Source organism: Henckelia pumila, unplaced genomic scaffold, assembly GCF_033568475.1.
Source record: "Henckelia pumila isolate YLH828 unplaced genomic scaffold, ASM3356847v2 CTG_461:::fragment_3, whole genome shotgun sequence".
Taxonomy (NCBI): domain Eukaryota; kingdom Viridiplantae; phylum Streptophyta; class Magnoliopsida; order Lamiales; family Gesneriaceae; genus Henckelia; species Henckelia pumila.
The window spans coordinates 14,821,344-14,893,432 of record NW_027331831.1 but is presented as its reverse complement, the minus strand read 5'-3'; the positions used below and the strand labels follow the sequence as shown (position 1 = coordinate 14,893,432).

Here is a 72,089-nt window from a genome sequence, read left to right as displayed (position 1 = left end):
TTATAGCCGTTATGCCGTCGTTTGAGTTTTTGGAATTTTGAACCCTTTTGGGTTGTTGAACTTTGGTTGGTGAGTTGATCGTTGTTGTTGATAATCTCTTGTCTTCGTACAGATTTGTTGGAGTTTTTCGAGCCCTGTATTAGCAGCATTTGGTCGTCGAGTGATTGGACAAAGAACGATAAAGAGATTTTCTTTGAGCCGTTGATTGTTTTATTGGTTGTATAGTTGTTGATACAATCTTTTGTTGTAGCTTTTTCAGAGTTGGAACTACTGCATTGAAAGGTAAAAGCAGTCATCGTAACGGGATAGCATACTCGGGACAGTTGGTTCTCGAGTTTCCCTTTAAATCACATATTGCATCTACACTTGTTCTAGCATGAGGAACTTGTGTCTTGTTGATTGATTTTGCTTTGACTATGTGGCTTATGTTTTATGTTTCTGTTATGCATTCATCTTGAGCCTACGTTGATTTTAGCGGGCAGAACCGCCCTTTTTGTTTGGACGTTTGGGACCTATGATTGAGTGGCCTAGGTCATAGTCGTATCGCCTAGTGCTAGCATACTCATTATGGTTGCTCAAAGTCTAGATGAGTGAGATATGTGGCACCACCTCGATTGGGAGAGTCGGTGAGTCGTCATATGATCTCATCCTCGGGATCCCAAAAGCACAGCAGTAATCCCTTGTTTATCAGCTTTGATATCTCGTTTTAAAGACATGCATTTCATTATGTTGTTATTGATTTCGTTGATGTCTTGAAAGCATGTGTATTGTTGTATTACTTGTTATGTTGTTTTTACTGGGAATATCGTTCTCACCGGTTTATCCGGCTGTTGCTTTGTTTTTTATGTGTACTTGGCAACAGGTGGGGCAGGAACAAGTCAAAAGAGGCATGGTTAGCTTCGAGGGTAAGAAGTAGAAGTGGGACTCGGTTTAGAAGTCGAATCAGCATGCCAATCTAGTTTATGTTTCATAGCATGTTTAGTTTCGAACTCGTTGTTTTGTCGTATCAAATATGCTAGTATCGTGGATTGCAGGTGGTTGTCATATGTATTATGAAACATGTATGTTTGAATGTTGTTTTGGGCATGAATACTTGATGAAAAATGGATTGGTTTCATTTTGTAAAGTTGAAAAAATGCTGGTTTATTTTTGACACAGAACTGGTCTCGCTCGAGCGGCAGTTGGTGCTCGCTCGAGCGAGCGTTCTTTAGTGTGCGAGCCAGAGCGAGCTTTTTATTGATTTTTGGACAGAAACTTTCTCGCTCGAGCGAGCGTGCCTTGCCGCTCGAGCGAGGCCTTTTAAAAAAAAATTATTTGTGTTTGTTGCTTTACTTTCAAGTCTTGGATCTTGTATGCTTATTGTTGTTCAATCCGAGTTTAGTAGATGTTTAGAACCGAGGTCTCACAAATACAACCTAGAAAATCCCCTGAATCAATCTCATCAAATCTAACATATCAATGACCTAACGCATCCAATAGACATCCCGGAAAATTGGTGACAACAACCGCTGAATCTGTTAACCTTAGATCTCACTTGTTGTCCTTTTTCCATGTCTAAACACTTGATGCTATCCTGTTAGTATTCATTAAAATTCAAATGCTTTCTAGATCAATTTGTGACACTAAAGTCCCAGAATTATTGCAAATCATTCCTGAGAACTGAATATCTTAGTACTGTACTCATCTTATCAGTCTACCAAAAAGTGAACAATTCCAATCGTTCTTTATGCAAAAGAATATTTAGCTGCCTGATAAGTGCATTTTGTATGCATTAGTTCGTGATATTTTTATGTTTATTTTGTGTGCATTTATATTATTTTGTGTGTTATTATGTGTTTTATTGCATTTGTGTGCATTTCATTCTCCGGGTTCTATTTGTAAGAAAAATGAAATTTAAAAGAGTTTTGAAGAGAAGAGAAGAGAAAAGAAAAAGAAAAAAAAAAGAAAAAGAAGCGCGTTTGCACAACAATGTTGTGCAAACAAATTTTTTTGCACTACATTTTGTGCAAACGCACAACAATGTAGTGCAAACAAGCATGAAGAGGCGCTAACGCGCAAGAAGTTGATCTTTAGCGCATGGAAGAGTGAGTTTAGCGCCTAAAGCACCGCAATCGTGCAAGGGCTGTACTGTGATTAGTTTTTCGGGCAGAAACATGCTCGCTCGAGTGAGAGCTTGTACTCGCTCGAGCGAGAAATACGGGAGCAGAAATCTTCAAAACAAAGAGTCTCTTGCTCGAGCGAGAGATTGTTCTCGCTCGAGCGAGACGTCGGGATCACAAAAAAATTAAAATTTTCAGAATTAAAATCTCTTATTTTTTGGGCTTTCTTTCTTGAGCTTTTTAGAACATATAAATAGGAGATAAAAGCCGCACAACAGGGGATTCATCAGGGATTTTTGGACGCACAACCAGAGCAAGGCGGCTGGAGAAGAGAAGAGATTTCTGCACTTTCTCTTTCCTTTTTCTTTTAATTTTTGTTTAATTCTAGTTTTAATTATTGTGTATTTTATTTTCAACCAAGACGGCGTGATTGGGCCGAACAAATTCATGTAGAAATTTGGATGTTTGTTTGAGATTTTTCAGAGTTGATTTTATTTTATTGATTGTCATATTTATATTTGTATTGTGAATAGTCTGATCAACTGTTTGCTTGCATGTTAATTGATTCCAAGTAGACAAAGGAGGTTTTGATTTTGATCACTTTGATAATCAACATATTGTAAAACCGACTAGAAATAGAATTCGGTTTCAGTGTGCGGTTTGAGTGTAAACTGAATTTTCACAAATATTTAATGCATTCAAATTTGATTAGAATTACGACAGATTAATCCGTCAATATTTGAATAGGTTTGATTGTTCTAGAAATAGTTCTTTGAACAAATTAGGAGAATTCCCGTGAATTAAGATTAAATCTGAGTCCTGAATCGACTACATGTTACATGATTTGTTCGGTACCTACGTGTGTCTTGGTTGTCTTTGTTTTAATTATTTTTATCTTTAGCTATTTTTATTCTTATTTCTTAAGCAGTTTTTATTTTTTATTCTTATTTTATTTAATTCAAAATCCTTTCTATTATTTTGTCTAGATTAAGTAAAATAATTAAATCTTGAGAATTGACTGTAGTCCCTGTGAGATCGATACTTGGACTCTCTGTCCACTTTACTATTACTTGACCTAGTGCACTTGCTAGTAAATATCAAATTAAGCGGTCACTGCCCCATCACGGGGTTATAACATCTGTATCTACCTCAGAAAAATAGTTGCAAATAGTCATTGGGCACCAAACTTGCACCAGTTTAACCGACCATTTCAAAACATACATGAACACCTAAGTGATCATCTTTCCACTATCCAAATGAATTCTTATATTGTCGTATCAATGCTGTAACTTAGCAGGCTAATGACATCTGTCAATAAAATCGAGTATCTTTTCAAGGTTATCAAAATGACACCAAATTATAATTTAACGTAACTGTTATAATGGTTATAGTTCACGTCTTCCAGTATAACTCATCCCAGTGTCCTAATAAAACTCATCTTTGCTTGATAACCCATCAATAAAATTTCAATTCTTACAGGGAAACTTACCTAAGTAAAATCATCACTTAGAATTTCCTGTTCATCTCGTAATCAAGATCCTGATCACTAATTATACTTCTGATAGAATCAAACAATACTGGTAAAACCTTCTGGTTCTCCCCCAGTATCACATGCGAGGACTACCCGTCCAGAATATTCACTTGTCAAGGAATCCTTTCCAATTATTCTGTCCACGGAAACCAAAGTCTGTATCTCTAATGAAGTCAGACAATAACTCAAATCCCTAGAAACTAATCCAGTATCAAGTACAATTCCAGAAGACACAAATAAATTCTGAATATTCTCGTGATAGTTATACCCATTTCTATGACTGTACATACAACGAGACTGAGGTAAGTCTTCTTATAATGCAAAAATGGAACAAAAGAATCCTTCCAGAGTACACCGGCATAAGGTCGTACTTACTATACCATCTCGAAACCCTACAGTCAAGAGCATCCTGGCATAACTCATCCCCGAGTCTCTGATATTATGAAATATTCCTATCTGGACCAAAATCATTGGTCAAGGAAATTTTTTTGCAGAGGCACAACTCAAATCCCGAGTTTGCAAGCATCTGACAGTTAAATTGTTTTGAATATAAATTCAACTAATCTCTTGGATTAAATCCTGAAATCATAAATCAAGATCAAAACTTATCTACTCGAAACAATTACTTGTCAAGGAAAATCTATTCCAAGACTGTTCTGACAACGGGACATCTGTATCCTTAACAGAAGATAACTAAATCCTGATACCACACCTGGTATCAATCCAATTTTTAAAGATATACCTTGTTGTGACTGTTTCCAAAATCCCCAGACTGATTAGCCTCCCCTAAATAGTCCCTGGAGTACAAAGGCCTCCAAAACAAACTCTGAAGTATGAAAACTTCCAAAGTAATACCGACTAAGGGCCACGCTTTCTCACGTCTAATCCTGGTTACAGTCCACAACTCCTGGTATTTCTTAGCCTGTCATTTGGATGAAAATCCATCATCACTAGGTAACAACCTAAAAAGATCAAAACAACCAACTGTTCTAAGGAAATCTGTTTAGAACAAACATTCATGCATCCTGATGAATCACATCATCCTTAGCAAACACTTGGATTACTAGAATATTCTAGGTAAAACATCTAGAACTATTCATTGAAAACATGAAAAATCCCAAGTACTCATTAAAACAATGATCAGTTTTTTTTATTCAAAATAACCAAGTTAATCTCAAAGATTACAACACTTGAACCACCAATCCAGGTTCAAATATAATCTTTATTACAATCTCATGTAATACATAACTTAATCAAAAGATTACACTGAAAGATGTACAATACAACAATAACTGAGTACATCAAATACTGAAATCTTTAATACATTTGATTACAACTGAAATACAGTATTTAAACTCCTACGAAAGTCTTTCATTCCATCTACTGATCTTGAACATGAAGTTTCTCGTCTGCTACTCATGTCAGCAGACCTTCTTCATCACAAGATCTAAAAGATAAATAAAAATATATCCTACTAGAGATGTCCAAAGCTTCTTGAGACATCCTCTTTGTAGGATCTAACGGGGTGGCTTCCTTGGTCAATGCAGAATGGATGACTACATGTCACACATTCCGTTCAACCCGACGAAGCACCTGAAATTGAAAACTAGATCTTCTCTTCCAGCTCTATCCTGCTGGGATCCACATAATACGAACTTCTGATGCCAACCTTGGCAATGACGATCTTGGAAAAGCCTAAATATCTTGCTATTCCAATTTCTGATACTGCTATCGTTATTGAATCCAACTTGTAATCCTACAAAGGATAACCCAAAATTAATACTATGTCCCAAAGAATCTATTGCATGCTCTGATACCATAAATGTAATGACCCGCGCCGTGATCACCTACTAATCAGAACTTAAGCATGAAATTAATCAATAAAATAATCTTAATCAGAGAAACTGCGGAATCTAAAAAAATAAAATAATACCAGGTAGGCAAAACCTAGTGGTCAACCCCGCTATCCAGCCTTGGTCACCACCTAACCTCCCTATCTTCGGGAGAACTACCTGCAACTGCCCCATGGAATAGGGCATCCAGCCAACAGAAAAAATATACGAAAGTGAGCTTAACATGCTCAGTACGAGAGTATGAGTATACACTATTATATGCGCATGAATGAAAATGAACTGGGTATCAAGACACGAGGTCAAGAATATCTGATAGAGAACAACTTGGGCCTTGGTATGTACCACGCTGAGCCATCGCTACAGGAGGTGACAGACATACCTAGATGCCCTGATGGTGACCTAACACAAGTCCACGTGTCCAACCAAATATTAGTGAACAAACACAAGCTCATGTGTCCAACTAATATCGGTGACCTGACACGAGCCTATGTGTCCAACCATCTACTGACAAGGTAAATATCCCAATACCGGATATCACAAGGATACAGGCTCAATATGCTCATGTATGCAACATAAAGTCGTGACATGCTGTATATAAAGGCATATAAAACATGCAATCACATAATCCATGTAAACACATAATACATGCATACTCAATCTGGATATCTCGAATAATACTTCCGTACCTTGCTAAGGCAGATCCTAGAAGCTCCCATCTAGGTCCAAGCCTACCATGCAACACTACAACATAAATAACCATGCATTACCTAGCATGCCAAACATCACTTACTAGGCTCTAAAAGCCTTAAATAAACTATAGCCTACTCTCTATTTACTATAGAAAACCAAAGCCATACCTTCGTTCGTCGTCAGCCCGTTGATGTCGCATGCCCCAGAGCCTGGGCATATCCTAGCTATGACCCCTAGATGCCTCGCCAGAGCTCCGCCGCCTGGCTGCTAATGCGGACACTGTCCGCTATAAAAATACTATTTCCTACTCCAACTCTTAAAGAAAGAGTCCTGAAGCCCTTAAAATAGAGTCATTACCGGGAGAGGAGAGGAAATTTGACATTCAAATGAGAGCCTCGGACCCCTTTTTATAGGCCTGGGTTCGGACGGTCCGAACTGGGTTCGGAGGCTCCGAACCGGACATGATTTCCACGTGTAGATTGCATTTTTGACACCTCAATCTGGCGGGAGTTCGGATGGTCCGAACTGGGTTTGGAGGCTCCGAACTGCCACTTGTCCGAGCCACTTTAGACACATGGACTATGCTGAGTTTGAACGGCCTGAACTGCTTCGGAGGGCCCGAACTGGTCCGTATGCTCCAAACTGTTTTGGTTCTTCCGAACTCATTTTTGGACCACCGAGACCTACCCTACCATTTTCGGACGTTCCGGATCTGAGTTTCCACTTATGTTTACCAAATAAGGACTAATTAAACATGTTTTGACACTTTTAAAATTATGTCATTTTCTAACATGTTTAAAATCACTTAATCTTGTAAAATAGAACCGGGCTACTACATGATCTATGTAATGCCGATGGTGAATCGAACTTGATGTTATTGTTGCTTAGTGAATTCATATGGGAAATTTTTCAGAACCTTGGATGTAGGATTTGGTAATCTAAACCAAGTAAATCCCTGTGTCTTCAATGTTTGTGGTTCCTGTTTTTTTCTTTCTCTCGATTGTTTCTTGCTAGCGATTGTTTCTGTGAGCTTGATTATTGTTATCTTGGGTTTGGATTCTGTTTGTGTGATTCTTATCAAGTAGTATCGGAGCCTCAAGATTAAGATCTTGGGGCCAAAGAATCTGATAAGAGGATTTTTTACTTCTTCTCGGCTATAAACTTTCTCAGCCATATCTCTGATTTCTTGGGTGTACTATCTTTGAAGAATGTCTACTGGCCAGGGGCATTCATTAGCGATGTCCACATCAAGGTTTGAGGTGGAGAAATTCGATGGGAAGAATGACTTTAATCTATGGAGGGAGAAGATGATAGCTCACCTGAGAAATCTAGGATTAGATGATGCACTATTAGGAGAATCCAAGATTCTAGACGCCAAAGAAAACAAAGCTGAGATATTGAAGAAGGCTAGAAACACGATTGTTCTTAGCCTTAGTGATCAGATTCTCAGAAAAGTAGTGAGGGAGAAATCTGTTGCAGATATGTGGCTCAAGTTGGAGCAGTTGTATATGAAAAAAGCATTACCTAATAGAATATATTTGAAGCAGAAGTTCTACATCTACAAAATGGATGAAAACAAGTCAATTGATGAGAACGTTGATGAATTCACAAAACTGTTATCTGATCTAGAAAATATGGAGGTAAAAATTGATGAGGAAGATCAATCAATCTTTCTTCTTAACTCACTGCCGAAGGCATATGATCAGTTGAGAGATACTTTAAAGTATGGCAGAGAAACTCTCACACTTGAAGAAGTGACAGGGGCAGCATACTCTAAGGATTTGGATTTAAAGGCTAATGGAAAACCTCAAAAGTCTACTGGAGAAGGTCTAAATGTTAGAGGAAGATCAATGTAAAGGAAGAGATTAGCTAACAAATAGAGACCCAAGTCTAGATCTAATTCATGACCAAGAAGGACATGTTGGTCTTGTAAGAAGGAAGGTCACATTAGAAGATTTTGCCCCTTAAGGAAGATAATTCAAGGAGGGTTCTCTGGTCATTATGAAGGCTATTTTAAAACAGGGTCTCTATGTACTTCAAGGAGTTACCTTATCATCTGAAATCAATGTGACCACTACTGATAAGGATCAGACTCTGCTCTGGCATCAGAGACTCGGACACATGAGTCTAAAAGGACTTCAAAAGCTAAGTAAACAAGGTTTTCTGGATCACAAGCATATCAATAATGTGGAATTATGTGAGATCTGTGTACTTGGAAAGTCTCATAAGCTGAAATTTAACACAGCCACTCACAATACAAAATCTCCTTTGGATTATATACATGCTGATCTCTGGGGCTCTTCACAGGTACCTTTATCCTTATCAAAATGTCAATATTTCATTTTCTTGATTGATGATTTTTCTAGAAAGGTTTGGATATATTTTATAAAGACAAAAGATCAAGCTTTTAGTAAATTTGTAGAATGAAAAACCTTGGTTGAAAATCACCTTGGAAGGAAAATTAAGACATTAAGAACTGATAATGGTTTAGAGTTTTGCAATCATGAGTTTAATGAATAATGTTTAAAACATGGCATTACTAGGCATAGACTTGCACCTATAACCACAACAAAATGGTGTTGCCGAACGCATGAACAGAACAATTATGAACAAAGTAAGGTGCATGCTTAGTGAGAGTGGTCTACCACCAAAGTTCTGGGCAGAGGCAGCCTCAACTGCTTGTTTTCTTAGGCTTTAAGGCAAGTGGGAGATTGTTAGAGTAGATGTCCTGCAAGACAAATGTTGGTCAGGGATTTTATTGATTCAAGTGTAATAACAATCTTTATTTTAATATAATTAATCTTTTATTTGACATTTTATTTATCTGTATACCCTTGAAAGTTGCATATATAAAGACCTTGAATATACTATAGTAAGATATGAGGTTGTACATGTGATGACAATCATGAAACACATATTATTAATTACTGTATATTCTAAATCAAGTTCCTAGTCAATTGAGCCGTCCAAAATAAGGATAAGGATCGCTCGAGCTCGAGAATAGAATCTATGATGATGTGTACCACGTTTCATTGGTATGGACATAGAGATGTTCAATCATACAGATTAGTGCTCATACGATGAGTTCACTGAACTACCCCCCCTCGGACTTCCCAAGTGGTTATCATTCATCGAGTGGATAAGTCTGTGGTTATGATTGTACACCATTAGTCCTTACGACCCGGAACAACAGTGATGCTCTACATGCTAGGAATTTACTTTGACTCATTTACCGACTCCATGAGGGTCATCAGGTGGCGAGGTTGGGTACAGTTGCGACACATGTAGAAGCCAGTGCATTGTAGTCGGGGATTCACCGCTCACCTACGGGTGTGGATATCCTATGTGATCAAGTGAGATAATAGTGCATGAAATCTCTTGCCAGAGTGTAAGATGTGTAGTAGAGTAAAATGTTTACCAAGTTACACATGCGATGCCATTATGTATTCTCAAAGATATCACATCGTTATCGAAATTCACATGCAACCCTCGATGAACCAATGGTTGCAGTTTCGATTGGGATATATGAGATGAAGGGTCTGTACTGTACGTTAACCATAATCGACTGGTTCTTGCAGACACTATCAGTGATACCTAGGGAATCATGGGGCGGTGCTACTTAACGTTCTTACCATGATTCGATGGGTTAAATCAGAAACGAGTTCTGATATTTTATGATCAAGGAGTTGATGCATAAAATGAGGCTAATAAGGGTAAGCCTGGACCCACAGCTAGCTGTATCTCTGAACCATTGAGGGTTAAACAAGTACTATTTTTTTTGTTTCCGTTGAGATAATAAATTCAAAGAGTTGAATTTATTATAAAAAAATTTGACTTGATCGATAGATAAGCTTTATAAATGGTTTATAAAGGCTTATAGAAATTTTGAGATAAAAATTAATTAAAAGAGTTTAATTAATTTTTTTGAGTTGGACTTGCATTTAAGGACTCACACAATATATATAAATGCATATATATATATATATATATATATATATATATATATATATGGATATATAATATATATATATATTTATGGATGTGAGACCTTATGTTTATAATAATATATTATATTATTATAATCTTTTTAAAAAAAGAGTAAATGAGTTGTCTCCCCGACAACTCATTTACTCAACCCCAATCAATATTTCATATTGATTGGGGGTGGGGGAATAAAAGGAGAGCAGAAGCTTTAGAAGAAAAACACGGAGAAAAATTGTTTGCTCTGCTCGAAGTTCTCTTCTCGGCCAGTCATCCTTTTGTTTTTCTCTTCGTTAAATTTCTTCTTCTTTTAAGTGCGATTTAGAAGAGAAACAAAAAATTCGATCGTGGACCTAATTTGAAGAATGGTGAAAATCCAGTTGATTGTTCGTAGGGATTTACAACAAGAGCTATTTTCGATTTTTTGAAATAGTTGAAGCCATCGTCAATCTTTTAAGATTAATAGATATAAATCTCTTAACTCCCTATGAATGTTATTTAAATCATACGAGTGTCCAATATAATTTTGAATGTCAAAATTAAATTTAAACTTCCGCTGCGTCTTGGGCACGATAGAGATCCGAGATCCAACAGTGGTATGAGCCAGATTCTCTATATCGTATGGTTTATTTCATGTTAAATATTTTTAATTTCTAACCGCATAAGAAAATATTTCAAAATCGCTACAGCATAAAATTTATTTTTATAGAATTTAAAAATATATATATATAGATATATGTATGTATGTATATATATATACATACATATATCTATATATATACGTATATATAGATATATGTATGTATATATATATATATATTATAATAATATATATATGGATATATATTATTATTATCATATATATGTATAGATATATGTATATATTTATTACGATATATATATACAAATATAGATATATATATATATATTATTGTTATTATATATATTATTATATATATATGTGTGTATATATATGCATTACGAGATATATATATATATATATATATATATATATATATATATACTATCCTGCCCACCCACCGTACCCACATAATGTGCCCACCATGAGGTGACACTCAACTATTGGACGCACAATTCATCACATTCAATAGTTGAGTGCCACCTCATGATGGACACATTAGGTGGGCACGGTGAGTGGGCAGGATAGCAAAATTATATATTTTTATATATATATATATATATATATATATAATATAATAATAGTTATGATTGCAATTGCGGGCCCTATTGGTAAATGCAATTATGTGAATTGCAGCTTGACTTGCAAGCTGTCCGAATTGTTCGGGCAGCGTACGGGCTAAGTGGTGGGTTGTTCGGAAAAATTTTGGGCAGTTCGACCGTGGGATCGAAAATGTTTCGAGCCCGATGCGGTTTTGAAAAATATTTTTTTATGAAATAAATAATTAGAATGTGAGTGGGCAGGATAGCAAAATTGTATATATATATATATATAATAATAATAATAATAGTTATGATTGCAATTGCGGGCCCTATTGTTAAATGCAATTATGTGAATTGCAGCTTGACTTGCAAGCTGTCCGAATTGTTCGGGCAGCGTACGGGCTAAGTGGTGGGCTGTTCGGAAAAATTTTGGGCAGTCCGACCGTGGGATCGAAAATGTTTCGAGCCCGATGCGGTTTTGAAAAATATTTTTTTATGAAATAAATAATTAGAATGTGATTTTAATTATTTATAGTAAAAGGGTTTTACAAGAAAATCAATTATTATTGAATTAATTAGAAATTAAATAAAAGAGTTTATTTAATTTGTTAATTCATTGAATAATTGTGGCGGTTAGTGATAAAATTACAAGATACATGAAATTGATGAATTATATAATATATGATATTATATGAAGGATGATCGAAAGTCATGACCAACGTGCTAGGTGTATGTTAGGATATTTTTCATATCTCAACTTGTATAATTTTATTTGATAAAATTAAAGTGAGACTGGTTTATGGCTCGTTCCCATCCCTTGATATGTATCCCTTATGTGTCATTGCTATTCAAATGTAAATATTTGTAATAGTGGGAGATCAAGATTGGAAGATGGTGAACCCGATGATCAAGATGACGACATGTAAAATATTGGAAGCATATGTAATAAGTTGCATATGCATCCCTGCATTTACCTAGGATTTGGACCTTGATCCATGCTTGGCTCCCATGGATCAAATATTATTGATAATCGACCATCTTTATTTAATTGTCATATTATGATATATGCGATATATAGTAATATGCATGTATGTATATTATTCGATAATATAGTTGCATAAATTTGGCAAATATACAAACTCATGGCACGCGATTTTAAATAAAATGATGAGACAATTTTAAAATTAAAATCCCTAATTTTGATTATGATTCAAAATTTATATCAAGCCATAAAAGTAAAAATTAAAAGAGTTTAATTTATTCTTGTCTTCCATCAATGGTGGTTGCATGATGAACGCTACCCGTGGTCAGTGTCTGGCTCATATTATTGGGGAGACCTAGACGCCGGAAAGCTGTGACTTCCACTAACATATGTGATGTGAATTGAGTGGAACTCCCATGACTTCGGCTCATATTATTGAGGGAACTCATGTCGACCGTCCACTACGATTCAACATTGATGGGTCGGCTTGACACTCGAAGATAAACGACGTCATATTATTGGGTCCTTATCAAGATTGAGATGAAACACGTAGAGGTTGCATGGGGATGCAATTGGGATCTACCTTTTAGAAATTATGATTGGCTGATATTATTCTGTATCATAGTTGTCTAGATTGGACTCTACGTGCTCACTAAGGAAATACGATTTCCCGTTTTCATCAGAGGGTGGTGAAAATGTCAAAATAGTGGGAGGAAATTTATAAAATTAAAGTCCAAATTTTATATCTTATAATTATTTTAAAATAATTAGTAACGATTATCTGTTTTTAATTTCAGTATGTTTAAGATGTCGACACGCAATCCACTTTCTGCTATTCTCGAAAAAACAAGCTAATCGGACCTAATTATCCAGACTGGCTAAGAAATCTAAAGATTGTTTTGAACTCTGAGAGGATTGCGTATGTGCTTGAAAAGAAGCCACCGAAGGAAGCAGCTCCTAACATCAGTGAGACTGAGTTAGCCAAGCTTGAGAAATGGTAGGACCATGATCTCCAAGCTAAGAGCTACATCCTGGCTTCTATGTCGAATGAACTGCAAAGGCGGTTCGAGGATGCTGCAAATGCTGCTGACATTCACTTTCATCTGAAAGAGTTATACGGTGTTCAAACCCGATCAAAAAGACACGCAACTGTGAAAGAACTCATGACTACACGCTTGCGAGAAGGGGCTTCGGTCCATGAGCATGGTGTTAGGATAATTGGGTTAGTTGAGAAATTAGTGAGACTCGATGTGGTTATGCCTCATGAGCTCTCGACTGATATTCTCTTGTTGTCTTTACCTTCCTCGTTCGACGGATTTGTGGTTAATTTTAATATGAACAAGATAGAGGCCACCCTTGAAGAGTTGGTCAATATGCTTGTTAATTATGAGGCCACAATCAAGAAAGAAAAGCATGTTCTACTTTTGGGCTCGTCGTCTGGGACGAAAAAGGGAGTCCAAAACAAGGGAAAGAAGCGTTATGCCCCTACAATTAAGAACAAGCCTAATAAGAGTCCATACAAGAAACCTGCTCAAGGGACCAAAAGGCCTAATAAATCAGAACAAGTCTGTTTCCACTGCAACAAGCCTGGACATTGGAGGTGTAATTGCACTGAATATCTTGACTAGAAGCGTTTGGCCATGGTATGTTTTATATTGAAATTAATATCTCAATGAATTCTTCTTCTTGGATATTGGATACCGGATGTGGTTCTCATCAATGCAATGATTTGCAGATGATGACAAGAAGCAAGAAACTTAGAGAAGGTGAGACCTTTCTAAGACTTGGAAATGGATTAAGGGTTGCTGCTAAGGCCAAATGAGATATTATTTTAATATTAAACAATTATTTTAAGTTGCTTTTGAGAGATGTTTTGTATGTTCCTGATTTGGTTAAAAACATTATTTCTATTTCTATGCTTGATAGAGATGGTTATTCTTGTGTTTTTGCAAAAGGTGTTTGCAATATATATAAGAATGAATGTTTGATTGGAACTGATGAATTACAAAACGATCTCTATAACTTAAAATTAAAAGATATTTCATTAAACAATGTCCAAACAATAACAACAAACAAAAGAAAACAAGATAGTCAAAACCCTGCACATATATGACACGCTAGACTAGGTCATATTTCTCAAAAAAGGATGCACAAGTTAGTGGGAGTGGACATGTTCAACATGTCAGATATAAACTCTCTGTCTACTTGTGAATCTTGTTTGAAAGGAAAAATGACCAAGACTCCCTTTAATGGGAATGTAGAACGTGCACATGGTCTTTTGGATTTGATCCACACGGACGTATGTGGCCCGCTAAATGTTAGCACTAAATATGGGCAGTCCTACTTCATTACCTTTACCAATGATTTTTCGAGGTATGGGTATGGGTATGTGTATTTGATGAAATACAAGTCTGAAGCATTTGAAAAGTCCAAAGAATTCAGATCTGAAGTAGAGAAACAATTGGGTAAAAGTATTAAAACACTCCGATCTGATCGAGGTGGAGAATACTTGAATACTGAATTTTTGGACTATCTTAAAGAGAATGTGATTCTCTCACAGTGGACTCCACCAAGAATGCCACAATTGAATGGTGTTTCTAAATGTCGAAATCGAACTTTGATGGACATGATTTGATCTATGATGGGATTAACTGAATTGCCTAGATCGTTTTGGGGTTTTCCGCTTGAAACTGCGGCAATGTTGTTGAATAATGTCCATACGAAGGCAGTGGATAAAACACCATATGAGATATGGTTGAGAAAGGTTCCCAAATATTCTTATCTGAGAATATGGGGATGTCCTGCTTAAGTGAAGCAGACAGTGGGAGACAAATTAGATAGTAGATCCATTCTGTGCTACTTCGTGGGATATCCAAAGAACTCTGTTGGATATTATTTCTATCATCCAAGAGAAGCAAATGTGTTTCTTTCTAGAAATGTCACCTTCTTGGAGAAGGAGTTTTTATTGGATAGAAAAGGCAAAATGATAGAACTCGAGGAAATTCGAGATACACCCACGACTATAGAAGTTAAACCCAATCTCCAACAGCCAGTAGTTGAGTCACACATACCTAGAAGGTCTGAAAGAATAATCAGACCGCCTGCAAGATATACGCTTCTACATGAACAAGGCCATGATGAGCCTAATGATGGATGCGATCCACAAAACTTCAAAGAAGCAATATCTGATGCTGAATCGTCTATATGGCTTGAAACTATGCAGTCCAAAATGGACTCCATGTATTCGAACCAAGTATGGACTTTAATAGATCCACCTGAGGGAATTGTTCCCATAGGATACAAATGGATTTACAAGAGAAAACTTGGGGAGGATGGGAAGGTATTGACCTTCAAAGTAAGACTAGTGCCAAAAGGCTATACTCAAAGACAAGGAGTTGACTATGAGAAAACCTTTTCACCAGTCGCTATGTTCAAGTCAATTAGAATATTGCTAGCCATAGCTGCATGGTATGACTATGAAATATGGCAGATGGATGTAAAAATAACATTCCTCAATGGAGACATTAAAGAAGAAATCTATATGTCTCAACCTGAGGGTTTCACATCAGTGGGAAGTGAGCATAAGATATGCAAACTTCAGAGATCGATCTACGGTCTCAGGAAGGCATCTAGGAGTTGGAACCTCAGATTTTTTAACACTATCAAAGAGTTTGGTTTTGTTAAAAATCCCGAGGAACCATGTGTGTACAAGAAAGTTAGTGGGAGTGCAGTGACATTCCTAGTACTTTATGTTGATGATATCCTCCTCATTGGGAATAACGTAGAATTATTGCAATCAACTAAAGTATGGTTAGCAAGTAAATTCTCCATGAAAGACTTGGGTGAAGCATCTTATGTATTGGGAATACAAATCTAAAGAGATAGATCAAAGAAGATGTTGTGGCTCACCCAAGTCACGTATATTGATATCATACTTAAAAGATTCTCTATGGAAGAGTCCAAGAGAGGATACTTACCAATGTGTCATGGTGTTACTCTATTTAAATCAATGTGCCCTAAGACTGATGAAGAGATAGAGATGATGACATGTGTTCCCTATGCATCAGCAATTGGTAGTATCATGTATGGTATGATATCAACGAGTCCTGATATAGCATATGCTCTGAGTATTGCAATTAGATATCAGGCTAACCCTGGTCCATTGAATTGGAAAGCCGTGAAAGATATTCTTAAGTACTTGAGAAGAACTAAGAATTTGTTCATGGTTTATGGGGGTGGAGAATTAAAATTGGAAGGCTATACTGATTCTAGCTTCCAATGTGACGTGGATGATTCGAAATCGACTTCTGGTTTTGTATTCATGCTTAATGGTGCTGCTGTGTCTTGGAAGAGTTCCAAGAAAGACACAGTTGCGGATTCCACCACTGAGGCCGAATACATAGCAGCATCTGCAGCAGCCAAAGAGGCAGTTTGGATTAAGAATTTTGTCCAAGAGTTGGGCATTATTCCAAATGAAGTTGATCCAGTCCCGGTGTACTGTGACAACACTGGTGCCATTGCTCAGGCAAAGGAACCAAGGTCTTATCAGTGATCCAAACACAAACTGAGGAAATTCCACATCATTCGGGAGATTGTGGGAAGATGAGACATATCAATCGAGAGAGTTGCCTCTACAGATAATGTTGTTGATCCACTAACAAAGCCCTTGCCAGGACCATTGTTTGAGAAGCATCGCGAAACAATGGGATTAAAACTAATGAGTAGTTGGCTTTATGACAAGTGGGAGATTGTTAGAGTAGATGCCATGCAAGCCAAATGTTGGTCAGAGATTTTAATGACTCAAGTGTAATAACAATCTTTATTTTAATATAATTAATCTTTTATTTGGCATTTTCTTTATCTGTATACCCATGCAAGTTGCATAGATAAAGACCTTAAATATACTATAGTAAGATATGAGGTTGTACATATGATGACAATCATGAAACACATATTATTAATTACTGTATATTCTAAATCAAGTTCCTAGTCGATTGAGCCGTCCAATATAAGGATAAGGATCGCTCGAGCTCGAGACTAGAATCTGTGATGATGTGTACCATGTTTCATTGGTATTGACATAGAGATGTTCAATCATACAGATTGGTGCTCATACGATGAGTTCACTGAACTATCCTTCCACCCTCCCTCGGACTTCCCAAGTGGTTATCATTCATCGAGTGGATAAGTCCGTGGTTATGCATGGTTGTACACCATTAGTCCTTACGACTCGGGACAACACTGAGGCTCTACATGCTAGGACTTTACTTTGACTCGTTTACCGAATCCATGAGGGTCATCAGGTGGCGAGGTTGGGTACAGTTGCGACACATGTAGGAGCCAGTACATTGTAGTTGGGGATTCACCGCTCACCTACGGGTGTGGATATCCTATGTGATCAAGTGAGATAATAGTGCATGGAATCTCTGGCCAGAGTGTAAGATGTGTAGTAGAGTAAAATGTTTACCAAGTTACACATGCGATGCCATTATGTATTCTCAAAGACATCACATCGTTATCAAAATTCACATGCAACCCTCGATGAACCAATGGTTGCAGTTTCGATCGGGATATATGAGATGAAGGGACTGTACTGTACGTTAACCATAATCGACTGGTTCTTGCAGGCACTATCAGTGATACCTAGGGAATCATGGGGCGGTGCTACTTAACGCTCTTACCATGATTCGATGGGTTAAATCAGAAATGAGTTCTGATATTTTATGATCAAGGAGTTGATGCATAAAATAATGCTAATAAGGGTAAGCCTGGAACCACAGCTAGTTGTATCCCTGAACCATTGAGGGTTACACAAGTACTGTTTTTTCTGTTCCCGTTGAGATAATAAATTCAAAGAGTTGAATTTATGATAAACAAATTTGACTGGATCGATAGATAAGCTTTATAAATGGTTTATAAAGGCTTATAGAAATTTTGAGAGCAAAATTAATTAAAAGGATTTAATTAATTTTCCGAGTTGGACTTGGATTTAAGGACTTACACAATATATATAAATGCATATATATAGATATATATATATATATATATGATATATATATGGATATAATAGATATATATATATATATATATTTATGAATGTGGGACCTTATGTTTATAATAATATATTATATTATTATAATTTTTTTTAAAAAAAGAGTAAATGAGTTGTCTCCCCGACAACTCATTTACTCAACCCCAATCAATATTTCATATTGATTGGGGGTGAGGGAATAAAAGGAGAGCAGAAGCTCTCAGAAGGAAAACACGGAGAAAAATTGTTTGCTCTGCTCGAAGTTCTCTTCTCGGCCAGTCATCATTTTGTTTTTCTCTTCGTTAAATTTTTTCTTATTTTAAGTGTGATTTAGAAGAGGAACAGGAAATCCGGTCGTGGACCTGATTTGAAGAAAGGTGAAAATCCAGTTGAGCTATTTTCGATTTTTCGAAATAGTTGGAGCTATCGTCAATCTTTTAAGATTGATAGGTATAAATCTCTTAACTCCCTATGAATGTTATTTAAACCATACGAGTGTCCAATATAATTTTGAACGTCAAAATTAAATTTAAACTTACGCTGCGTCTTGGGCATGATAGAGATCCGAGATCCAACACTGTTGCGGTCATTCTGCCATTCTGAGCTGGAGAAAGACGGCAAACACACGCAGCCATTTTGCCTGACTCAAGCTATTCCAGGAGCTTCCAAAACTTTGTACTCCTGTTCGAATTCAGCATTCAAGGAATCAGGTCTTGGCAACGCAATGGTATCCATTACCTGGTAATGAAGACGAGTTGTTGTATTCGGATTGCGAAATTTTACTTTGGTCTGCTCTGGTCAGGAAGACAAGAAAAGTTAAGGAATAACAAAAGGTAGGTGAAGTCAGGTAGGTTCCGGGAATTAATGACTTCGTCCTGCGCTTCAAATGGAGCAGGAACACAATCAGGTTTAGGCGAATTAGGAACCCTTGACAAATAGAGGAAACTCCACCCATCCTCGGATTCTACTACCTCTTACCAAGTCTCATAGCCTTCATATTCCAAGCACTAAGCATTCCCGATGATCAGTCCGGGAGTGCTGGAGAAAAGAAAAGAGAAAGCGATTAATCTCCCTTTTCTTGTCTATTTTTTTTTTAATTTAAAAGGGGTGGAGTAAGAAGGCAAGAAAACATAATACTTGTGCAACTCATCTATCATATCTTGTATATACACCATAAACTACATTTTACTGTTAGTAACCATGTAATTGAAAGTTTTTTCACCGAAACACACTACAAATTTCATGAGCAAAACACCAAAAAATACGTTCAGATTCGTTTCTTTTCATTTTTTTTTTGTATGAGTTCAGGAAGTGAATGGTTCCAATTGGATCTCAAAACTGGGAATCCGGCTCAAATTTGGGATCAAGTCATCAACCATTCTAAAGTTTTATGCTTAAATTGTCTTGCTAGAGAGTGTGCGTCTGTGTGTATAATGTGACAAGTTGTAAATTCTCTGATACCATGCTAGTATTATAGCTAAGCTAGTAGTAATACAATTGAATTAGGAATAAAAGGTTAATAAACTCACATTACATATGTTCTCAAGTACGATAGCACAACTGAGCAACCTTCTAATTCCATGAAGCCCCACAAATTACAACCAAATGACTACGTCCCTGCCCTTTGAACACACCGCCTGTCAAAAAAATAAAAAATTACAACCAGATGTCAGAAAGCTTTGTAAACTTTTCAAACAGAAATAAATCAAGTTTGTAGTTTGTACATATTTCACTAAGCTATGATCCTCTCATATTCTCTTAGTACATAAAAATTCATATAATCGAGCTTCTCTCAACTATGTATAGAGATTAAAGTCAAGAGACGTTTTGGGTTAGACAAACAACGCAATTAGACGGACAAGTAAAAGAATAATCGGATGAAGTTCGAGTTAAAAGAATAATCGGTCAGTGGTGACATGAATCTACACAGGATGCCAGAAGTTTGAAAGAAGCATAACACCAATTCGCAGTACCGTAAAAAAAATCATAGTTACTGACCAGTGTATAGTGTAATGAATGTTAATGATTTACTCATGAAACTTCCTGAAGAGCCAGATTCGGCTCTTGGGAAGACTTGGCCATAGAACCCCCTCTCCTGCAAAATTGGTAAATAGAATTGAAACCAGATAGAATGACCAAGGTATTTGCATAACCTTCATGTGAAACATGAAATCCATACCTCATAAGGGCAGGCGAGCAGGCAGAGCTTTACTTTCTCAAGTTCAACACAGCAGAGATTGCAACGCTCCAGCCTTACCACAATATAAAGCAAGGGACATATCTTCCGATCAGATACATTAAATAATTATCAATGCTTCAAATAATATTAGTGAATGAAACAAGCATGTAATCAAGGAATGAACCAACCGAACCTTTGCTCTGCCTCAATATCTACACCGATAGGTGATTGTGCTGATAATGAAGAGTAGATCACCGATCCAAATACTCTGACCAGCTTTAGAATCATGTCTAATGAAATTTCTTGATGCCTAAAGAAAAACAGTTTTTTTTTAGTTCTATATAACAATCACGAGTTCACAACAGATCTAATGTTTTTGGGTCATCACAAACAACAGCCAACTGCGTGAATAAAATGATATGTGCACGAGTGCATCTTATCAATAAGAGACCGATCAGAGCCAAACAATGTTACCCAAAAGGTAAAGTCCAAAGTGGTACTTTTTCATTCATTAAACGTAGTGTCCCTGATAAGAATCATCACGCTAACGAGTTTATGAATACCAAAGAGAATAACCCTAAGCAAACATAAGACGCAGCATCTAGCATTAAGTATGAATAACATCCAGCAAAAGGTCCCTAAAATCATCTTTCGTCTTTCAGGTCCCACTTGTTCTGCAGCACAAAGAAAGATGACTAAAGCATTTTCGGGCATTCAAATGGCTTAATTTGATTCTAAAAGTCAGTTAAAGTCGTCAATAGTAAATTCTCAAAATTATTTCCCTTCTGCTAATCAAATCCAAACTCAGAAACATGCAGAATACAAAATCTACAAAAGGTTCGATGATGTTATATAAAACCTCATATTTATATTTCCAACAAACAAAGGCCCTGCTTTGCTAAAAATAATATACACTCAGAAATGGAAACATTCTTATAGATTTTTATAAGAGTTATATTTTTCTATCCATATTACTTCCAAGAAGTCAGGTGAGAAGTGGCGGAACACAAGCACAAATGTCTATTGTAACCATATCGATCTTTTCTGCCAAAAGGCTCATTAAATCAGCAAGCACCTGCAATATGAGGAAATATAAATACTCCACTGCTTGCACTGGCAATATGAAGATGGCATCGGACATTGTTCTGCTTCTGGTAAAGCAATAAACAAGTGATGTTTCTATCTACAATATTGGAAGAATAACACTTACACTATCATCACTCATTCTACTGATAGCACTGAGAACACCTTTGATATATGCCTTTTCCAGTAGCTGTGGACTACCTGCAGATTAGTGCCATGCAAAATAAGAGTTATTTCACTTTCTAGAATCAAACACTCCCAAAGCATGCCATAATTATTCCAGAAAATATATCCTCCCTCCGTCCCACTTATTTAGGTTGCATTTCTTTTTTCATACTGTCTCAATTATATAGTCCAATTTCTATATTTAATGTTTTCTTTCCAACTCTTTTAGCAGTTACCCATGTTAAATTAATCATTAACTACATGTACACTTTTTGCCTATTAAAATCTTCTTTAAACAAAGGCAAAATTAGAAGTTGCCTTAAAAATTCACCTTTCCAAACACTTTTTAAATCTGCGTGAAAACACACACAAGCCTAAATAGTGAGACGAAAAGAGTATCACATTTGAATATTTGATTATTCGTCTTGTTGTAGTGTAACAAAACTACAAAAGCATCAAATTAGTCAAAATGCATATTGTGAGTTCAACACAACATGATAAACGTTTCAAAAAGAGGCTTCAACAAACCTTCTCTACAAAGATTTATCATCACCAACACATAAAGAAAAGAGACTCCCATTGGCAAAGAAAAGCAAGCAGATAACTATGTTACAATGTAGCATAAGCTACTTGTTATGTGGCCCATGAATTAGAGTTTCCGATCACATAATTCAAATTTTCTAAAGAAAGGAGCTCCAGAAATTTCAAGGGCCGGTCTCTGTACTTTGGTCAGTACAAGATTCCGGACCCAAGACATTCCCAAGGAATGATTTTTTATTTCCATGGGACAACAAAGTATACTGCTCCATCTAACAACTTTTTTTGAAGCACATTGAAATTATACATAGGTAGTGTTTGAGATTGCTTCTGGGACGCACTCTTGAGTTTTTCCTTGAAAAAATTTAAACAAATTTTTTGAAGCAGATTGAAGTTATACTTAGATAGTCTTTTTAAATTTTGTGAAGTAAAAGCTCAAAAATGCTTCCTAGAAGCAATACCTTTAAATTTGCAAAGGAAAAGATCAAAAGTGTGTCAAAAGTACTTCCTATAAGCAATTTCAAACACTACCTTAAGTCAACCAGAAAGAAAAACCCTTCTTGTTTTCCCATGTACATACGAGAAAAGGTTGAACAAGATTTTTCGCATTTCAACCTCCAAGTTCTTTTTTTCTCCTTTCTCTCTCTCTTCTCTGGTATGTATGTATGTATGTTATGAAAACATATTTAGTGTCTATCTACATCTATAGTTATGTGGCTTCAGATATGATGGAATCAAGTTGATAATCCACTGAAAAGAGCACGCAAATACACAGGCGCATAAGGTGGGATGAACTTCCAGAACAAAAAAACTCCACAAAATAGTCACCACACAAGATATACCTGTAGTTTGGCTAGACAAAATTGCATGGAACCAACAAATTGATTGTGGGGTTCGATCAAGTCAGCAATAGTATCCTCCTCACTAGCAAAAACTCACTCATCTCCACCAGGTAAAGGATAGCCTCTCTGTTTTTGTGGGTGGGAATAAAAAAAAAAGCATGCCAGTATTTCCAGAGTACGTGGAGATAAGGTGAAGCATTCAGATCTAACCATATGGACTGGACCTTTGTAGTTTGCCGTTTTGTAGCTGGTGCATTGACCACCTTTGATGAATCGATTTGAGTAGGTCTGGAAACAACATTTAAACTTGTCCTTTGAGGGGTGCAAGAAGCACTGACAGTAGCTTCAATAAGCATATACAAAAATAATATTTAGACCACAGAAATGTTTACGGATAGATGATAGTATAAAAGAATTGCGAGAGATAAGAGAAAATGTAAATATTCCCAAATATTGAAAAAGGAAACATGTCAAAGATTTACATACAGGAAAGTGATTTGGAATCCTTGCTAACTTCCGAATTTTGCTGGACAGAAAACTAGTCTCTTTCACAGAATTGGCATTGTGTGAAATTGAAAGCCTTCCCAAGCCATCCTTTACATGATCATCCTTCAATATTGTTGAACCACCAGAATGAGGTTTTGGCTCAAGGTGAATATTTAATCCAACAGTACTGCCCTTTGCATATGGTTCAATATGCTAGAAGCATCACAAAGTTGCAGCACATCATCAGTAGAAGTTCAAATATAAAAAGTTAAATATCCATATCAGAAATAGAAACAAATTTGATTGTTACCGAAATATCAACAACCCATACTCCAACACAACTTTGATTGAATGAACATCCAAGAAGCTTCCCTTCATGAACGTTCATGTCTGATAATTTTGACCACTCCACATCTACAGTATCATAATTTTTTATGGGTTCCCATGAAAAAACCTACGCCATTAAAATCAAGTCAAAATGAGAAGCACCGGGTAAAACTTTGGTGCATTATCTCAAAATACAAATAAATAAGCCTACTTTTAGATTCTCATGCAATCCACATAGCAGGGTCTTGCCATCAGTATTGAAGGTCATAGAACGCATTCCAGTGGACTAAATTCAAACACATGAACAATAGTTGATGCTCATAGAATATCATTGAATACAACACTCACAAAACCTGAAGAAAAACATGTCAACAGTACAATACATGGCATGAGATTAGACGAAATGAAGAGCTAACCTCAGGTCCAGCTGAACCCATTAGCTCAAAAGTTTCAAGGTCCCAGAATTTAACGGTTCTATCAGCTGAACCTGTCATAGCATTTCAAAAAGATCAAGATTTTGACTCATATAGAGATTAGACGAAACGAAGAGCTAACCTCAGGTCCCAGAATATTGGGCATGAAAGAAGGATCGTGTATGAGACATAAAGATTTTGACTCATATAGATCCTAGCTTTGGATCAAGTACCAGAGGTTAGAGGCAGTGGTAAATGATTGGCTGGAACACACTTGATGCTTGCATCCTTTTCGTCAGGCTAAAAAGACGCTCCTCTGAAAATCATCCGGCCACTAGTAGTTGGAGAGATTGTCATGGTTCTTACTAGAGAATGCCTCATGTGATGCATGAAGGTATGGTAAGATGGTAAACTCTTTTTGATCTTGTGCGGAGGAAGTCTGCTGACATGCATTGATGTCGAGCATAGCTAGAAGGCTAGTAAGTGAGCACAAATCATTCCACGGGAAGATCTTGCCGGAGGCCTTTGCAGGAGATAGTGCGGAAGAGATTTTGCCAGCATGTTTGTATTGATGCTTGGATGGGATAGACAGGAAACTTCACGTTCAAGATCAGTAGACGGGATGAAAGACTTTCGCGGATACTTGGGTTTTAAATACTGTATTAAGATTTACTGTAAACAATATTTTAGCTGTGACGATTGTATCGTTGTAATTTTACTTCAGGATGTTGGAGTTTCTTAGTAGTTGTAACTAAGAGGTTGTAATAAATTTTTTATTAAACCTATTTCAGTGGTTTAATGATTGCGGTGATTTTGATGCATTAAGAAGTCGTTTCATTACCTATCTTTTCCTTGTATTGATATGGGTTTAGTGGATTATTCTATTACATGGGATTGTAATAGGGATTGTTCAAAACTTGGAATAGTAAGTTCAAATGATTGGATGTTTGGGATTTTATAATTCCAGTGGTTAGATGGTCAGTATTCGACTATTGTGACTCATAGGCTTTTGAGTAACCATACTTTTAGTACTTTCCACATGGCTAGTTCTAAGTGTTCTCCTAGAAAGGATTGGTGAGTATGTGATTAATGCCAAATGATGATCTGTCTCATCAAGGGCATAGGCTATACTAAGTTACGGATTGATTTAGACCTAGAATAGTGTGGGGACCTCGGGTTGCTAATCTTGTCTTAGGACAGTTATCGATTAATAAACAATTAATCATGTATTTAAAATAATACTCAAGCCAAATAAAATTTTTTTAAAAAAAATATTGCACCTCGCTCGATCGGTAAAATCCTACCGATCGAGCGGGCAAGGAATCTCATCCCTCGGGTCTGGGCAAATCATGGCCTCGCTCGATCGGTCAAATCTTACAGATCGAGCGAGCAAGAAAATGGAAGTTTTTGTTTAAGAAAAATAGGCCTCGCTCGATCGGTGAAATCCTATCGATCGAGTGGCCACTCTGCCCAGAAAATCTGCAGAAAAGTATTGTGTTGTCAAAACTTGAACATTCAATCTGAATCACCTCAAAGCAATACAGTACATGGTTGAATATATTAAGGAATATGCATATAATGATAGTACTAAACATGAAGCATAAATCCATGCCTTTATTACATCAAAATAATAATATCAAAGGCAATAAACCATAGACTACACAAAGTCTCAAAAGTGTGCTTCAAGTTTCTAATTGTCTACTAAGTTTGATACATTCAAAGGCCTAGTCCTTCAGCTACAACCCGAGTCCTCACTTGCTCAATCTCTCTCTCGAGCTATCAATGACATCTTTGACTAGCTCTTGTCCCCTCTGTTGCAATGCACACATACAAAACAAAGCAACAGCCGGATAAACTCTGGTGAGAAATAATTCCCAGTATAATCGACATATATAAAGCGTTAAAGAAATCATATCAACTCTATTTATAAACGACTCAATAATAGAGTAAATAACGCATATATCAATTATGAATTGATTCATATAACGTCGTTTGCCATCAAGATTCGTAAACGATCTTGACATGGATATCCATCTATCGTAGTCATTCTTGACTCGAAAATAAGGCCGCCTCAGACCTTGACATAGAATCAATTCAATAGCATATCATATCGACTCAAACTCAAAGATCCACTACCTGAGATGGATCGACAACATCAAAAACAAATCAAAAGATAATCAAGTATGTGATTTTTGCGGGACAACTCAAGAAACGTCATTCCCGAGTTTCAAATCCCTGACTCGCGATGTCGTCATTATACCTTCGTATTTCTCAGTTCGGAATGCTTCAAATCTGAAACACAATATCAAAAGACACATATCAAACTTCGTTCAAGTCTACCATTTCAGAATCAATCCAAAATCATCAAGAATCGTCAATCAAAACCACTTCAAACCTTCGTCACTTCTTCCTTCAGTTTAAAGTTGAGGTTTTTGAGTCAATAGTCTCCGAATAAACTCTGAAACTGAAAATAACATTGCTACAACATCAATAACATATCACTTAACATCTCAGCTCAATCATCGGCTATCAAAACAGTCTCAAAACCTAAATCGGTGGCGTAGCGATTGAAAATCGGTAACCGACAAAATATCGAAACCATTTCCCAACTCATATCAGCATATAACTTATAAAAACCAGAAAAGTATCATCATAATCCCATATATCAGCAGATATATAACTCGAATCATAAGCTGGAAATCATAAGAACACAATCGATAGTCGTTTGTCGATTCTGTTTGAAAATAAATGATACAACACCTCAAGAACATAATTATATGCAAACGTACTGATCTCTGCCATATCTTGATTCTCAAAACATGATGCAATACATAAAGACTTACGTTAAATTGAAGCCTTTGTTGCAAGGATTCCAGAACACTAAACGGAATCAAAATCAGACGATCGGATCAAAAGATACAAGGATTTGAAAATCAAGAAATCAAAAGAAAAGAAAGGATCTCGGCCCCTCTGTTATTATTTCTGAATTCACAATGGAAATACACGTTGACATGCTGAGTATTAAATTTAAAATCAGATAACTTCAGCCAAATTACATTTTAGTCCCTCAAGTCTTCAAAAATTACAATTCAGTCCTCGGCCTTATTTTAATTTAATTTCAATCCTAAATAATTTAAGAATATTAGAATTTAAATCGAAACTCTAGATATTCCCAAATTAAATATACTCGGATCAAAATTAAATAATCTCGGATTAAATTAAATAATCCCGGGCCTTACAAATAGATTGTCGCCAGAGATGATGGATTTCATCGAGGGCATGTTGATGGCTTATACTAGGGGCTGTGGATTGTGTTGGCTGATTAAGATGGGTAAGAAAGCGCGACCCTATGCCGGTGTTTCAGGAGGATTTATTCCAGATAGGCTTATGGAAAGGTTACCTCAGTCTTGATATTTTACGCAGTAGTAGCCAGGGATATAACTATCAAGATGGTTCTAGTTCATGAGAATTACTAGATGGATATATCTAGTAGGCGGACTGACGATTACCAGTAGAATTTTTTAAAAGGACCGAGTTGTTTAGTTTTTGGTACTGGGTTTGTACCGAGGGATAAGATTGTCTCTTGACGGGATTGTCATAGGCGGAAGGTATTTTTTGATATCGAATAAAGTACAGAACTAAGTCTTAGATAGAGTGACTATCTGGATTAGACTTGGATAGTTCTAGAGAATAGATTCAGATTCACAAGGATTGTTGAAATAGATACTTGTGGGTATCATCTGGCTTGGTTTGAAGAAGGAAAGATCTTTTGCTCTTAATATCCTATGATTTTCTTGAGATTGGAATAGCCTTGGAAGAGATATTCCTAGACAGGCGACCGTTTGAGCAAGAGGGTTTGATTGATCTGGAAAATTTCTAACCCATCATATATTTTTGGATAATTCTTAATTTGGTTAAAAGCCCAAAAATCAATTTATTTTGAAATATAAAAAAGTTTTTTATATTTAATTTTTATGAGTATTAATTAGGCCGAAGGAAAGTTAATATTTAATAAGCTTACCTATGCATTTGTGGGGGTAAACATATGACAGTTATTCGATTTTCAAGTTAATAATAAAATGGCCAAAAAAAATATTGTTACTTGACATGTTATTTACTATCAGTGTTCAATGTTCTCTTACGAGGTTTGCCTTATTTGAATTTATTGATTGTTTCCTATGGATTCAGTTTATCAAGTCCATATATATGAGTCATTTAATTTTGAATATACAAACATACAACCCGAAAAAATCACTGTGAACAGTTAACCGCCTGACTTGCTCGCCGGTCTGCATTGAAGATATGGTCATAGGCATTCCCTACTGTCAACGTTAAATAGTTGAATTTGACCAAAATATTTAAATTTATTTTTTTAAAAAAAGAAAATGGTCAGTTTTATTTGATATTAAATTTGAATAAATCAATGGATAATATATATATATTTTGGGATAAACTGATTGAAGAAAATACGTTGCCAAAGTGATATATCTCATGGAAATTAATTTCTTGTAGAATATAAAATGTTTTGTTCATGTAACTTATGCGAATAATTAGTCGGTCCAAAGAAAGATTATTATTTAACAGAACCACATGTGCACTTATGGTACTAAAATATGTGATGACTATTTAGTTTTATATGTGAATAATAAATCTATTAAAAAGGAGATTTATTATTTGATATGTTCTTATTATCAGTATTTGATTACTACAACAAAATATCACTTACAACTTACAAGTAATATTCTGTCCAAAGATTGAATATTACTAGATGTCCGGTATCTTGAGATGAGGATTTACTTTTATTTGAATTTATTATTATTTATTTGGACACTTTTGTGAATATGTTTAATTTATTGATAATTTACTATCTACCAAGTAGGTTTCTGCCGATTCATTGCCTTAGTATTTATTAAGTTCACTTTGATCACGAACCTATATTCCGCGTTAGTTTGCTTTGCGGACTTGTGTCATCGTCGGAGTTGATATAACAAGATTGTTATTTGTGAACCCAAACCTAATCAAGCCGAAAATTTGTAAGGTATTTATTCCCCCTCCACTAAACACTTAGGCTGTGTTCGGTGTCTATGATAAGGCTGTGATTGATCCCTTAACCTATGTTTCTCTCGTAATTTAGGCGTTCCCTCCAATCTCGAAGCCCCGGGATTTTTTACTGTTACGTGTGGAAAACAAATCCATTCCTCACGCTGGTTTTAGGAATCCATTTGTCTACAGTGAACAAGATTGAAGGCCAACATTACCAAATTGCCCCTTAATATTTTAACATAATTTATAAGCCAGTTGTGTCGTCATTCTTATCGGATCCAGATCTGAAAAAGCGAAAGATAATGGGGTATACTCATAACGAGATCCGTGGACAAAGATCGTAGCCAACAGCTCAGGATTTAAAGTTTGTCGCTGCATAAGGTACGAACATTCCCTTTGAGAGTAATGGTTCCAAATTTGGGTTCCAATTTTGGTATGAAATACGTACATATATATCTGCACAAAGTACATATTTGACCGGCTCGATCTAAAAGGTGTCGTGTGAAATCTACCCACTGTTTACGTGGGAAAACTTCAATTTGTCTGTCGACAGATTCATTACTTTGAGTAATTTGGCTTTAGGTTTTATGTTTTGGTTGTCGGTTTTCCAACACGTTAACACCTTTGTTCAGATTATTTATTGTCATATTACATTACGCATCTATTCACATAATGAATCGATGGTTGTCTGCATCCTTCATCACAAAAAAGGTTTACCGATTTACAGAAGACATATTCGGATATATGAGCATCTTACATGAAGCATTATTTTTGCAGCTGTTTTGATATGAAGTCAACTTTGTATTCCTAATTTGTACTTGGGCTGCTCAACTAATGATTTTTATATTTTCTTAAGTACTTCAACCAATGGACACAAGACGTAGAAACATTATCCTTATCATTCTGGTGCACCGTATGTTGTTGGGGAATTTGTTGATGGTATGTGTTTTAGCACGACACTACAAGAATGTAATTGCCAAACGAAGACGTGTCACACATAGAAGGGAGGTGTCTTACAATATGACACAAAGATTAAATGCACAAATTAACCACTTACATAGGATCACTGAAATTGGCGATGCTCAGTGTGTTTTGAATTTGCGAATGAATCGGAATGCATTCGCACGATTGTGTTACTTGCTAAGTAATGTCGGAGGGCTGGTCGAATCTAGATATGTGAAGGTAGAGGAGAAGGTTGCTATGTTCCTATCTATTTTAGCACATCATAAAAAAAACCGAGTAACCGGGCATGATTACATGCGTAGTGGTCATACAGTGAGCAATCATTTCCACGAAGTGTTGTCCTCAATATTGAAACTACATCCTATACTTTTGGTGAAGTCAGTTCCTATCCGAGAAGACTCATCAAATGAAACATGGAAATGGTTTAAGGTAAGAGATAATATTTCACTTCTTTGGGAAAGTACAACTTTTAAATAATGTTTACTTTGAAACATCACTCACTTGCGTACTATTTGTTACTGTTTTTTGAAATTTTTAATGAATTTTCAGGGTTGTCTCGGAGCATTGGATGGTACATATGTTAGTGTGCATGTTCCAAAAAATGAGAAGCCCAAATTCAGAACAAGAAAGGGTACTATTGCCATAAATGTTTTGGGTGTATGTGATCATAATATGAATTTCATTTATGCGCTTTGTGGTTGGGAGGGATCAGCAGCTGATGCAAGGGTCCTACGTGATGCTGTAACAAGAAATGAAGGTTTCAAAGTTCCAAGAGGTAATATGTTTAGTTTGTTATACTGTCTTAATAGAAATGAGATTCGTGAACTTTTTACGGTTCCCTTGAGTAATCTAATATCCATTCATTGTTATGTCACAGGATGCTATTATCTCTGTGACAGTGGATATGCAAACGTAGAGGGGTTCTTGACACCATATAGGAGAGTGCGATATCACTTGGATGCTTGGGCCAATTCATCTACTGGGCCAGAAAATTACAAGGAGTGTTTCAATGCAAAACACTGTCGTGCGCGTAATGTAATTGAAAGGGCATTCGGGATGCTTAAAAAGAGATGGGCTGTGCTTCGATCACCTTCATTTTACCCCTTGAAAATACAAAATAGAATGATAATGGCTTGTATTTTATTGCATAATTTCATCCGAAATCAAATGCCCGATGATCCTGTTGAAGAACTAGAAGATGACAACATTAGTCCAACGCATGGCCAAAATGATGACTTTATAGAAACTTTGACATCTTCTCAAGCTTGGGACACGTGGAGAGACAATTTAGCAATGTGGATGTACCAAATGTAGACTTAAATCGTATTATGGAGACTTGTATTGCGTGCTATTATTGACTAAGTCTTGGATTCCTTATGATTGTTACGTTTAGAGTCCTGTTTAAACTCATGTATGTGTATGATAGTCTGTTGACTAATTATGTGTAATATATCCATGCTTTCAATGTTTTTAATATTTGACCAATTTTAGTTGTATTAGATGTTATTCTCCATATATGTTCAGTCTCATGATTAACATTTACACTTTAATTTTTTTTTTTATGTCAGCATTATTGACAAACAATTTATTTTCAGGTGATCACACATTTCATATGTCCAAAGATATGGATTCTGGTCCAAGCTCTTTCAATGCGAATGGACGAGGCACAAAATCTGAGAAAACACGTCGTACTTGGAGCGTCAGAGAGGAAGAAGCCCTTATCGAATCTTTGAAAACAGCAGTTCATCGAGGTTTTAAAAGCGAGAATGGTTTTCGTTGTGGCTACTTGTCTTTCTTGGAGACTGAGCTCGCCAAAGTGTTTCCAGGTTCAAACATACGGGCTAACCCACACATAATCTCTAAAATTCACGTGTGGAAGAAAACACATGGCTCCTTGATGTCCATGTTAAGTCGCAGTGGTATAGGTTGGAATGAAACTGAGAAAATGATTGATGCTTCGAACGATGCGTGGGAAGAAATTATTAAGGTATGGAAACTTTTAAAGCTTGTTAACAATATTCATGCATGATGAGTTATTATTTGGTGCATTTATTTTACAGGGGGATAGTAATGCACGTCTCATGCGAAATAAATCGTGGCCGTATTTCAATGACTGGTGCGAGATATTTGGAAACGATAGGGCAGCAGGCAATTACGTGGAGCCATTTATTACTGCTGTACAAGAAATTCTGAGCAGGGTCAATGATGTAAGCCCCGATGTCGATTATGTGTCCACTGAGTTTCTCAATACTATGGAGGGTGCAGATGAATCAGTTTCAGTTTCGCAAAGTCCTCTGTCCAATGCAACTAGTGCTAAGAAGTTGAATTCTAAGAAACGCAAGAAAAATGTTGAAAATGAAGATGGTATTGTCAATGCTATCAACAATTTAGCGGACATTACTAAGTCCACTATGTCGGATCTCGTAAAGCAACTCGGGACTGACGAGAAGGTGGCTGCACTATTGGACAAGGCATTTAACGCACTAGGAGACATGAGAGAGTTCAACATGGATGAAAAAGTGTTGGTGGCAGAGTTGATGGTGGACAATCCAAGTAAGTTGGGCCTCTTTCTGCGTCTGCCTGAAGAGGGTAGAGTTAGCTTGATTCAAAGGCTGTTGCACAAAGATTGAAGAAGGTGGAGGCCTTCCTCAGTTTCATGATTAACATACTTGGAATTTGTATTTTGTATTTTGGCCTACCCTATGTAATATATGCATGATATTGAAAAAAACCATGGTAGTATCTGCACTTGTGCTGCACTATCTTGTGCAACTAGCACTGCCAATTGTTTTGGCTCAGCAACTTTATCAAGCTTGTTTGAGCTTGCCTAAGGTAGTTCACCACTTGTTTGTAACAAGTGGATGTGAATTGTAATGCTGTATGTTTTGCTGAACAAGAATGTTTATATATTATGATTTGTGAGTAAATATGAGTTATTTAACATTTTCAATGCAGTAGACTATTATGTCACTGTTAATGTTTTAAACAAATATTGAAAGGCCTCGGGCAGTACCAATATTCACATCAATGAACTCTTTTGAGTGTTTGTATTCATGCATGGAATATTTGGTTTGCTATGTCACGCATATATATTCTTGGCTCAACATTTACTCACATCTAATATCTCATAGACTACATAACAACATAATCTTTAGTCAAAGAACCAACACATATAATATACATCAACGTAATTTATTTACTAAAATATACACAAGTGTTGGATGCTCGACATTGAGATGAGTAGAAGCCTGGCTTGAGCAGATATTTCACAGAAGGTCAATATACTGCTGCCCCATAAAGTAAATCACAGGCTGCTTACAAAAGTTGCTTCACATATTGATTACCTACATGCATAATCAATCAAAACATGGGGCACAAAAGAGGAGTCTCCTTCACCAAACATTATTTACGTTGATGTTCATTCCATAGTTGCACCCTACACATCAGAGACTGAGTTAGATGATTGAGAGCTACGAGGATAGTAGGAGTCGGAACTGCTATCGTCGATGATCACAACAGTAGTCTCGGTGGTTGCATCGTCCGAGTCATTTGATTTTTCAAGACCTCCATCATCTTCTATAGTGTTCCTGTCAATTTCTGGTGGTGTATTCTTTAAATTCTCACCATCTGGTTTTTTCCATTCAATGTATTGATCACTGCCAGCAGTTGTATTAGGAGGTGGCAGCCCATCATCCTCATCAGAAGATATTAAGACAATCTCCACATGTTCATCCTCATCATCACTGGACAGAACATATATATCAGGAGGGTTTTCATCAGTGTTCTTGGTTGATTCTTTGGTGGAGGCCGAATCAGAGATGGAATTAGACATATCCTATAGATAATGCAAGTAGCTTTTAGGTGTCTTCTATCATCTGAGAAAATTCTTGTACAAGAATGCGTGGTATATATAGTAGAAATTTTAAGAGAAATAAATGTCATCTCACCAACCATGGAGCAATCTCAACTGGAAGGGAATTATTGCATTTCTCTGCGTAATAATGTTGACCATACAGGATGGTGGTTGGACATCTCTTCTATTAAATTCTAAGCATCAGAATATAAGGCTGTAATATCTTTTGGATGATAATTTGCAGTCTTATGTCCATCAAAGTTTTGGCAGTAGATTCATGATGCAGAATTAGTCAATTCCAATGTTGTGGTTAAGTCTTCATCTCAAGTTGTCGTTGCTTGTTAGGTGGGCCATTTTTAATGCTCAATAACCATACTGAAACAAGAATAACATAAAAAAAATAACTATGATCAAACATAATTTAATTGAGATAACTTACAAGGTTTATAAACATTGAACATTCTGGTCCATATAGGAAACACTTACATTTCCAGCATACTTCTCACTATTTTAATACATTAGCATCATACAATACTTAGGATAATTTATAACATAATAAGTAGCAGTTAGTTTCTGGACAAAGAAACCAACACAAAATGATACATTCTTAGGCCATAACAACCTTGTGTTTATTGGCCGGATTTGTTCTACATAATATCATCGCTTAAACGCATCGAACGCAACTTCTTCTCCATTGCCTCGGCTATCTCAGCAACCCTTATCGAAAGTTTTCGTTGCTCATTTGCCAACTGTCTCTGAGCATCTATAAGTTGCCTTAAGTTGAGAGATTCAAGGGGTTGTCGTGAACTTGAAGTACTTGTGGAAGTTGAATTATTTGTTGTAGTCGAATTTGCTTGATTTGGAGAAGACGTTCTTTCGGTGTCTTGCCTCTTCTCCATGTATTTATTAAAAGCTTTCAATGCTTCACTTCTAGTGGGAAAGGAAGCGTGCGAAGCCCCGCTGAATCTGGTAACTTCCAGTTCCGCATCCTGCCAATTAGTATAAAGTCCTGGGTTGTGCCCTTTGAATACCACATACGTCTTGCCCTGTAAAAGGAAACAAACATTGCAAGAAAATACACGGCATACACAATAAAATATAACTCAGCATTTTAAGGTTGCAAATGGTACGAAAACGTTACCATCTTTCCAATAACCACTGCAGGTTGAGAGCTACGAACATGAAAGGAAAAAAATGTCAAAAAAAGAACGATCTGTAGTCGTAACCATCTACGAAAATGGTCACTTCCAAACCATATGTATCTAAACATCATAACACAATGCTAAATTTCACTTCAATTAAAAAACACTATAAAATAATCAGCTGTATTGACGAAGTAGTAATTTTAGTCATATAAACATTCTATAGTGGAAACCAAAAATTTTCAACGTCAAAACAAATTGGGGAATATATTTGGACGTTTCCAATCTAATAAAACGAAAAAGCAAAATATACATACATAAAAATCCACAATATGAACAAAAACTCAAACATTTAACATCAGTGCATGAGAAAACTTCCGAAATCATATCTATCTGTGGAAGGAATTTTCACACTTTAATTAAATGAAATTAAAAATTAGTTTGCTGAATTAACGGCCAAGACAGGAGTAAATTAGTATTGATTACCTTTTACAGAGCACGAAGAACAGAACAAATTGCGCTCCCAAGGATTTCGTTCAGCTTCTTTGAACCGAAGGAAATGGGCATTCGGGATGCCGAGGAGAAGGGTTTTCCACGATTTTATATTGGGCTTTCCATCGTTGAATCTTGGGACCTGCAACTTTATTTCCAACCTTATGTAAAGAAAGTGATAATAATGATTTATTCGCAAAGGGTATTTTCGGTACTTTCCATTATTTTAAAATCTATCAATAAAATTATCATGTGCAACAAACATGATACAAATAATCCAAGTCACCTAATCATTCACACCAAACAACAAATAAAGACATCACATATTTAAACTATCCTGTCATTATCTACTAAATTATCAATCCATCTGTTATCCTGTCACACGTACTAAACGGAGCCTTAGCCTATTATAACAAGATGTATGTACTATTTAAAATTGAAAAATTGTAAAATTTATAATTAAAAATGATATATTATATATTCACTAATCTAAAACTAAATGTAAAAGTGTGATTGAAAATATCAAAGGAATCCATTTTTTTTTAATTATAAAGAGATAAGAGAAGACTCTAACTCAAGTCTCAGACAACCGACGGATACATGAGATTAATTAGACTATGAGCCGGTCTCAAATAGATGCTATTTGGCTGTTAGTAAATTTGTTGTATTTAGAGATGTCAATGGATCGGGTATGGGTAAATTTATTAAATTCATCCTCATACCTATTTATTAAATCTATCCTCATCCTCATCTCCATCTTCATTCCCATATCTATCATGTATTCAATTTTATCCTCATACCCATCGGAGGATCGGATATCTATGTCTTACCCATTCCCATTTATCGTATCTATCCATACAAATATATTTTTTCAAATTTTAATTATTTTATGTTTATTCACCAGATTTTTATATCATAATTTTAAAAAAATGATAAGAAAAAAAAATTAAAGATAAAAGAAAATCAGTAACCTAAGAATTATATTAGAAATAATAAAATGTTGTAAATAATTTATCTCAACATCATTATACTACAAAATAGGATTAAATTTATACTAATAATTTTCATTGTTTCGTCCAACTAACAAAATTCAACAAAAAAAAATTAAATTAACATTTCTTTAATATAATTTAATATGTAAATAAATAAATATTTATATTTAATCGGGTATGGATAGGATGTTACTAGGTCCGCCTCCATCCCCATACATGAGATACTCATACTCATTTACTCATTTATTTAATCGGGACCAAAAAACACCTCTATGTCCTCGTCCATTTGGGTCGGGTATCGGATTCTCCATCGGGTTCCGTAAAAATTGTCATCCAATGTTGTTGGTTTTTTTTTTTAAAAAATTATATCTATCTATATATATATATATATATACAGTTTTGTTATGCTGTCCACTTTTCGTGCCCACCACCATGCCCACCTATAAGGTGACACTCATCCATTGAATGAATCATTTGTTTATGATTCATCTCATCCATTGGATGATTGCCATATCATAAGTGAGCATGGAGGTGGGCAGCATAGCATAACTATATATATATATATATATATATATATATATATATATATATATATATATATATATAGAGTTTCTTTCAAGTGCTCACCTACTATGCCCACTACCATGTTTACCAATGATGTGACATTATTCTATTGGACATACAGTTTATCACATACAATATAATAGTGCCACATCATTGATGGGCATGATGATGAGCATAATAGGTGGACACTTAAAAGAAACTTTTATATATATATATATATATATAATAGGTGGACACTTCTTGAAAGAAACTCATTCATATATATATATATATATAATATTGTGGCTTAAACTTTCGATCTTTGATTTTTTCTTCTTCATTGGCGACCCATTCTCCGTCTGTTTTCTTGGAAGTTAGTATTATTTTTACATCTCGCTTCTCTCCCCTGTTACCTTCAGCCCTAACTTCCGATTCGTTAACGGAAAATCTGCACCAACACGAAAAGTCGATAAGGTAATTCTTTGGCTCCGTTTGGATTTGGTAGACATTTTTTTAAAAAAAACACTTTTTTAAACTATAATTTTTTGCTTTTGAAAAAACTCTAATTTTGACTTAAAAAGTGCTTATTTAAGCACTTTTCTGGTCAGCCAAACACTTTATTAAATGAAAAGCACTTAAAAAAGTGCTTTTTTGGCCTGGCTTTTGAAACCAAACGGGGCCTTTGTTTTCGTTTCTTTTAAGTTATGACATTTCTCGCTTTTCTTTGATTTGTTTAATTTTTTCTGGCTTTTCGTGTTGTTTGCGATTGAAAATTGATTAGATCTTTATTTTTTTAAAATAATGATATCATAATTATGGATTACTTTTAGCTTAAGTCTTGAGGAATCAAAGTTACTTCTTGCGATTGAATTCTATATCTGAATTTTATTGTATCGATCAAAAAGTTCAAATGGGCAGGAATACATATGAATAAGGTCACATACACACAAAATAATTTCAATCCAAATTTTAATTTGATTCGAGCTCTATTGAAATCCAACCTTGAAAAATATTTTTGTCGCAAACAATGTAATTTAAGAACACTTGGCAGAATAAGATGATGCATGTGTGCCTTCTCCTTTTTTTTTTTTTTGAAGAATTTTGTTTGCTCTATCCAATTTTTTTTGAAGATTCCTTAAGTTTTCAGAATCGGTTGGTAATGTCTTAGTTTCCAAGTAACAACAAAATTTTTCCTTCTATTTTTCAGTATTTGCGAAATCCTGATCTGGCGAAATATCATGTCAATTCAATATGTGAATAAGAAACCTTATATTGTATTATTCACCCTGTTTCTTTTTTAATATTGTAGTTATCTAGACGGCTTTGTCGAAAGGTGTGAATGATATGAATGTGTGGTGGTATATACTTCATATTAATAATAACAAAAGGTCTTGTTTGCTATATCTATAAGCCCTTGTTTGCTACAAGGGATTAGGTAGATTTGTGTGTGCTTTTTTATTTAATCCATTGTTTGGTAGGATTTTTATTAAAACAAGCTAATCTAACCTAGAAAGGATAAAGTTGTTTTATAGTAAGTTAACTAAACCCTCCACTCAACCTAGTATTATTTATCCTTGTTTTTATCTTACACATAAATTTCATAGTTTTCCTTTTCCTCCAACCTAAAAATCACCCATCCAATAAAATATAAATGGTATTTTTGACAAAAAATTTTAAACCATTATTTAATCTTATTCCTAAAAATCAAACCAAACATAATACTATTTTCAACACAAATTACCAATCCTTATTTATCATATCTTTTATCATTCATTTAATAATCATTCAATAATCCTATCAATTGAACCAAACACTGCGTAATTGTTATCTGTTGGTTTATTTTCTATTTGTGCTCTATATTGGTTTGAAGTTTTTGAAGATGTGCTCTCTCAGAATGCGAACTAACGATTTTTTTTGTTGCAATCTACTATACACCAACATGAAGCTTTATCAATACACATCTTTTCATCTCGCTGAACAGCACAATTTATTTCCTCATCATCTCTTGGCGTTGAGATGTCACAGTGTGCTACTTTTGCCAACCCAATTACAAGCCTATCAGTTGGTATGTATTTCTCCACTCATGTCATTTCAAGTTGTCATTATATGTACATTGAGTTTGTGGATGAGTTGGACTGCTATTGTTCTGATATTTGAAATCCGTCCGTTGCAATGTTTCAACATAAACATAGAGTAACTAGTTAACTTTAACTTGAGGCATTCACAATGGTTTGAAGCTTGCACCATATTCTTGAAAAGAGGTTTTGTGATACACAAAGATAACCTCAAAGTGTGTGATTTTTACTGTACATCATAAGCCCTATCATATGGAGGAGTAAAGAGTGCGACAAGAATTGGTTGCCTAAAATGCTCTTTTTCTTCTTTGAACGATGAAAAATTTCTGTTGACTGCTCCTCTGCCTGTGTACAGATTAGATGTTCCCTGCTTAGTAACATGCTTTGGTATCTGGTTTTTGTAATTTCACTTGCTGCTTTAGTTTTGTAGCATGTTCACAAATACTGTCGAGAAGTCTCAGTATTTTTTTTGTCGAAAAGTCTGCCACAACATCCTTCTTATCTATTTTCATGCATTTAAGTGCCTGCGGACAATGCGAAATTAGCCCTACTTGAGAGTGCAGATATATTTAATGGTTCATGCTTTTGTATTACATTTTCACAGCTAGATCAGAAGATCAATGCCTAAAGCAAAAGAAGAATGTTTGTTTCATTCCAGTTGGGCTTCAGTCACTTCACTTGCATTTTCAGCCCTTACGAAGCCGAGAAAGTGCTAGGCCTGTTTTCCGAGTAAAGCACACATCTATATGTGCTGCTTCACTGGTAATTATGTTGTACTGTGCTTGAGATCAGATTTAGGTAGTGTTTGTACTCTAAAAAAATAAGTGATTATGAATTTTTTCTTTAACAATTTGTTAAGTAAAAAATCCATAATCACTTATTTTTAGAAGTTGCAAACGCTACCTTACTCTTTGCCAATTGATTTTGTAATGCTGACTTTAAGAGAGGGCCTTCTCTTTTTATAGAATCTTTATGTTTGGCAACAAGAGTCTCTTTTTTAAAAAACCATCGACTGTAGAAAAGATGGACTGTACTTACTGAAAATTAGTGGAAGGTGTAGCTTTTTTTGGCCTTTCAGTGGTTGTTGCTATGTGGCCAGCGAGGAAAATATGTTTCACGTTATAGTTCTTTATGACAAGAACTTGTATATTTATTTCCAAAAACTTCTGGGGCACTTTTTAGTCCCTGGTCAATACAAAATGTGAAATTTCTTGGAGGATGTCATAAACTTGTTTTTTTGCATCCTAGCACTTGTACTTCTGGGAACTTGTTCGAGGATATGAGAAACTTGAAGAATTTTCTTGTATGTACTGATTCTCACCTTAAACTGCAGAATGCTACTTGTGCTGCAGAACAGACACAAACAGTTACGAGGCAATCATCTACCATTACTGTTGCACCTTTTCAATGTAATAACAGTCGCCTTCATTCTTCAATTTACGGTTTGCAGTTAGATTTTATTTTCTTATCTTTTGTTTAATTTTTTGCTTTTCTGTATATTTTTATTTATTTATTATTTATTATTATTATTGTTATTATTATTTTTTGGGTGCATTCTCGTGGAACAACTTAATTTTATTTTGATTTATCTGCTTTTCATGTTAACCTTCTCATGTTAACCGTTTAAGCCTCTCTTTTGACAATGTTTTAGACATCCGCTTCCGAGTAAATGAGTTGTACATTCTCTCCAAAGTATTTGAAACAGTTTTGTAATGGATTCCAGGGAAAGAGAAGTCTCGGGAACTTGATGATGGTGGAACTGGTCTTCCACCACTTGACGATGATGGCGGTGTAGGTGACCGAGGAGGAGGCGACGATGACGGCGGCGGCGGCGGAAGCGGTGGTGGTGGGCACTGGTCCGGTGGATTTTTCTTGTTCGCCTTCCTTGCTTTCTTGGGCTTCTTGAAGGACCAAGAAAGTGAAGAACCTTACCGACAAGGAAGGAGATAATCACTTCATATCTTCGTGTCCATTTGGTGAATTTGAGATTAACGAACCAAACGGCGATGACATACTTGAAAACTTTTGGAATGTTAGATTATTCGCCAAAATTATGTTAGGCAACATAAAAATATTTCGAAGGGTAATATAGACAAACTGTAAATGAGTGTTTTTCATTTTTTTTTCTTTCAATAATTGTGATTTCTGTCAATGATTTTGATCTTGATTATAATTTATGTCCGTCCGTCGTTGACATAAAACACTTGCTTCCAATTGTAGTGAGTACAATATGTATTTAAATTTGAAAAAGTAAATGATTATGACAAACACTTGTCTAAGTCCGTCTCCGCCTCCGGGTCATCTTTCGTGAGATGGACTCTAACTCGGGTCGGTTGGATATACAGACCGCTTATTTCTGGCCCATAATTCTAATCGAATTTTGTCCCAATTCGTGCCTACATGCCCTAATCTTTTCACAGATTCTCAATCGGTTCCTACTATCTGAAATCTCTAGCTACGAACCATGTTTGGGATCATTGGATCTGCGTGTCTCCTCAAATTAACCAATCTCGGACATTTTCGTGGGCATGTTCGTGATTTAGAAAGGTTTTCGGTAGTTGTTGCATGTTCGTGATTTAGAAAGCTTTTCGGTAGTTGTTGATAACATCTCGAATTGCTGTCATACAATGAGAAGATCGCTGCTACATTGAAGAACGAAGAGTAATTATGGGGTGAAGGTCGGATTTTTTTTTTTTTTTAATCTGAAATCGACAAGATCTATGGTGGCCTAGGAAATTTTATTTCACGCATACACTCAATTTTACAGCACATAATTAGATTGACGAAAGTTCTTGCTAAGAGTTATGCTGCTGTTTTGTCGCCTCATGTCTTCTTTGAGCCTTCATTGCTTAATTCGTTCGAGTTTAGTTTGATGTATATTTGCTGGTTGGGAAACATCCAAGCTCGTTTTTTTCAGTCTGCCTGAAATCTTATTTATTCTGCTTGACTGTGTTCCATACTTGTTGCTGAGTTGGGAAACATCTGGAGGTTTCATGTTATGTGGTGTTATGATGAAAGTTGAACTGCATCTTATTTTTAGGGAATACTAGCTCTTGAAGACTTGAACCCCGAGTTTTTCAGTGATTATTGCTGGCAATTTTGCTATTAATTCCTTGTTTGTGTTTGAAGTATTGCATTCCTAGTTTTTCAATGATTATAGGCAATTTTGGGCAAATTATGTGGTTTTAGTTGCAAGATTTTATTAGTTTTTGTATTTTAGAGGCTTTTCACAGAGATATGATGCTGCCGTGGGGGATGTAACCATTACAACAGATAGAACAAGGATTGTGGACTTTACTCAGCCTTACAGGATTAATTGGATATTCGTTTGGTTAAATATTTTTTATGAATGAGAATGAAAATTGTATACATCTAGATTAATAACTTGCATCTTTTTTGCAAGATGGGAGTCCAGTTCTAAATGGTGGTTCTGCTACACTGTTTTATGAACTATGAAGTGGTTTTATTAATTAAACCTTGTTTCATTTTATTTTTTTATCTTTCTTACTAAATGTGTATAAAACTTTGATCATTTGGAACTCCATTGAGCTATTCTTATTTTTCTGGTTACCTTTTGGCATTTTGATCCAATTATAGACTAATAAATAATTGAGTGTAGTGGTAGAATGACTGCATTTATTTAAATATTTGATTCAAGTGTACGAACCGTTGCTCGAACTGAGCTTCCTTGGATTACTTGGGAAAAAAGCTTTTTAATATTTCCAGTTAATTGGACTAGCTTTAAAGAACTTATTCTGGAAGTCTGTTGCATAGGTTGATGAAATTTGGTATAAAACTGTTACTTTCATCCATTATTTTATTCATGCATATCCTTCAATGCATCAGAGCAACAATGTGCTCTGTAATGCGTAGATGAGGTAAGTTAAATCAAAATATATCATCAGCTCCCCAGCCCATATTGTGGATTCTTCTAGCAGCAACCCTATTGTGTGGTTGACAGTACGCCTATGATCATGCATTGATCTTAAGATTTTTCAAATGTTCTCAAGTATACTTCACATTGAAACTTACTAGAAAATTGGTTTCCTAAATTTACTTCACTCACCAAGAAAATAAATATTTTCTTGGAATTGAATGTTTAAACCCAAACGGATTCTACAAATGGCAGAGCAATCAAATCAGAGTCTCACTGTATCACAAGGAAAATCATCGCCATATAGTAAAGCTCGAAATAAGGCTGAAGTGAGCTCGAAACTTCAAAAATATAAGATAAAAATTCTACCTGCAGCAGAATCTAGTAGGAACAGCAGCGGCGCACGTGCGGTAGAAGCTCTGAGAGTTGGAATCGCAACTGGTTTTGCGGACTTGGTTCGAATTGGTCCTAGGGTCTCCTACAACCTCCCATCGGCCAACAAAACACCCGAACCACCGAGAGATCGGCGGGAGATGGCGATGCGAAGGTGAGTTCACGACTGGGAGTTTGCGGCTCGCACTCCCCGTGACCTGGTCGTGAAATCGCATTTCACTGATTTTGGCCAAATTAAGATCCGAATTCTACAGTAGCTAATTTATCGGATAATTTGATAACGGTGGTCGATCTGTCTCAAGAACATAGAAGTGTTGCTCTTACAGGATGTATATAAAGAATAACGGACCTTTATCCGTGAAACCGGGCCGACCCGTTACAATAAACGGATCTTAGTTCTCTACCCAAACAAAAGCATACATTCTTCATTGAACTAGAAAGTAATTGAAATTTACTTAATGAAATAAGGTGAAAATTGGAGTTTTCGAGTCACGTTTTCTGTCTCTATAGCAGCACTTCCATGGCATTCTCGGTAATCAATGTGCCATTGAGAAACAATTCCCACTGAGATGCAAAAATTAGTTGTCGCATTACTAAAGTAATCACTTTCTTATCTGTTTTGTTTTTGTAAGATTTGTTATCTCAACTATGTCTTAGTGATTGAGGACTACTTATAGAGTTAGTTAAAAATAGTTAAGAGTTAGTTAAGTAGTTAATTGTATATATACATTACATATGTAGAACAGATAATATCTCTATCTAATCATTCTTCCTGAATACAATGAATTGTTCTATTTTCATTTCTCCATTGTTCAATCTGAATATGGTATCAGAAGAGAAATTACTTCCGCATCTCTAGTCCGATCAAGTGATCTTTCTCACAGAAGTTCTAGCCGAAAATTGATCAGAAAATGAAATTGAGTTGCAGGAAGTTTGATGTACCTCATAAATAGGGGACGGATCAGTTTAGGGAAGATATACTACAAACACTATTACATTAATGCTATTTTGTTTCGTATGTACGTCATAAAATGCACATATTACATGGTGTAATGCTAGATGTGATGCATTTTCTGCCACTCTTGTTAGTCCACGAGAGTAGATAGTGACTAAGTTAAGGAGATCACTTATTTCGAAAGCATGGTTCGATCAATATGATATCTTGTGACCATTACTCTAACTCTGGTCTCCTCTCTTGGCTAAACTCTTTGCAGGTGCTAAAATCTTCGGAATATATGTGGTTTTGTGCCTAATTTGTTTATGTTTAGGTTGCATTTGTCCTAATTTTCGGTTTTACCTAATTTGTTTTTGCAGGAATTTTTTGTCCTGATGTTAAATTAGAATATGTTGTTGGTGGTTTTGTGCCTAGCTAATTTGTTTATGTTAAGGGCCTTGAGTTTTCCGAGTGGTTCATCGGACCAGCAGTGGAGGAGGAGAGGTGGGAGGAGAACGTCGTCGTTGCTTGCTCGGCCGACTCGCCAGAAGTCATTTGACCGTGACGCTGCGGGGGAGACAATTTTGATTGCTGGGCTTAGCTTCAAGCTCTTTGGATATATTGGGTATGTTATTCTCAATTTCACTGTTATATATCTGGACACTGATTCTGTGCAATTTCCGAGCTTATTAGATTTTACGAGTTTAATAGAGTAGCTGCAGTGCATAGCGTGTTTTGTTATTCTTAGGAATATGTTACATGGTGCAGACAAGACGACGATTTCTCAATCTAAAGAGAAAGCTCATTCTGAAGAAGCTGCCATCACCCATGCAAGCAAATTATCTTATAAAGAAGAGGCCTTGCTTAATTGTCTATCTTTATCTGCTGTATCAATCTTCAGGTTTTGTTAAATTTCTTATTCGTTCAATGGTCACCAGAGATTGAGGTTAATATGTGCATTTGTGATTAACTCTCTCCAGTTGTCCTCCTTTGTGTTTATCCATATACTGTGAAACACCTAGTCTTTACGATAAACATATTCGTTTTTATGTGAAAAAAACATAAAATATTATTTTTATGATAAAAATATTACTTCTAACGTATGAAAGTTTGACATAAAAAATATTATTTTTTTATATGAAAAGTATTATATTTTTGGTAAAAAATATTAATTCTTCTAACGTATGCTAATTTTAAAGGAAAATAAAAGGAATTAAATTGGTGTGTATATATATTTTTTGAGGTGAGTTTGTTGCAATTACTTGAATTTTTCCTAAAATCAAATTCGTTCCTCCAAATTAAATGAATCGATCTATAAAATTTGTCGAAAAGACGTTTGGACGAGTATAAATTCGATCACTTCAAAGCTACAATTCAGCAAGCTTGAAAAAAACTCATTCCTATTCAACTCAAATATTATATCTAATCACATGTAAAAGATATATAGAATCCCAATACTTGATGAAAACATAACTATAAGATACATTTAAAAGGCATGCATTGAATTGGTTGCGTCATTAATGGACATATGATACTCCAACATGCCCCATCAAAATCGAGTATGATGCCGCCAATTCTGCACTTCCCATCTCAAAAGTGCACAGTAGTTATAATCAACATATGCAACGGTATGAAGATTTTGGATGTTCAGATCACTTGTCTCCGGATGTTGTCTCGCCACGGAATCTATCTCACGACAATGAGTTCAAGCATGTTGTTGGAAAGGATAACTCAGAGAATCGAACATGAGAAGAAGGGAGCTTTCTTGTTTCATCCAGCATCATTTGAGATTTGGAAGATATGGAAGCAGGTGCAGAAAGTTAGATGGCCAGAAGATGAATGATGCAGAAACCGGAACGGGGAATGATCCAAACTATGGCAAAAGATAATTCTAATTACATTTAGAATGCAATAAAATCCCATTTGTAATTAATGTGCAATAGACGACATTGTTTTATTTTTTCTAGAAAGTCTCATGTTAGTTGCTCTGGCCACATCCATATAAACGTTAGTACATAATAAATTGTATATTTTGTATATTGAACTGATTATACATGAGATGTTTGTGATATGGTTGACAAATGGGATAATGAAAAATCATCAGTATTATGTTCTACTCAAAATGATTTACTAAAGTAAGTGTAAAATTTACCACTTCACAAGTTCAAATACAATCACTTTTAGACAAGGAACTCATAACTACAACTTGTTGGATGTATATTTGGTAAACCTTGATCATACGGGTCAGATTTTATACAACTATATGTTTACATTAGCACATATAAGAATCAAGAGGAAGAGTGATTGTCCTTTTTAGTGCACCCTTTTGTTGCTAACTGTTGGAATTTGGCCCCCACTAATATTTTAATATTCCAAGCCCACTACCAATATTATATTACCCAACCCACTAACCCATATTATGCCTCCCCACTTTGTCCCCTTACTTTTCCCCGTTTTCATGCGCCTCCCCCCTTTTATGCATGTGTCCCCTTTCTGCTTCCGAGTACGCCTCCTTCTCTCTGTTTTAGTACGTTCCATTCTCTGTGTGAGATTGAGAGAACCATGAGGCCGAGGTATTGAGGGCTGTGTGCGCCTCATCTATTGCAGCCGGCCAAGAGGCAGCCAAAGGAGAGAAGAGCAAGGCCGAATGTAAGCGAGAGATGAAGAGGCAGAGGTGAGACCGAAGATTGAAGGGGCGAGAGAGTGAGGCGGCAGGCTTAGTGTTGCTGCCCTCTCTCGCCCGTGGTTCTGTGTGAGTCATTCCTTGTTGTGTGTTGAGGAGCCGAAGAAGAGGCCAGAGAGAGAGCGGGGCAGTAGGCGTATAGTGGGGTTGAAGGCAGTGGGCTTGAGTTTGGGTTGAAAAATCCTTTGTGGTCTTCGCCATGGATTGCCGGTGGATTGGAGAGTCGTAGCGTCTGATCCCCGGAATCCCTTTTGCTTGCTCATGTATTACTGCCTCTTTGTTTGTTTCCCTTGTTTCTTGTTTTTGTGCAGCGTAGGAACAATGAAGGTTGAAGAAACGACGATGAATCGGTTGATAAATTCCCAACAGTGGTATCAGAGATGGATACGCCACCGTCGCCTGTTCACCGGAGCTGCCGCCGGAGATGCTATCGCTACCGCCGAGTTCCGCCACCGCTTCTACCAAGTGCCGCCGACCTACTGGACGTTGGGCTGCCCGTGTGCCGTGACATTTGTTGTCTGTTGCAGTCGCCTTCGGTTAGCCGGCAATTGAAACTCTTACTTAGGGTTTCGCTCTGGTATATTTTGGCTGGACCTCTTTTTACTGCTTTTGTAGCGTAACTGCTTGGTGCGGACGTTGTATTGTATTTGTTGCTGATAGAGCCTAGGATCTGTGCATGTGTTGCTGGTAGAAGCCTAAGATTTATGTGCATTTGTTGCATTTGTTATTGGTAGAAGTCTAGGTTTTGTGTGCATATGTTGCTGGTAGAATCCTAGGATTTTTGTGTGATTGGTTACTGTTGTGTTTCCATCTCGCATGTGTTTATTGGATACTGTTGTGTTTCCATGTTTGGTTATTGTCGTGTTTCCATATCTGTTATTTGTTGCCTGTTGGTTACTATTGTGTCTCCTTCTAGGCTATGCATGGTTGGTTACTTTCGTGTTTCCATCCCCTGTTGTATGCTGTGTTTCTTTGTGATTCACCCGTGTCTTTGTGACTATCTGCATTTTTCTGTGTGAAATTTGCTAGCATGTTTTTTTCTATTTTTCTGTGTGAAAATAGTTATGAGTGATATTTTTCAAAACTTGACTGGGCTCCAAGCGAGGTGGAGCATTTACTTGGTTCGAGTCTTGTTTTGAAAATGTTGAAAAGTTTAATTTTTTTTGAAAAATTTTAAACTTTGATTTTTGACAGATTTGTTCTGTTTTTCGTTGTAGTGTTGTAGCTTACTTTGTGTTTGCTGCATATTTGTTTTTGTACTAACTTTGTGTTTTGTTGTGGGGCGATGATGATAGCTATAGGTGACTCTCGTAACTAGTGAACCGGTGTTGGGCCAAAAGGTGGAGATTGTTGGAATTTGACCCAAAAACTAATATTTTAATATTCCCAAGCCCACTACCAATATTATATTACCCAACCCACTAACCCATATTATGCCTCCCCACTTTGTCCCCTTACTTTTCCCCATTTTCATGCGCCTCCCCCCTTTTATGCATGTGTCCCCTTTCTGCTTCCGAGTACGCCTCCTTCTCTCTGCTGTAGTGCGTTCCATTCTCTGTGTGAGATTGAGATAACCACGAGGCCGAGGTATTGAGGGATATGTGCTCCTCATCTATTGAGGTCGGCCAAGAGGCAGCCGAAGGAGAGAAGAGCGAGGCCGAGTGTGAGCGAGAGATGAAGAGGCAGAGGTGAGACCGAAGATTGAAGGGGCGAGAGAGTGAGGCGGACGGCTTAGTGTTGTTGCCCTATCTTGCCCGTGGTTCTGTGTGAGTCATTCCTTGCTGTGTGTTGAGGAGCCAAAGGAGAGGCCAGAGAGAGAGACAGCGTGACAGTAGGCGTGTAGTGGGGTTGAAGGCAGTGGGCTTGAGTTTGGGTTGAAAGAGCCTTTGTGGTCTTCGCCGTGGATTGCCGGTGGATTGGAGAGTCGTAGCGTCTGAGCCCCGGAATCCCTTTTGTTTGCTCACGTATTACTGCCTCTTTGTTTGTTTCCCCTGTTTCTTGTTTTTGTGCAGCGTAGGAACAACGAAGGTTGAAGAAACGGCGATGGATCGGTTGATGAATTCCCAACACTAACGGTGGGAAAGGGTGTCGTCGTAAGATTAATATAATGTCAAGAGGCATCGTATGTAACTTAACCGAGGGGATTATTACCTTCTTCCAGCAATGTCCACGAGTCTCATTGCAACAAAAATGCTTGGAAGCATCAACAATGTTGTCAGAGTACTTATAAGATGGGAAGCAGAATCCGAACCGATCCACAAGTTTGAAAGAAGAACTCCCACACCAGCTTGTTCCAGAATCTGAGGAGTGTAGTACAAAACTCCGTTGATACCTGGAAACTACATCAACACATTCAACATCATGATAATTTACTCTAGTCTTTATATTATTTCCGCAACTAAAGATTTACCTGTTGAAGAATTTGAATTCCAATGCCTACAAATAGTTCATGTTTAACCCCTTGTTCGAAAAGTTCCCTCAAGCTTGAACCTTTGGCTGCAGATTCAATTTGTTTGTCCATTGCTTTGCCTATCTGACGTTGACTACTGATGTTGTCTAGATGAAGAACAGACTGGCTAACCAAAAGAGCGGCATGGATGAACTCGCCTTGATAAGTAATAACTCCTCCAGAGAGTGGAAGTACAGAACCATGTCTTGATCCAGGGCCGCCCTCCTGGTGCAAGTAAATCCGCTTAAAACCTCCAGCACCTTTCTCATCTTTTCTGTAAGATAGCTGCCAAACCCCACCAATTCCCATACTGCTAGTGTGTTCGTTACCATTATCCTTATCATCATTGGAGGAGCATGCTAAACACCTTGGTACAAGGTGAAAACACCATCAATATATTTCCATGATACAGGAGCTGATATCCTGCTAGAAAATAACTTATTACAAGTGTATAATAAGTATACACAAGATAATGAGTCAAGACAACTTATGTTCACTACAAGTTGTGACCATAAAATAATCGTTCAGAGACTCAAGGCTGCCTTTTATCGACAATTGCCGATAACATTTCGCAGCCAATGTGGTGATAAAGGACAACTTTTTCACTAAAAAATGAAAGATTCCAGAAGGTTTGGAGAACTATGTTAAAAATAACAACAGAACAAGAACTTCAAATAGAGGATATTAAATTACTCAAGATAACTTTACATCACAAAGATATAGATTGGGAAAAAACAAGGTTTCCATGTCAAAAAGAAGCTCAAATAAAGTTATAATGAGCATCCTTCGACATGGTAGGATAAAAATCAACTTAGAGCCAGCCTTATATTAAAGGAAGACAAAGAGTATGAATTCGTCAGATACAAGCCTATCCCAATGAATATAACAGATCAGAATGATATGGGAATGATTATTAAGGAACACTTAGACCTTGGTTTAATAAAAGCAGAAGTTTCACCATACAGTATCCCAAGTTTCCTAGTTAGAAATCATGATGAAATAAAACGAGAAAAACCCAGGTTAGTTATTAACTACCAAGGTATTAATAAAATCTTGGAATTTGATGGGTATTTCATACCCAGTAGAGAGCATCATATTAGCTATTTGTGCAATGCTAAAGTGTTCTCAAATTTTGATTGTAAGTATGGATTTTATCAAATCCGAATGGAAGAAAGCAGTAAAAAATTCATAGCCTTCTCTACACCACAAGAACACTATATTTGGTAAGTTATACTTATGGGATGTTGGATTGGTTCTCTTGTGCCCGAAAACATAGCAGAAGTTTAAAATTTTAAAGAAAAACAGAGCGCATGTATTGTAGTGGCCCGCGCCGTGATCACCTACTAATCATAACTTAAGCATGCAATTAATCAATAAAATAATCCTAATCAGAGTAACTGCAGAATTAAAGTAAGTTAAATACCAGGTAAGCAAAACCTAGTGATCAACCCTGCTATCCAGCCTTGGTCACCACCTAACCTCCCTGTCCCCGGGAGAACTACCTGCAACTGAACCATGGAATAGGGCATCCAACCAATAGAAAACAACCGGAAGTGAGCCTAACATGCTCAGTATGAGAGTATGAGTAAACACTATTATATGCGCATGAATGCAAATGAACTGGGTACCAAGACACTCATGTCAAGAAACAAGCTCATAGACCGGGCCCAGGGTATATAGCACGCTGCGCCGTCGCATCAGAAGGTGGCTCATATACCCACTGGATAATGATGACCTGATACTAGTACAAGTTTCCAACCATAATGGTGACCTGACACAAGACTATCGTATCCAACCATCCACAAACTTGTAGGGTGAGTGCCCTACTACTACAGGATACCTCTAAGGTAAAGGCTCAATATGCACATGTATGCAACATACAGTAATGACATGTTGTATATAAAGGCATATAAAAACATGCAATCACATAATCCATGCAAACACATAATACATGCAAATGTAGTGACCCGCACCGTGATTACCTACTAATCAGAAGCTTAAGCATGCATTTAACTTAAATAAATAAATCAAAAATTAAACAGCGGAAAACTTAAACAACAATGAAATATTGATTACAACCATATTGAATAAAATCCAGTGTATTAACCCAAATACAACAGAAACAAAATCCTAGACAAAGCCTTGCTGGTCATCCAATGCCTAAGCCCTCCAGGAACCACCCGTATCATCCAGCCGCAGACCTGCCCCATGGAATAGGGTGCCCAGATACAACAAAGTACGGGACGTGAGTATGATAAGCTCAGTACGAGATTATGAGTATACGGTGTTATGTGTGCATATATGCAAGTAAACTGGGTACCAAGACTCTCAGGTCAAGAAACAAGCTCATAGACCGGGCCCAGGGTATATATCACGCTGCGCCGTCGCCTCAGGAGGTGACTCATATACCCAGTGGTTAATGGCGACCTGATACTAGTACATATGTCCAAACATCACGGTGACTTGACATAAGACTTATGTATCCAACCATCCACAACTCGTAGGGTGAGCGCCCTACTACAGGATACCTCTAAGGTAAAGGCTCAATATGCTCATGTATGCAACATATAGTCGTGACATGCTGTATATATAAAGGCATATAAAACATGCAATATAATCCATGCAAACACATAATACATGCATACTCAATATGGATATATCGAATAATACCACCGTACCTCATACACTAGGCAAGCTAGACCAGCACTATGTCCAAGCCTACAGTGCGCTCTACAATGCAAAGTACTCATGCATTATAATCTTATTCTAAAAGCCTTAACTATGCTATAGCATACTCCCTATTTACTATAAGGAGTCAGATCTATACATGCGTCTGTCGTCAGCCCGCTGATGAAGACTGCCCCAGAACTTGGGCACCTCTCCGCCTATAAATAGGCCATCAGAGGGCCTCATTTCTCACCTTTTGCATCTTTCTCTCTCGGTTTTAGGGTTTTCTAGGTGGTTTCCAGACTTCCTAGGCTTGGTCTGGAGGTTGGCCAGGCGCTTCGGGGTTCCAGTGGATCACTACATGTGTAGAATTCAAAAACATTAAACATCCATAGGGTGTTTAAGAAATTTTTACATATCAATCTCAAAATATTGATTTATGGCTCCAACTAAGTTGTGAACAACTTAGCTCTTGAAAAGGTGGACACTATCTATAAGATTCCAAGAGCAAACTTTGCTCGAAAATGGAACAAGCTTCCAAGAGAACACCTTGCTTGAAAATGAACTCTTTTCTTCAAATTAGGTTCACGACTATTCAAACTAGATCCACTCTAAATATGCACTAGAATATTTAAAGCATTTTTCATTGAGAATTTCTTTGTCTTTTCCCCCAAGTTGAAAGACAAAAATTGAGAGAAAATATGAGGAAGTGTTCCGCCACCATGAGTTGGAGAGAAGGGAATATTGCTTGTATTGGTACTTAAAAAGTTTGTTATGACAAAAGACAAAGCATGCATGAAAAAGGTTAAAGTAGACATAAAAAAGTGTGCACCTTGTCTTTTAACCCTTCATATTCACTCTCTCTCATATATTTTATGTATTTATATGTCAAACATATACATACATGACCCATGAACTTAATATTTAATTAATTATCAAACTCAAACCCATTTAAGTTTAATCAATTAATTAGATCCAACTTGAACTCATTCAATCCCACTAGTAGAATAATTATTCAACACTATTTCTATTTGAGCTCTACAAGACCCAATAGTGTTTAATTAATCCAACACTTGAATTAATTTAATTATTTGGACTCTACCAGGCCAACTAGTATTTAATTAATTCAACACTTGAATTAATTTAATTAAATTCATAATAATAATTTTGTAAATCACATTTACAAAATTTAATTATTTATTCAAGTAAACTTTTAATCTTTAAAAACATTAACAAATTAAAAGTTACTTTCCCATTTATTCTTCTTTAGAAGTCATACTTCTAATTTATCTCACTTATAAACTCCTTTATAAGGCGTTCAATACATTGAACTAATTTTATTCTCAACGGGATCTAGAAAGCTAGTACTTGTGTGACCCTCAATGGTTCAATGGTACAACAAGCAGTGAGTTTACATCTCCATATGATTCGGGATCAACAAGTCCCTTATATGAACCCCAATAGCTCCATTCTTATTTATCAACTCATTGATAATAAGAACGTCAGAAAACTCAAGTCTGATAGTACCCAACCAGTCATGTTAAACGTCTAGCAGCATCGCTTACATGACTCTCTAGGTATCAAATGATAGTGCCTGCAAGAACCAATCAATTATGGTTAGCGTACAGTACAGTCCCTTCAACTCATATATCCTGACCGATTCGACAACCATTGGTTTATCGAGAGTTGTCATTGAATCGATAACTATGTGTCATGCCGTAGCTGCATTGAAGATGTAATTCAAAAAACCCCTTTCTTAATTACCACCTACTCTGATCAGAGATTTCAAGCTACATATGCATGAGATCACATAGGATATCCATATCCGAAGGTAAGCATTTAATACCCGACTACAATGCATCGACTTCTATATGTTTCGACACAACACCCAACCTTGCCACCTAATGACCCCAGTTGAGTCGGTAAACAATTCAAAGCAAAGCGCTAGCATATAGAGTCTCCATGTTGTCCTGGGTCATAAGGACTAATGGTGTACAACCATAAACTAGAACATTTCCACTTGATAAGTGAGAACCACTTGGAAAGTCCTTTAGGGAGGGGTTGTTCAGTGCTTTTTACAAGGAGAACCTATTTGCATGCTTGGACATCACTATGTCCCCTACCAATGAAACATGGTACTCACATCGCAAATAAAAGCCTCAACCTCGAGCGACCTTTATCCTTCTTTGTGGTGGTTTAATCGACTAGGAACATTTTAGAATATACAGTATTCCAAATATGAGTTTCATGACAGTCATCACATGACCATCTCATATTCTTTCTACTATTTTTATATTCAAGGGCTTTATCTATACAACTAGCTGAGTATACAGATAAAGGTGTGCCAAATTAAATAATGTCAAATATTATTAAAATAAAGATTGTCATACAAGAGTTCTCTTAAGGACCATCGGCCAACACTTGGCTCCACGTACATCTACTCTAACAATCTCCCACTTGCACTAGATTCAACAACCCAAGTGCTTCAATCTCATTGATTCGCGATGCATTACGAATAATGGTTCTGATAAAGGCTTAGCTAGTGGATTAGTAACATTATCTGCAAAGGCGACTCTGCCAAATGACACCTCTCCTCTTTCCACAATCTCCGGATGATGTGGTATTTTCTTAGTACACATTTGGATTTTTGATTAGACCTGGAGCAACTCCATTAGGAATAACGCCTAACTCTTGGACGAAATTCCTTATCCAAACACTCTCCTTTTCTGCATCTGATGCAGCAATGTATTCGGCCTCAGTGGTGAAATCTACAGAGCTGTCTTGTTTGGAACACTTCCAACAAACAGATACACCATTGAGCATTAATACAAACCTAGAGGTAGACTTCAAATCATAGATATTTCTTTGGAAGCTAGATTCAGTATAACCTTCCAATTTTAGTTTTTCACCCCCATAGACCAAGAACAAATTCTTAATCCTTCTCAAGTACTTGAGGATGTCTTTCACAGCTTTCCAGTGTGAAAGACCGGGGTTAGATTGATATCTAATTACAATACTTAGTGCAAATTCCACGTCATGACGTGTAGATATCATCCCATACATGATACTACCAATAGCAGATGCATATGGAATGCGTGTCATCGCCATTATCTCTGCATCAGTCTTGGGAGACAAGGTCTTGGATAGGGACACGCCATGACACATTGGTAGATGTCCTCTCTTGGACTCTTCCATCGAGAACCTTGTTACAATGGTATCAATGTATGTAGACTGGGTGAGACCAAACAATTTTTTTGATCTATCCCGATAGATCTATATTCCCAATACAAAAGATGCTTCACCCAAGCCTTGCATCGAGAACTTACTCGCTAATCATACTTTAGTTGATTGCAAAATTCCTACATCATTCCCAATGAGTAGAATATCATCAACATAAAGTATCAGGAATGTTACAACACTCCTACTTACCTTCTTATACACACAGGGTTCCTCGGGATTCTTAGTATAACCAAAATCTTTGATTGTACCATCAAATCTGAAGTTCCAGCTCCTAGATGCCTGCTTGAGACCATAAATTGATCTCTGAAGTTTGCATACCATATGCTCACTTCCGATAGATGTAAACCCTTCAGGCTGAGACATGTAAATATCTTCCTTAATATCCCCATTAAGAAAGTCATCTTCACATCCATATGCTATATTTCATAGTCATACCATGCTGCTATGGTTAGTAATGTCCTTATGGACTTGAACATTGCGACTGTAAAAAAAGTTTCCTCAAAGTCAACTCCTTGTTTTTGAGTATAACCTTTGGATATCAATTGCGCCTTTAAGGTCAACACCTTCCCATCTGCCCCAAGTTTCTTTTTGTAAATCCATTTACACCCAATAGGAACAATTCCCTCAGGTGGATCCACAAGATTCTACACTTGCTTCTAATGCATGGAATTCATCTCAGATTCCATAGCTTCAAGCCACTTGGATGAATCGACATCAGATAACGCTTTCTTGAAGGTCCTTGGATCACATCCATGGTCAGGCTCATCATGGACTTCTTCAAGATGCAGACCATATCTCATAGGTGGTCTCGAGACCCTCTCGGATCTCCTAGGAGCTTGTATCTCCTCACTTGGCTGTTCGGGTGTGGGCTCTACAACCGTGGGTGTTTCTCAAACCTCTTCGAGTTCTATCATCTCTCATTTTCTATCCAATTAAAATTTCTTCTCTAAGAAGGTTGCATTCCTAGAAACAAACACCTTTGTTTTTTTAGGATGATAAAAATAATATCCAACCGAATTCCTTAGATATCCCACGAAGTAGCATAAAATGGATCGATCATCCAATTTGTCTCTCACTGTCTGCTTCACATAAGCAGGGCACCCCCATATTCTAAGATAAGAATACTTAAGAGGCTTTCCCATCCATATCTCATATGGTGTCTTATCAACTGCCTTTGAATGGACATTATTTAACAACAGTGCCGCTGTTTCAAGCGCATATCTCCTAAAGGATGGCGGCAACTCCGTGAACCCCATAATAGGCCGAACCATGTCCATCAAAGTCTGGTTATGACGTTCTGAAATACCATTCAACTGAAGTGTAGCATGCGGAGTCCACTGCGAGAGAATCTCATTCTCCCTAAGATACACTTGGAATTCAACACTCAAGTACTCACCACCTCGATCCGATCAAAGTGCCTTGATTCTTCGTCCCAACTGTTTCTCGACTTCATTTCTGAATTCTTTGAACCTTTCAAAAGCTTCAGATTTGTATTTCATCAAATACACATACACATACCTTGAGTAATCACCGATAAAGGTGATGAATTAGGAATGTCCATACTTAGTGGTGATGCTAAGTGGACCGCACACATCTGTATGGATCAAATCCAACAGTCCTTTGGATTGCTCCACATGGCCCTTAAAGGGAATTTTTGTCATCTTTCTTTTTAGACAGGGTTCACAAGTAGTAAGAGAATTAATATTAGACATATCAAACATGTCTTCTCCTACTAGCTTGTTCATCCTTCTTAGGGAAATATGACCTAATCGAGCATGCCACAAGTGTGCCAGATTCAAAGTATCTTGTTTTCGTTTGTGTGTTCTTGATATTGCTTGGACATTATTCAATGGAATATCTTTTAATTTTAAATTATAGAGATCTTTATTCAATTCGCCTGTACTAATTAAACATTCATTCTTGTAAATATTGCAAACACCTTTGCCAAATAAACAAGAATATCCAACTTTATCAAGCATAGAAATGGAAACAATGTTTTTCACCAAATCTGGTACTAACAAAACATCTCTCAATACTAATTTAAAATCATCTTTCAACAATAAGTAAACATCTCCCACGGCTTTGGCAGCAACTCTTGCTCCATTGCCCATCCTCATGAAGGTTTCACCTTCCCCGAGTCTCCTACTTCTTGCCATCACCTGCAAATCATTACAAAGATTTGAGCCACAACCGGTATCCAATACCCACGAAGAAGAGTTAATTGAAATATTTACTTCAATGCAGAACATACCCTTTCTAGAACCATTCTGGTCAAGATATTCCTTGCAGCTAGGCCTCCAATGTCCAGGCTTCTTGTAGTAATGAGAGACGTCACTAGTCTTGTCAGCCTCAACTGGTGTGGCTGCCACAACGGGACTCGGAGCTTGCCTCTTCAAGGGCACATTCTTCTTGGGAGGAAGAATAGAACGCTTCTTTCCCTTTCCACGTGGTCTATTCTTCATACCAGATGAAGAACCCACATAAAAAATTGGCTTCTCTTTCTTGATTGTGGACTCATACATAACACACATGTTTACAAACTCCACAGGGATGGTTCCATCTTGTTCATGTTGCAGTTCACCACAAAAGAATCAAATGAGCTCTTTGAGATGAAAAATGAATGTCAACATCATTCTTAACATCCTCAAAACGCCTCTACAACTCATTTGACATAGAAGCCAGCATATATCACTTGGCTTTCAAGTCATGGTCACACCAATCCTTGAAATTTTGCATCTCATCAGGACTACAACTAGCCGAAGCCTCAACAGGGGGCGGTTTCTCAAGTGTATAATGCTATCTTTTCCGAATTCAAGACAATTTTCAGATTTCTTAGCCAATTGAGGTAATTCGGACCGGTCATTACATGTTTGTCGAGTATTGCAGATAATGGATTGCGAATTGATGACATGTAAAAAACTTTGTACTGAAAAATAATAACAGATAAATGTTAATGAATATTTTAAAATATTTAGTAAGATATAAAATATGGACTTTTACTTTATAAATTTTTGCTCCCTGATAAGTACATTTTGTATGCATATTATTGTGATATTTTTATGTCTATTTTGTGTGCATTCAAATTATTTTATATGTGTTTTCGTGCATTTTTTCTTCACTTTATTCTCCTTGGTTTATTTACAGAAAATAGAAGGTAATTCGGGATTTTTTGTGAATAAGAAACAAGCTGAACCACGATGAGGATTTGAAGCATAGCAGTACTGGAGAGTTGCACTTTTGCTGAGCCGTGAAGAACATGAAGATCAGAGCTGCTGCTGCGTTGGAGATAAAGAGAAGCGCATCTACGCTTGAAGCTACGTTTTTGTGCTATGAAGGAAAAAGAAAAGGAGATGAAAAAGTAGAGCTGTTGGATAGAGCTACAGCTCTAAACAACAACTCTAAGAATAGCGCTATAACGCTTGGTGAGAGAACAAGAAACGAAAACAAGCGCTATTGCGCTAATGAGCAGCGCAGCAATAGAGAAAACAACTCGCTCAAGCGCATCTTTATGCGCTCGAGTGAGAATTACAGATAAGGAAATTGACGAGACAGAAGATGTCTCGCTCGAGCGCACTTTTATGTGCTCGAGCGAGAAATGCGTAGGGAGTTTTATTTTTGGAAAATTCTTTGGCCGAGTAGGACTCAATATTTTGAATATTTGGGACGTATAAATAGGTATTTTACCATCAGAATAAGGGTTACAAAACGTGCACAACACAGAGAGGCGCTTACATGCTTGGGAGAGAAGATTTCTCTTTTCTTTCTTCTTTTCTTCTTATTATTTTTAGTTCATGATTAAAAACTTTGTTTGAATCATGATTTCGTTTACAAAGTAGTAGTTTTTTTCGATCAAGGCCACGTGATTGGGCCGGACAAATCTATGTAGAAAACTTTGATGTTTGTTTGAGATTTTTCAGATTTGATTTTATGTTATTGATTATTAGATTCATATTTGTCTTGTGAATGGCCTGATCAACTATTTTCTAGCATGTTAATCGATTCCAAGTTGACAGAAGAGGAATTGATTTTGATCACTCTAATAATTAACACGAGGTAAAATTGACTAAAAATAGTATTCGATTTCATCGTGCGGTTTTAGGTGAAAACTAAATTCTCATAATTCCTCATGCGTTTGAATTTGATTAGAATTACAAAAAAATTAATCCGTCAACATTTGAATAGGTTTAATTGTTCTAGAAATAGACCTTTAAACAAATTAGGAGAATACACCGTAATTTAAGATTAAATCTGAGTTCTGAATCGGCTACATGTTACATGATTTGTTCGGTACCTACGTGTATCCTTGATCGAGCTTTTCTCATATTTGAATTTAATCCAAAATTCCTGCTGCGTTTTTATTTAATTGAATTTTATTTTCAATTTAATCTCTTAGTTAAAAATCTGAAATTTCATCACTTTTAATGGTTTGTCTAGATTAAGTAAAAATAATCATATTTTGATAGTTACAAAATAACAGTCCCTGTGAGATCGATATTTGGACTCATTGACCACTTACTATTACTTGACCTAGTGCACTTGCTAGTAAATACCGAATTAAGTGGTCAAGTTTTTGGCGCCGTTGCCCAGCACTGTTTGTGATATCAAAATTTTTATTTCACTTGAGATTATAATTTATTTTAGTTTATTTTATTATAAATTCTGAAATATCTTCTTTTCTTTTTGATTTTCAGGTACTATCTGTTGCGCATGCATAGAATTCGATTTAGGGAGCTTATACTACTTGATCTAGAGATCGAACGCACGCTCATCAGGATCCGAAGTGCTAAGAGATCTATCAATATTGAACTTGAGACAAAATCTGAATCAGAAGAAGACATGGCAGACAATAGAACTGTTCTTGACTTTATTCATCCACCTACTGAAGGTTATGGATCTAGCATAGTTTTCCCAGCTGTCGAGGCGAACAGATTTGAAATGAAGCCTTCAATTATTCAGATGATTCAGTTACAAGCAAGATTTGGGGGCACATATGTGAAAGACCCCTACGCGCATCTGGAGCTTTTTCTGTCAATCTATGACACCTTCAAGTTTAATGGGGTAACATCTGATGCAGTGCGACTGCGGTTATTCCAATTCTCTCTACAAGGAAAAGCTATGGAGTGGCTGGATGATCTGCCTGCGGGTTCTATAACAACTTGGACCCAACTTGTTCAAAATTTTTTGAACAAGTATTTTCCTCCTACGAAAATGGCAAAACTATTCTCAGACATAATCTCATTCAAAAAAAAGGAGGGAGAATCTCTTCATGCGGCATGGACCAGATTTAAAAAGATGTTGAGGATGTGCCCTCAACATAATCTTACTCAGAGCCAGCAGACTCAGACATTCTACAATGGGGCTGATCAGTCAGTTTGATCCATGTTAGACGCTGCGGCTAATGGAAGTTTATTCAGGTAGACACCAACAGATGCATGGGATATTATTGGAAATATGGCTGAAAGCAACATAGGATGGCCAGATGTGAAGAAGGAGAAAAAGACTGGATTTCTAGAAGTTGATGCACTGACAGCACTTAATGCTAAAATTGATTCTTTTACACATCAGATGGCTTTTATGAAAGCAGCACCAGTGAATCAAGTATAGGGGAATCTGCAAGAGGAACAACAGTTGTTTGAGGTGGAGGCGGTTAATTTTGCAGGAAATCAAGGATGGTATCCCTACAACTCATACAACAACACCTACAATCAAAACTGGCAGAATCAACCTAAGCAAAATGTGCAAAAGCCGAGCTTTGAGGATATAATGATGAAGTATGTTGCGGGAACTGAGGCAAGACTGCAGAATCAAGAAGCTATGTTGAAAAAGTTGGAGACTCAGATGGCCCAAATAGCAACCCAACTTTCGACTACAGCACCCGGTTCACTGCCAAGCAACACTGAAACAAATTCAAGGGATGTGAATGCTATCATGGTTGTGACTAGATCAAAATTTGAGGAACCCGAGAAGAAGATCGATGGAGATGGGAAAAAGAGGACAAGCGCAGCCCCGCACCACCATCGCCTACAGGTAAGAAAGGTAAGAAAGTAGATTATAATGTAAATGCTGATGTTGATATGTCTACTTTACCTTTTTCCCAGCGAGCTAAGCAATTATTGTTTGATCATCAGTTTAAAAAGTTTCTTGAAATTTTCAAGAAACTGCATATTAACATACCTTTTGCAAATGTTTTAGCTCAGATGTCGAATTATGCCAGATTTCTGAAGGACTTATTGAAGAATAAAAAGAAGATGAACGATCTGGCGCAAGTCACAATTAATGAGGAGTGTTCTGCGGTGATCCAAAATAGGCTTCCACAAAAATTTCAAGATCCAAGGAGTTTTTCTATACCGCGCAATATTGGTCAATTTTCTATTGATAATGCATTGTGTGACTTAGGGGCAAGTATCAATTTGATTTCTTATTCACTTGCTAAGAAATTAAGTATGGGGGTGATTGATGTAAGGCCAAGTTATCGAAATGTGAATTTTGGTTGCAGAAAGTTGTGTTTCTTGGGCATATCATTTTAGGTGATGGTATTTCAGTGGATCCAAGCAAGGTACAGGCTGTGATCAGTTGGCCTAGACCAACATCAGTGCCAGAAATACGAAGTTTTATGGGCTTAGCTGGCTACTATCGTCCATTAATCTGCACACTCAAACTTAAAATGCAAGGTACACGGACCCCGTGCACACCTCCGTGTCCGGGTCCATGCCCATGGATTCAAAATTCTGAAGTTACTATTTTTGCAACTCAACCACACGGACCCCCACACAAATCTTGGCACATTGCATTTACGGGGTCCGTGCCATTTAATTTCTGCACCTATGCCAAAAGTGTGATGTAATTTAGGGTCTCGATCTGAAACGATAGATTTAGGCATACCGTGTAATCTTACCACTTCTTTGACGTAGATTTCTGTCATCTGATCATTTCTATACGTCATTCTGTACGGAATAAAGCATGCTGATTTCGTCAATCTATCATTAATCACACAAATGTCATCGCAACCTCTGGATGAACGTGGTAGCTGTGTAACAAAATCCATGTAAACGTGATCTTATTTTCATTCTGGAATGAATAAACTATGCAATAGACCTCATGGCTTCTTTATTTCAGCTTTTCCCTGCAGGAGCATTGGTTAAAACAAAAGGCATGCCGATAAATTCATAATGTTCATACCTTGTTTTGAAATCATTTTTAGGGATATCTTCATCTCGAACTCGCAGTTGATGATATTCAGATCTGTGTCTTTAGATAATTGTACATCTTTCTGCCACCAGGATGAATACTGAATCTACTACTGTGAGCCTCTTTCAATATCTACTGTTTCAAATCATAAATATCTGGTACAACAAGTCTGTTATTCACATATAACACATCATCAGCACTGACCTGATATTCCTATTGATGTCCAGATCTGACCATCTCAATCGATTTCTGAATATTCTGATCAATTTTCCGTGCTTCTTTGATTAGTATCAACAATTCTGGCTCAGCTCGAATAGCACAAACTCTAATAGGTTGCACGTCTGTTTAAAATACTAATCCAGAAATGCAGCAATCTTCTACCATTTGAGATACAACTATCGTAGACAAGAACAAAGAACATACCTTTCTTCTTAAGGCATCTGCAGCTGCATTGGATTTCCCTGGATAGTATTTAATCTCTCAATCAAAATCTTTCAGTAAATCTAGCCATCTACGCTGCCTCATATTCAGAATTCGTATCAATAGTTTTGGCTCAGCTCTAATACCACAAACTCTGATACGCTGCATATCTGTTTCAAATACTAATCCAGAAATACAGCAATTGAAAGAGTGGGTGCCCGGTGAGCCAACTTGTGGCTAAGGGCTTTGATGAATCTTTGTATAAACAATCTTTTGTTTAATATTATTTACACTTTTATTAATGGCAATGACTTTATCTTTCTTCATATTGTTATATTGTGATATACTATTGTTGTTTTGATAAAGACCTTGAATATACTATAGTGTATGTAAGATGTGGTAGAACATGGAGATGTCTATCATGAAACATATCTTATAGTCACTGTATATTCTAAACTGTTCCTAGTCGATTGAGCCGTCCGATAATAAGGATAAGAATCGCTCGAGTTTGAGACTAGCATTTGCGATGCAGAGTACCACGTTTCATTGGTAAGGAACATAGAGATGTTCGAAGCATGCAAATGGATATTCATATGATGAATGATCGAACTACCCTATCCGGACTTTCCAAGTGGTTATCACTTATCGAGTGGATAAAGTCCGCGGTTTTGGTTGTACACCATTAGTCCTTACTACTTGAAACATCATTGAGACTCTATATGCTAGTACTGTGCTTTGACTCGTTTACCGACTCTATTGGGGTCATCAGGTGTCGGGATTGGGTAAAATTACAACACATATAGGAGTCGATGCTTTGTTGTCAAGGATTCACCACATGCTTGCGAGTGTGGATATCCTATGCGATCTGAGGAGATATTAGTGTGACGAATCTCTGGCCAGAGTACATGATGTGATTTAAGAAATGGTTTCTTAGTAGCACATGCGATGTCACTATTTGATCTTCAAGATGTATTGCATAGTTATCGAATCTCGAGCGACTCTCGATATACCAATGGTTGTTGATTCGATCGGGATATATGGATGAAGGGACCGTACTGTACGCTAACCAAAATCTATTGGTTCTTGTAGGCACTATCAGTGATATCTAGGGAATCATGGGGCGATGTTGCTAGACGTTCTTACCATGATTCGATGGGCAAGTCGGAAATTGTTGTTCCGAGTCACAAGGAGTTGTGAGCCCACGGCTAGCTGTATCCCTGAACCATTGAGGGTCACACAGTGTAATGGATTTTTAATCCCCATTGAGATAGTTAAATTTAAAGAGTTAAATTTAATGAACGAAGAAGTTGGACTTCTTATTTAAGAGTAGAGGAGTAAGATTTCCTAAAATGACATAGGGATGGCCATTTTGGGAAATCACTGAATTCGGATTCAGAAAAATTTATCTTGACTTTAAAAGGTGCAGAAATGGTTTCTGTGCACATTGGTGAAATCAGTTTATCAATCGGAGTTACGATGAATTTTATATTAATTTCTGAACATGCGGGCTTTGCTTGTCGGGCTTGAACTTATGACTAATGGGCCCTAAGCTGTTAGTGGCCTACATTATGAATAAGTTATTGCAGTACAGAAATTAAAATACAACAGGTCACAAGAATTTTCGAAAACCCTAGTTAATTTTCTAAAAGGTGGCCGCCCCCTCTCCCTTTGCTCGAAAAGAAATCCAGCCTGTGATTTTGAATTACAGTCTGGTTTAACGGATCAAATTCGTTAATATCTTCGTAGAAACTTCTGATAGATTTTCTAGTGCAATCTATCAGAGGGATTAAATATCCGTTCGTGGACCTGATTGAAGAACAGTTCGTCCATCAGTTCCAGGGATATACAACAAGAGCAGAGAAATCTGTTGGTGTCCAAAATCTCGATTCGAGATTAAAGGTAAAAATTTTATAATTGTTATTTAATTTTTACACACACAATTTAATCGTAAGGTTGATACCTATTATGGAATCGTTCCATACAAAATTTTTAAACTTTCGCTGCACCGGGTATCAATCCTAATTGATCTGATCGCCGCGTTCTCCAACAGTGGTATATTGAAAGAGTGGGTGCCCGGTGAGCCAAATTGTGGCTAAGGGCTTTGATGACTCTTTGTATAAACAATCTTTTGTTTAATATTATTTACACTTTTATTAATGGCAATGACTTTATCTTTCTTCATATTGTTATATTGTGATATACTATTGTTGTTTTGATAAAGACCTTGAATATACTATAGTGTATGTAAGATGTGGTAGAACATGGAGATGTCTATCATGAAACATATCTTATAGTCACTGTATATTCTAAACTGTTCCTAGTCGATTGAGCCGTCCGATAATAAGGATAAGGATCGCTCGAGTTTGAGACTAGCATTTGCGATGCAGAGTACCACGTTTCATTGGTAAGGAACATAGAGATGTTCGAAGCATGCAAATGGATATTCATATGATGAATGATCGAACTACCCTATCCGGACTTTCCAAGTGGTTATCACTTATCGAGTGGATAAAGTCCGCGGTTTTGGTTGTACACCATTAGTCTTTACTACTTGAAACATCATTGAGACTCTATATGCTAGTACTGTGCTTTGACTCGTTTACCGACTCTATTGGGGTCATCAGGTGTCGGGATTGGGTACAGTTGCAACACATATAGGAGTCGATGCTTTGTTGTCAAGGATTCACCACATGCTTGCGAGTGTGGATATCCTATGCGATCTGAGGAGATATTAGTATGACGAATCTCTGGCCAGAGTACATGATGTGATTTAAGAAATGGTTTCTTAGTAGCACATGCGATGTCACTATTTGATCTTCAAGATGTATTGCATAGTTATCGAATCTCGAGCGACTCTCGATATACCAATGGTTGTTGATTCGATCGGGATATATGGATGAAGGGACCGTACTGTACGCTAACCAAAATCTATTGGTTCTTGTAGGCACTATCAGTGATACCTAGAGAATCATGGGGCGATGTTGCTAGACGCTCTTACCATGATTCGATGGGCAAGTCGGAAATTGTTGTTCCGAGTCACAAGGAGTTGTGAGCCCACGGCTAGCTGTATCCCTGAACCATTGAGGGTCACACAGTGTAATGGATTTTTAATCCCCGTTGAGATAGTTAAATTTAAAGAGTTAAATTTAATGAACGAAGAAGTTGGACTTCTTATTTAAGAGTAGAGGAGTAAGATTTCCTAAAATGACATAGGGATGGCCATTTTGGGAAATCACTGAATTCGGATTCAGAAAAATTTATCTTAACTTTAAAAGGTGCAGAAATGGTTTCTGTGCACATTGGTGAAATCGGTTTATCAATCGGAGTTATGATGAATTTTATATTAATTTCTGAACATGCGGGCTTTGCTTGTCGGGCTTGAACTTATGACTAATGGGCCCTAAGCTGTTAGTGGCCTACATTATGAATAAGTTATTGCAGTACAGAAATTAAAATACAACAGGTCACAAGAATTTTCGAAAACCCTAGTTAATTTTCTAAAAGGTGGCCGCCCCCTCTCCCTTTGCTCGAAAAGAAATCCAGCCTGTGATTTTGAATTACAGTCTGGTTTAACGGATCAAATTCGTTAATCTCTTCGTAGAAACTTCTGATAGATTTTCTAGTGCAATCTATCAGAGGGATTAAATATCCGTTCGTGGACCTGATTGAAGAACAGTTCGTCCATCAGTTCCAGGGATATACAACAAGAGTAGAGAAATCTGTTGGTGTCCAAAATCTCGATTCGAGATTAAAGGTAAAAATTTTATAATTGTTATTTAATTTTTACACACACAATTTAATCGTAAGGTTGATACCTATTATGGAATCGTTCCATACAAAATTTTTAAACTTCCGCTGCACCGGGTATCAATCCTAATTGATCTGATCGCCGCGTTCTCCAACAGTGGTATCAGAGCCAGGTTGCTCAGATCAAGCGATTAAATTAATCGATTGTACAAAAATTTTTAAGCCTCGGTTTTTGAAACAAAATAAATATTTAAAAATAAATTTTTTTTTTCGGGCAAAAACCCGGGAAGCGATTGGATCGCTGCCCGGGGCAGGGGCAGCGATCGTCGCTGCCCCGGGCAGCGCACGGCGCTGGGCGCTGCACAGGGCGGCGCACGGCGCAGCGATGGGCGCTGCGCTCGGCGCTGCCCATGGACAGCGATCGTCGCTGCCCTAGGGGCAGCCGGGCTGCCCGGCCCGAGCCCTACGGGGCGCGGGCAGCCCGGGAATGTCCCGGGCGGCCCGCGGGAAAAATTATTATTTTTTTAATTTTTAAATTAAATTTTAATATGTTAAAATTCTATTTTTGGTCCGATCGAAAATTGTTTTGATTGGTCCACGAGGCGTCGGATACGAATTGTTCGAGTCTGAAAATTTTAAAATTGATTTTTGGATAAATTTGAATTTTTGGAAAATTTAAATATTTTATCCGTTAAATTGAATTTCGAAATTAATTATTTTTGGTACAATTGATGATAAGATATGATCTTATGGATATATTGAGTAAAATATGATTTTATGTATAAAATTGGATTTTATAGATAAAATATGATTTTATTTGATAAAAAGATAAAATATGATTTTGTATGTAAAATAAGATTTTATATATGAAATATGATTTTATCCTTTTAAATTTAAATTGCCATTGCATGTTATCCAATAAATTAATTTTGAATTAAATGTTATTGGATAAGGATGATCGATTGCCATGACCAATTTTGTAGGTGTATGTTAGCAATTTACATTTGTTTTATTATTGTTGGTTTTATTAATGGGCCTGGTTTATGGCCCAATATGAATGTCATATGTAATAAAAGTGGGTTTGGTTTATGGCCCGTTCCCACCCCTTAAAAATGTATCCCCTACTTGTCATTGTTATTTATTGTAAATACATTAGATTTAGTGGGAGATCAAGATTTGAAGATGGAGGTGGGCCCAGCAGACAATAAAGACAGAAAAAATGTAAATTGGAAGCAAATGTAATAGGATTGCATTGCATACTGCATATTACCTAGGATTGGACTAAGACTCGTGATTGGCAACCACGGGTCGATTAGAAATGGAATCGATCATCCTATATAATATGTGATATTATAGTTGTATGCATGCTTTAGACATAATTGTGTGAATCCGGCAAGCATACAAAAATTTTAAAAATGATGAGACAAATTTTTATAATTAAAAATCCCTCATTTTAAATATGATTTAAAATTGATATCAAGATAAATAAAGGAAATTTAAATTTGTTTAAATGTTCCTACCTTCCATCAACGATCAATGTATGAGATGCTACCCGCGGATACGGTCCGGCTCATATTATTGGGGGGGCCCGTTCATCCGAAAGCTGTACATTGGATCGACACATGTTGTAAGTTGGGTGGAACTCCCATGGGATCGGCTCATATTATTGGGGGATCCACATGGCGACCGTCCATCACAACTTAATATTGATGGGTCATCTTGACATGTCACAATAATCGGCGTCATATTATTGGGCCCTTATTGGACATGAGGTAAAAACGTGGAGGTTGCTTTGGAAGCGATTGGGCTCTACCTTTTGAAAATTATGGTTGGCTGATATTATTCGGGACCATAAGTTTGTCAATTGGACTCCATGTTCTCACTAAGGAAAACAGTTTCCCGTTTTCACTAGAGGGTAGTGAAATCGTTAAAATAGTGGGAGTGAGATTCATAAAATAAATTTCGCCTATTTTATGTCTTAGTAAATTTCTTAAACAATCACTGATATTTGTCTGTTTCTTTTCAGTATTTCATAAGATGAATTCGCGTAATCCACTTTTCTCGATCCTCGAACAAAATAAGTTGACTGGCGCAAACTATACGGAATGGTTCCGTAAGTTGAAGATTGTCTTGACTTCGGAGAAGATGCTCTACGTGTTAGAAAAATCTCCTCCGAAGGAAGCACCAGCTGACGTAAGTCCGGAGGAGTTAGCCAAGCTTGATACATGGTGGGACCATGATATCAAGACCAAATGCTATATGCAAGCCTCGATGTCTGATGAACTCCAGAGGCGATTTGAGGACACCGTGAATGCTGCTGACATTCACGTTCAACTCAAGGAACTTTTTGGGGCTCAATCGAGGGCTGAAAGGTTCGCTACTGTAAAGGAGCTAATGACGTGTCGCATGCGTGAAGGGACTTCGGTCCGTGATCATGGGGTACGAGTGATTTGGCTCATACAGAAGTTGGTAACCCTTGATTTGGTGTTGGAGCATGAACTCAACGTGGACTTACTACTTCTGTCTCTTCCTTCTTCGTTTGACGGATTTGTGGTAAATTTCAATATGAACAAGATAGAGGCCTCCCTTGAAGAGATGGTCAATATGCTTGTGACATATGAATCCACATTAAAGAAGGATAAACCGGCTTTCTTGGTGGGCTCCTCTTCTTCTGCTAAGAAGGGGCCAAGTACAAAGGGTGAGAAACGTTCTGCCCCACCCAAGAAAATCGAACCCGAGAAGAAGCACAAGACAAAGGCTTCAAACATGGAAAAATCCAAGGATGTTTGCCATTACTGCAAGAAGCCCGGTCATTGGAAGCGTAACTGCAAGGAATATCTAGAGCAGTTGCGAACTGCAAAGGGTATGTTCTATATTGAAATAAATGTTTCACTTAATACTATTTCTTGGGTATTGGATACCGGATGTGGATCTCACATTTGCAATGATTTGCAGGTGATGACAAGAAGTCGCAGGCTTAGAATGGGTGAGACCCAGCTGAGGCTCGGAAATGGTTCCAGAGTTGAAGCAAAAGCCGTGGGAGATGTTTATTTAATTTTGCAGAACGGTTTTAAGTTACTTTTAAGAGATGTTTTATTTGTTCCGGATTTGATTAAAAACATTATTTCTGTTCCTATGCTTGATAGAGATGGTTATTCTTGCAATTTTGTGAATGTGATTTGCAATATTTACAAGAATGAATGTTTGATTGGAAATGGACAACTTGAAAACGATCTATACAACTTAAAACTAAAAGACGTTCCAATAAATTATGTTGATAAACCGGCAACAACAAAAAAAAAAAAAGAAAAATCGATAGCCAAAACCCGGCAAACCTTTGGCACGCTAGGCTAGGTCATATTTCCTCAAGGAGGATGAATAAGCTAGTGGGAGAGGGCATGTTTGATATGTCTGATATTAACTCTCTACCTACTTGTGAATCCTGCTTAAAAGGAAAAATGACTAAATCTCCTTTTAAGGGAAAACCTGAGCGTAGTCAAAATCTGTTGGATTTGATCCATACAGATGTTTGTGGTCCATTTAGAGTTGGGACTCAATATGGCCACACCTACTTCATTACCTTTACTGATGATTATTCAAGGTATGAGTATTTATATTTAATGAAATATAAGTCTGAAGCATTTGAAAAGTTCAAAGAATTCAAGGCTGAAGTAGAAAACAAGCTAGGTAAAAGTATTAAAGCACTTCGATCGGATCGAGGTGGAGAATACTTGAGTACCGAGTTTTTGGACTATCTAAAAGAGAATGGGATTCTCTCTCAGTGGACTCCTCCTATGACACCACAGCTTAATGGTGTATCGGAGCGTCGTAATCGAACTTTGTTGGACATGGTTCGGTCCATGATGAGCTTCACTGAGCTTCCACCTTCGTTTTGGGGCTATGCGCTTGAAACGGCGGTATTGTTGTTGAACAACGTCCACACTAAAGCAGTGGACAAAACACCATACGAGTTATGGAATGGCAAAGCTCCTAAGTATTCGTACTTGAGGATTTGGGGATGTCCTGCTTACGTGAAGCGGACAGTGGGAGATAAGTTGGATAGTCGATCCAGCTTATGTTATTTTGTAGGGTATCCGAAGAATTCAATCGGATATTATTTCTATTATCCTGCTGAAACAAAGGTGTTTGTTTCAAGGAATGCCACCTTCTAAGAGAAGGAGTTCTTATTGGATAAGAAAGGCGAGATGATGGAACTCGAAGAAATTCGAGAAGAACCCGAAATACAAAATAACGATCCTACACCTCAGGAACCATTGCTGGACATGCCTATACCTAGAAGATCCGAGAGGACTTCTAGACCTCCTATTCGATATGGTCTTCTTCTTGAAGGGGATCAAGATGAACCCGATGTTGGATGTGATCCAAGAAACTTCAAGGAAGCAATTTCTGATGCGGATTCAAATTTATGGCTTGAAGCTATGCAGTCGGAAATAGATTCGATGCATACAAACCAAGTTTAGTCTTTAGTAGATCCTCCCGATGGAATTGTTCCAATAGGGTGTAAATGGATCTACAAGAGAAAGCTTGGGCCTGATGGTAAGGTATTGACCTACAAGGCGCGATTGGTGGCAAAAGGTTATACTCAAAGACAAGGAGTTGACTATGATGAAACCTTTTCACCAGTTGCAATGTTCAAGTCCATAAGAATCCTTATTGCCATAGCTGCATGGTATGACTATGAGATATGGCAAATGTATGTGAAGACTGCGTTTCTTAATGGAGACATTAAGGAAGAAATCTATATGAAGCAGCCTGAGGGGTACACATCCATGGGAAGCGAGCATAAGGTATGCAAGCTTCAGAGATCAATTTATGGTCTAAAACAAGCATCAAGAAGTTGGAACCAAAAAATTTGATGAAACAATAAAAGATTTTGGTTTCATCAAGAATCCGGAGGAACCATGCGTGTACAAGAAAATAGTTAAGGATGCTGTGACATTCTTAGTACTTTATGTTGATGACATCCTACTCATTGGGAATGATGTAGGG

General features: G+C 36.9%; 3 protein-coding genes and 1 pseudogene across 4 annotated transcripts; 2 read left to right on the top strand and 2 right to left on the bottom strand.

Moving 5' to 3' along the window:
* Positions 1-19,310: 19,310 nt before the first annotated feature.
* On the bottom strand, positions 19,311-23,284 carry LOC140872337 (uncharacterized). Its single transcript, XM_073275158.1, has 7 exons — positions 23,156-23,284; positions 21,739-21,812; positions 20,722-20,838; positions 20,529-20,601; positions 20,348-20,444; positions 19,879-19,986; positions 19,311-19,387 (listed from the first exon to the last, which is right to left on the bottom strand). The coding sequence occupies exons 2-6, from the start codon at positions 21,744-21,746 to the stop codon at positions 19,922-19,924; spliced, it is 360 nt and encodes a 119-aa protein (XP_073131259.1). The 5' UTR covers positions 21,747-21,812; positions 23,156-23,284; the 3' UTR covers positions 19,311-19,387; positions 19,879-19,921.
* Positions 23,048-24,462, bottom strand: LOC140872047 (uncharacterized; annotated as a pseudogene).
* Positions 24,463-30,082: 5,620 nt separating this feature from the next.
* Positions 30,083-33,020, top strand: LOC140872258 (uncharacterized). The gene is made up of 4 exons (XM_073275075.1): positions 30,083-30,816; positions 30,937-31,018; positions 31,983-32,374; positions 32,448-33,020. Exons 1-4 carry the CDS (start codon positions 30,292-30,294, stop codon positions 33,015-33,017), a joined length of 1,569 nt encoding a protein of 522 aa, XP_073131176.1. The 5' UTR covers positions 30,083-30,291; the 3' UTR covers positions 33,018-33,020.
* A 4,705-nt stretch (positions 33,021-37,725) lies between these two features.
* On the top strand, positions 37,726-41,736 carry LOC140871861 (uncharacterized). Of its 2 annotated transcripts, none has more exons than XM_073274602.1 (5): positions 37,726-37,883; positions 39,355-39,474; positions 40,089-40,246; positions 40,818-40,893; positions 41,208-41,725. In XM_073274602.1, the coding sequence occupies exons 2-5, from the start codon at positions 39,426-39,428 to the stop codon at positions 41,432-41,434; spliced, it is 510 nt and encodes a 169-aa protein (XP_073130703.1). In that variant the 5' UTR covers positions 37,726-37,883; positions 39,355-39,425; the 3' UTR covers positions 41,435-41,725. The 2 variants fall into 2 exon arrangements, with proteins under 2 accessions (XP_073130703.1, XP_073130704.1); XM_073274603.1 differs by having other exon boundaries at positions 37,727-37,883; positions 39,391-39,474; positions 41,208-41,736.
* Positions 41,737-72,089: the final 30,353 nt, after the last annotated feature.

Coding starts and splice junctions, on each gene's coding strand:
- LOC140872258 (XM_073275075.1), top strand. CDS start 30,292: ATGGACACAAGACGTAGAAACATTATCCTTATCATTCTGGTGCACCGT. Junction 31,019..31,982: donor CAAATTCAGAACAAGAAAGG/GTACTATTGCCA, acceptor ATTTATTTTCAG/GTGATCACACATTTCATATG. Junction 32,375..32,447: donor CGTGGGAAGAAATTATTAAG/GTATGGAAACTT, acceptor TTTATTTTACAG/GGGGATAGTAATGCACGTCT.
- LOC140871861 (XM_073274603.1), top strand. CDS start 39,426: ATGTCACAGTGTGCTACTTTTGCCAACCCAATTACAAGCCTATCAGTT. Junction 40,247..40,817: donor CTATATGTGCTGCTTCACTG/GTAATTATGTTG, acceptor CTTAAACTGCAG/AATGCTACTTGTGCTGCAGA. Junction 40,894..41,207: donor TACTGTTGCACCTTTTCAAT/GTAATAACAGTC, acceptor AATGGATTCCAG/GGAAAGAGAAGTCTCGGGAA.
- LOC140872337 (XM_073275158.1), bottom strand. Junction 20,602..20,721: donor GATATTGAGGCAGAGCAAAG/GTTCGGTTGGTT, acceptor TATTGTGGTAAG/GCTGGAGCGTTGCAATCTCT. Junction 19,987..20,347: donor ATTCATTACACTATACACTG/GTCAGTAACTAT, acceptor TTTTTTTGACAG/GCGGTGTGTTCAAAGGGCAG.